Raw genomic sequence first — 72,089 nt, forward strand, 5'->3', positions numbered from 1 at the left:
TGGTATCCAATTTAAGTACGGCACGTGGACAAATGTGTGTGTATGTGTGTGTACGTGCGCTGGTAGAGGACGAGGAATGCCCTGTTCGAGTCCAACTGTCTAAACATGTCCCTTTCAGCTGTCTCTCCGCTCCCTTCATGGATAAATAACTTAGCATGAGTTATTTGTTATTTTCACCGCACCCCACACTATCATCTCACGTTGGCCACTGAGGGGTCGTACATGGGAATGTCCCTCCGTGGCCTCTTGCAGACTGGCAAAGTGTCTGTCAAGTGTACGAACAAACTGGAGCGGGAGGCAGACAGGGGGGGATGAGAGGCGGAGAACTGGAGGTAAACACCTCACACTCCTCTTTAATAAGTCTATTTTTTTTCCCGCCCACAGGAAGCCCCTGTAATCCATCTTCTCTTTCTGGGATCAGTGAGGTAACGAGTGGCATAAATGTTTTAGGAAGATTTAATTAATTGATTCAATGAGTGATAATGGCAGGCAGTATTTATCACAGGTGCATTCGCTTTCATGGGTTAGAAGGGCCGGCGGCAAAGTCAGTGTAGTGTGCAACTTTAGTACTCCAAATGCCGTAAACTGTATCGTTATTGACTCGCAAAAAAAAAAAAAAGCAAAATAATGCAATTAGCATTTAAAGTTTTTGAAATGTTTTGCTCCAGTAGAGCCTACAGGGTTAACTCCACCACGTCTACCCATTTTCTCTCTCTCTTTTTAACTACAGTGATGCAGCAGCGTTCTCAGGCTTGTAGGTATGCATCAAGTCAGGCTGAGAGTTATAAGTGCTGTAAGCACACAAGGGATTAACAACTCAAACATTGATCACTGATAAGCTACAAAAAGTGGTCATGCATCTTGTCCCTGTTTCTACAATATTCTTCCTCTCAGCACTCAGCTAAGCCAGACTGTATGTAAAACAATACAAAAGAAAGACACATTGCCTGCCCTGATGAAATCCTTGTTTGACATAGCTACCCAAGATCCCCCTGGACAAAAATAAGCCATTACTATTACTCAAAAGACATCAAAGACATACCCCAGCTGAACACAGTGTTTGGGATTGCAGTATCTGACAGCCATCTGCACTGGTAAGACAAGAACACGCATTAGACATTCGCAGCAAAGGAAAAAAAAAAACAAATAATATTCCGATTGTCAGCTCTGTTAAATTTGTGCAAGCTGGACTTTTCTTGAGGTGTAGAACAACTTTGAGAGTGTAGAAAGGGGGGAAGAAAAAAAAGTGAAGTTTATAAGTAGGTGTGGAAAAAGTAAAAGAGGAAAAGAATATGAGAGCAGTCGAGGATTGGTGAGGGGAAGGGAAAACAGTAAGGCTGCCTGTCCCTCAGTGAGACAAATTGGCAAGGAGTTCACAGTGGGTAAACATCTTCATCTCAAAGCCTGTGGAGCAATTGATGCCCAGGACAAATCAACCCGCCTCACAGTTTGCCTGCATAAAACGCAAATACCATCAGCTTCAAAAAAACTATGATCTTCCCTGGAGCATATGAGCAGGGGTTTGCTCCAGTGGGTTTACTGAATTGGTCTGTGAATCGATCACAAAAAAAACAAAAAAAAAACCCAGTATTTCAAAGGGTTTGAAAAACTATGAGGTCTTTCTCTTTCTCAGACTTTAAAAAAAACAGACTCCAGCATAGACAGCCCTGCAGACACTTGTGGCTGTTGGGTCCCAAAAGGCTTCGAGATGTCTCTAGTCTTTTCACCACCACTCATAAGAACTTGGTGAAAACAGCAGCGCATCAGTCTCGTTCTGTGCACCCAACACAAAGCAGAGTCTGAGGATTTTAGAAGTAAACAGAGGAACAAAACAAAACAAAACAAAACAAAAAAAGGACTTGAGCAAAGGAATGATGAGAGTATAGATACAAAAAAAAAAAAAAGTTTTCTTGGACTCCAGCCCAAAACTGCAGAGTATGGCTCCAGATGATGTGGAGGACAGGTACCATATGTGCGTCGGTCACACTCTCCAAGCTTAAACCTACATACTGCAGCTTAGTTTGGACATGTGTTTTGGCTATCAGAGCCATTAAAATCCCATTACATAGTGCAACAACAGAGATCATAAGTCTTTCTGAGACTTTAACAATCGTTTATCATGTAAATTTACCATGAATGATGCATTTACACGTATATAAAGATGCACATTGTTTGACATTTAATGGATCTGCTACAATTCATCACTTTCGGAATTTGATACATAATTTGTATAACAGGACTTTGAAGATTAATAAGATAGTATTTAACTAGCGGTGAATGAAGCACATGACATTTTCTCAGCCCACTGAAGCTTTGCTAGTTCGAAAAACACAGAAAGAGGTCATTGGTTGCTTGTTTCTCATGAGATTGTTATTGTCAGTTGTTCCGTCATTACAATGTGTATTGCATTCTTTACAGTGAAGGCTAATGGTGTCCTGACCTACAGGGGAGGAATGCCAACTCTCGCCACAGCTGCACACTGAGGCCAAGAGCTAGAGATGACTCTGGGATCAAAGGTCACCCATGATGTGACTTGATCCTACACAATCACTGGACACCGGGTCCTGGCCTTTGGCAAGCACGCTCTTAATGGGGTGTAGCAACTGGAAAAAATGGTAAAGAGAAAAGATCAGAACACTAAACAACATAAGAACGGCAAACTTTCTTTCAAAGAAAGTAATGAAAGATCAAGACAAGATCCAAATGAGAGAATCCAAAACGACAACAAAAAAACTGTCCATTTAAAATACTGTATGTACAGGTTTTGTGTGCACATACATGATGACGGTTTAGGTGCAAAATCACACACTAACAAACACACTCATAATCACACTGAAAGGGTATTTGACACAATTTTATGACGTTTCTCATTCAGGAAACAACAGCGCTCATTAACTATAAAATGGAAAATGTTCTGCTTCTCATTAATTAGTATTTACTGTACTCTTCCGCAGGAGGCATTACTCAGAGCAAGTCACTCTACTGATGACAAACACAGGCAGGCATCTAAACAGATAATGAGACATTTTTGGTAAGAGTCTGGGATTGTTAGGTCATTAGGATTGTGGGTTGTATGTGCAAACCACTTTAATTGCAACCCCTGGACGCAGACAGAAGCTCTGTAAATAACTCAGCCACTTCATTAATGTGCTCATCATTATCCCATTCCATCATCTAAATGGAAATCGCATTTTGGTTTTGCTTTAACCCCGAGGAGGAAGCTAAATTATTGGAATGAACCAACTACTGAAATCTTTTTTACAAGTAAAAATTTAAGTGCCAGTGGACCCATAAATTTGGCCTTCCAAACTGTCGAGATTCGGGGGTGTAAATGCCCATAAATGTGGAGTCACCTCCACAATGAGCAACAGACATGGGGAGAGCCTTTGCATTGGTCCATTTCACACTTCATAAAGCAGCGACATATTTATTCCATGCATTCATACTCTTATGTCCCCTCAACCAGGTAACGGCTGCACAACTTGAAATGATTCATTTGCTCAGTCATTTTTCCCCACTTAGTTCTGGGTTTTAAGTGCAAGTTTTAGAATGCTGCATTGTGCAGCAATGTTTTTACCTGGTGTTATTATCTCACGGCAGGGAATGGGCAGGGAATTACCTCTTGCCTATAACTACATTCTTTAAAAAAAAACACACACAAAAAACAAAAAGAAAACAAATGCTTAAGAGGCTGTAAAAATGTCCGGTGAAACGGCATGATAAATATCTCACCTTTGCTGGGGCAATTTACTAAACCTTGTAATTCACTTAAAAAGGGAGCTTATAAACAATTTTTTTTTTTTTTTTCCAAATTAGTCAACGTTTTATGAAAAAGACATTCAAACTTAATCAGGAATATAATTTGTTCCTTTGAGAGACATGCAGAGTTGAGGTCAAAAGGGTAAGCCTCAGGTAAATGCGAGACGGTGGGGGAACACAGTTCTCCCTCTTATTCCTGTCTGATTTAATAGAATCCATAGGGGGCTGTGGTAAACACAGCAGGGATGTGAACCTTCAGGAGTGGGAGAATGAGGGGCTGGTGTTCTACTTAGGCTTCATATAATGATCAACAAGTCCCCCTCACCCCTCCTTCTTCTTCAATCCCCACGTACCACCTCCCACTCCACCATTCCTGCCTCAATTCTATAGGTTTGACCATAAGACCCTCATTCAACCCGTGTATACGAGAAACCTTTCTTTTCCCTCCACTCTTTCCCTTCTCCAGTTCAGTACTCCCTCACTCCAGCGAGAGGCAGGTCCTTTTCAGACGGCTGGCCGAGCTCCCGCTGTTTTATGGGAAGTATTGTGATCCCACAAGCTCTCTCAGGGGGGATCAGCACTTACGAGGGCCGATAGAGCTTGCTGATTTGATCTTCTCTTCTTTCACAGCCTTTCTCGAGTTTTCATCAAAACTTCTTGGCCCGATCGCCATGGGAGGCCTCGGTACAAATGTGATTCTCTGTGTCCATGAAACAGACATTATCTATGACAGTGGAGGCACTGATGAGGACAGGGATACTGGAGAGAACAGGGGCTGAACTTCACATCAACCCAACTACATGAAAGCGGTGGAACTCTAAATATTCATCAATCCCTCCATCAAACAGTTCCTCCAATATTTAAAAGCCATTTCTTCCTAACAGCCATCCTGAGTTTAGTGAGTGGCATGAATCATGAGTGTGCCCTTGCAAGAGTTCAGTCATTTTAAGGGGAATTAAATAATCTATGACTTTAATTGATCTCTTTTACCGCCCATAAAATCACTGATCTCTGGCAGAGTTTACAGCGGCTTTTTAGAGAAGAAGAAAAATCACCATTTTATCTGCCAATGTGTTACGTACACACATGTTTTTACACAAAGGCACACACACAAATCTGACCTCTGCATTTAACCAATACACACACACACACACACACACACACACACACACACACACACACACACAATCACACACCCAGGCTGGTGGGGAGCAGTAGTGCAAAGGGAGCAGTTGGAGTTTAGGTGGTTTGCTCAAGGCCGCTGCTGGCCACAGCTGCCTCGACATCCCTACTTTACTATCACAAATAATCAGTGTTGGAGAGGAGTAAAGTTAGAGCCAATCCTTCTTGTAACTATTTTACTTTTATTCTAAAAACTTTCACTTTCAAGGAGTTTTTCCACTACGTTTTGATCAGTCTAGATTTACATCAAATATTATGTGGCATGTCAAGCACTGCTTGTCGTGTATATTCTTTATTGCTGTTAACTACTTTTCAGTTTTACACTGTGATTTCTTGAGGGCAGCCGGAGCTGCTTGACTGACTGTAAGTAAACCTTCTATAATCCATCTTTTTATTGGGATATTTTTCAAAATAATATGTGTGCTTCAACATAAACACATTTTAGAGCAACAATCCTTCAATGATGGGGTCCAATAAGCCAAAATATTTCCGTCATTGAACAAGTTAATATATGATGTTGAATTTTTGACATTGTCGCATTACTGTTGACCGTTTAAATAAAATTATGCCATGCTATGTTTTACTGGTGACCACTTATGTGATAACAATCCCCTTCTGCAGTGCAGGATGCCTAATTGGATAGCTGATTCACTACCACGTGCGTGTGAGTGGCCTAAGGGAGTATCTGAGCACCAATTATTACTAACTAGATGTTACTTGTGTCGTAGAAACCTGAGTCACTGTGGATACAGTTCTCACAACTCTGCAGTCAGTGGAGCCGCTCTGCAGGTATCCAAACTTAACCCAGTATCACTGCAAAGCGTGTAATAAACCCGTCAATCCATTAGACGATAACGTGTCAGTGTCCCGTTTGGCCTCGACTCGCCAGTTCGGTTTGGGAAAAGTTTATTGTTTGGGTTAAGTGTGACATGTTCCCCATTTGGTTCGGGTTAGGCACCAAAAGTAGTTGGTTAAGAGTTAGGAAAAGTTCAGGCTTTCAGGTAAAATAAGTAATTGTACATAAGTAGCATACCCACGTTAAGTATGTGGTGTTAGTTCCATCTAATCAAACCGACCTCCTCCCACACTCCCCTCCTATTTTGTCACATGACCGCCTGGTCATACTTGCATGTACTTTTCACACATACAGGGTGTGGCAAAACCAGACAAGGCATCCTCTCGTGGACCGCTGGGTGTATTACACACTTTAGCATGATACCGTGCTGTCCGACTAAAGCGGCAACCAACAGTGACTTCACCCGTTGGTTTGTGAACTGCTGCCGTGAAGCTTTGAGTTTGACATTTTGGCCGTTGTCAGCCAGAAGTGACAATATTTGGAGCAGCGGGGGGAGAGCGACGGGAGAATCTGACTTGATCTGATTGGGAACACGAGGACACTACGCTCCGCCCACCGATGGCGGAAACCTAACTGCACCACATGCATTTCAATCTAACTGTAACGCCCCAAATATAAAAAAAAATGTTGACGCCTAATAATTAATGAATTAAGTAATTCACGTCGGGATTATTTTCAGATGTACCGCCAGAAAATAATTAAAAGGAGTGACGTTCGGGAATAAGACCACCATGGCTCATGGAAAATAAATGGATTGAAAATGTATTTCCTGGTGGAAAACCCAGGTAAGTCTGCTCATTCTCCTCATCATGCAAGAAAGAGATTTGAAAAAGTTCAAAAATTGACATTTTCACTGGTCAAAACATTAAATCAGAGACTAAGTAACAACCGTAAAACAATAACTCAGTGACTCAGGTTATTGAAACCGTTTTAAATTTAACACAACATATATGAAACGCAATAAATGCTATATCACTTTTAATTATAGTAGCACTAGGTGGCCTCTTCAGTGAATGTGCCAGCCTTGGCAACCTTTGGGAAATGGCGGCTGTTGCACTTTTAAAGAAGCTGTAACCTGCTCGCAGTACAGACATCGCCAGTGTGGAAGGGGTTCATGTCTACCACAGCTCACGTTAGTTAACTAACACACAGTTTCAAACTGTTACCTTGGAAGTTTTTCTTCAGTCATTGAGTGTTTTATTTTTTGTGAAATGCATTTTATAAGTAGACAAATAAAAAGAAAGATAACTTGATTTCGATGTATCTGCAATTCCTCCACTGGAAGGATTTGCCAATGTTAACAATGTTGCTATCAACCCGTCTGCTTGTAGCACTCTTGAAAATATCTGGTATGGTGGCGATGTAGAAAAAGTTTTACAAGTAGAAAGTAATTGTTAAGTCATTAGTCAATGATGAACAAAACAAAACGTTTCCACATTGTCCTGGGGCAGGAACGGGACAAATGCTCAACGATGTCACTGAGTGAAGCCCCACAGACTTGTTGCATTGTGTTTTGATATCCTTGTGGATAACAGCAGAATGCAGAAGTTATTGTAAACTGATAGTGAAGGATTATGCGGGGAAATCCCATTGGCACAGCCAGCATTTACTGGTATACCAAAACACAAAGCCAATAATCTCTATGTCATTAAGAGTGATTTTCCTCCACTCAACCTGACGTGATGACAGAGATAAAACCATGTTGGTCTAACTGTACATGGGAATGTGAGAGGGGCTATTAGGCAGACAGACGACGACAACATGAACTGACTTAAAATAGTATTTTCTGACAGCAACACTGATAGAAATGTGATGTTTTAATGGAGAGAATATGGTTTAAAAATTCCACCATCAAATGTTTAACTGAGAATTTGTAATGCTTTTAAAAAGTTGAATTTTAAACAGTTAACTACAAAGCCAAACATGAAGAACACTTGACAACACAAAGGTTTTGCCCTTGCTATATTTTCTTTTTAGGGAAATTTTACGAGGTCATTTAAATCATCATGCAAGTCCATAACGACGCGTTCCAAAGCGCCTACAACCAGAGCAAAAAAGAGCTCTTCGACAGCACTTTTCACAAAGATAGCTTTTAACACAGCAATCAGTGGTTTGCTACACGGAGGAGTGCCGTGCAGGTCATGCATTCATTTTAGAAACAAGCGTAAAGTTGTCACACTTACCAGAGAGAGAAGCCGTATAGCGTAATTACCACACTGGCAGATAACCCCTGCAATCTGCGCAGATACTGAGACTTCCGCTGCACCTCACACAGGCTCGCACAATTGTCTCCGGGCCTTTGAGGGCCTTGTTAAACATGTTTGTTTTGGTTTTGACAGCTTTCTGTCAAAAGCAGACAGACACACGGTACTCCAAAGGCCACCTATCTTCCCAGTTGTTCTGTGCTTTGTTTGGTTAGTCACTGTTTCTAAATAGCTCCCTCTACTTTTACCAAAATTTGAAGCTCAGAGCCAACGTGTCTGTACAAACATGCTTCCGAGGATATAACACATCTGCGTTTAAGAAAAACGAGATCTTTTTTTCGTCTCTCTCTGCACGTCTTTTTTCTACTGTTAAAGTGCATCTTCGTCATGCTGGAATGAGCCGCAGCTACCCCACAGTGCAACAGTAGCTTAAGGTTTCATAAACGTCATTTGGAAGTAATTCAGTAAGCACCCTCATGAAAAAGAGATGAAATACAGATTGCCATGGGTTATACTAACACCTGCCACATCAGACCAATATCATATTGCATTGTTGTCGTTGCGCGGCTTTCTATTATTTTCTCGACTCCCAAAACATCACCTTGCCCCCTCAATCTACCAATGTAATTACCCCATCAAATAAAGTATCAACAAAGCCTCTAAAATAGGCTTTGTGGAAGTGGGGGAAGCAAAGCAAAATAAATAAAAAATAAAAAAGAGAAACATATCCTCACACTCAACATATGTGAGATGTGTGACGCTTAGAAGTCAGGGGAGCAAAGCCTTGAGGGCATACAATCAATATTACATTTTCCATTGCCACCTTCATAGCTATTGTAAATGGCTTGTGTCAAAAATAATAACAGGTTGTATCAGGAACCTTGGGTTTGCAATTTCGCTCCCAGTGCTTGGAGGCCCTGTCTGCTCTCCCTCCCTCACTCCAGCACCACTGGGTGTTAATGACGCCGTGGTGGCAGACACTTCTCACACCACGACTGACTTATATTTTCTTTTCCTCTCGCTCTGCCCATTGTTTATCTCTTTACTCCTGACAGTCACGAGAACTGGAGGGAAAACGTGTATGTGTAAGAAAACATTTACCACTAAAGATGATTAGCCCTTTGTGCATGTTTCGGCACGCAGCCAGTAGCATAGTATTATTAGCAGGGCTGGAGAGATTAAATCTATTCTCACTTCTGTTGTCATAGCACTCTAGGCAGCAATAAGCAAGATGAGATGCAGTAATATGCGCACGAGAGGGACGGACTCCTCTTCACTGGAATCAGAGCTACTTTAAGTTCTTTTCAGAGAGGGGTACTTAACCAAATTCTTTTTTTTTGTTGTTTTAAGAGTAGTTGATTGCTTTATATCTCATCCAGCCATTATCTCATGTGTGGTCCTCTATTCGCATGGACACACACACAACATTACTAAAATTGTAACCCTCATTTAGAAACTGTCATTCTTTTAGATGTATAATTTTTAGTTCAGCTGCAACTACATCTCTACAGACACTGCCATCATAACGCAGTCCCGGACTGATCATTGTCTCCAAAATATGCACGACTAAAGTGAGATGAAACTTTTTAGATGGGGCAAACAGCGTAAAGACATTTTGTGAAGAGATTTTTGAGGATTCAATGTATGCGAAACCCTGCAATAGGCCTCTTAATTCTCTGGTGATCATTTCTATTGCAGAGACTCAAATAAGCACTGCCTGCTGCTTTCCATAACGGTGGGTTGTCACACTTTGAGAAACGTCCCCTGTGATATGATGGTGTCCACCCCCTACTATGTGATAAATGAGTTTTAGTAAAGAGTGCGATTACGGTGTGCGAAAACCAAAAGTAATATTGCATGACAGGATGAAACTGTCACCAATCATCATGTCGACCGACAAGAGCCTGGTGGCTTTGACTTTTCTGTGTCGTTTTTTTTTTTTTTTTTTTTTCCTTAGCCTTCCAGAGAGACTCTTTTATACTCATGTATCTGTCTGTGCAGGGCTTTTAAATTGTCCTCCCTTATCTGAAGAGGAATCTGCAGGAAGTCACAGAATCCCAGCTTATCTCAGCTAATTGTGGATGTGCTTATGTATATGTGTGTGTGTGTGTGTGTGTGTGTGTGTGTGTGTGTGTGTGTGTGTGTGTGTGTGTGTGTGTGTGTGTGTGTGTGTGTGTGTGTGTGTAGCAAAGGAAGAGGCGACTTGAGAGGGTGCCAAATGCCGCAGGATGCAGCAGAGCGCGTCAGGGCACGAGAGGCCGAGACACCGGCAAGACTGACAGACACAACACTAACATCTCATGGACACTAACAAAGCAAGCGATAAAACAAAAATGTCCACGCATAAACGGACTGAAACACCCGGGGCATAGGTGACATTAATCTTTCCAACATATTGAAACCAAAAGGCAGATGTCAAGATGTCAGGACGTTGTGTGTACACTGCCTGGAAGGTAAATGCAAACAATGAGTCGATTAGTGACATGGAAGAATGTTCGTATAGGTACAGGACACTTCTTAATGGAACATTCTGCATGCATGTGTTTTGCCAACAAACCATAAGACACGCACTGAAAGTATGTGCAACATCCAGATGCGCAATATGAGCGACGTCTCCAAAGGGTGTTTTAAGGAGGTGATAAAAAGGTCTGCGACCTCCCTCAAATGAAAGCCGCGCCCCCCAACCTGATTTGCTGAGCCACAGCCATGGAGAGTGTTGTTTGAGGAAGAGAGAGTGGGTGGTCTGTCACTGGGTTCATACACCTCTCTCTCTGCAAACAGCCTAAATTTACATCTTTTTAATAGCTGCTCTGTCCACTGGCTGTTGTAAATCAACAGAGGAGTTTTAACCTCTAGGAGCCAGAAACGGCTACTGCTGCTTTGGCCCAGGAACAAGCAAATGGTCATCCTTGTTAGAGGGCATGAAGAGCTGTTGAGTTATTTCTGGCTTACAGGAGTTGGTCTATATACAGTATATCAATGAAAAAATATAGACACACTATGGACAGATAGGATACTAGCCGCGATTTGTGGAGTAAAGAATATTGGTGTCAATTGATGATGAAAGTCATGAATAAAATCCAGGAACCGAATGCATTTGTTTCACCCTCTCTGCTCCATATTTACGCTCTGTACTTTTACCCACTGGCATTTTCCTCTGCCGCCATAAAGGGCATCCAAACATAGTGAGATCTCCCGGGCACAAATGAGCAATCAGTGTAAGAGCGAAACACCTGGTAAGACGGCGAAAGGCTACCGGCGCATCGGGAGAATTGGCTTCTTCTAATTGAGATCCAGGCAGATTATTCTCATTTGATTCTCTAATGACCATCTGAATGATATCCCTACCATAATACGAATCCTATTTGACCAGGCACTGCAGGTGTACAAGTGTCAGTCAGATGTATTGTCTTTCCATCATTAGAATTTTAAATACGGTATTAATTCAGGAGACACTGGATTTGTACCCCCATAAACACATGTCGAATAACCTATATCTTTTTTAAACTGGAGCACTGGAGTGTAATCAGATTAAAAATTAATACATTAAATGAAAAATTAGAGTTGACTTTACACTGTAAAATGAGGGGAAGTGTGATTGATTAGAATTTTCCAAGTGGCAATTTTTGACCTGTCAAATCATAAGTCCCATTCGTCATTGCTTCATCAATGTTGATGGGGCTATTTCCGAACCAATTCACCGAGAGGGGGAAACACGGGCTTGACCTTATGCAACAATATAAAACATTGCTCGCTCTACAAGTAGTGGAGCTCAGATGAAGTTATTGATTATGCTCTTGCAAATATGGCGAGGTAAGGGAATGACACTCCACTTAGAAACCATCGCACAAATGTACCCTAAATCAGAAAAATGGAGGAGGGGCTGTTACTGGCATGGACGTCGGCCTTGGCGAGGGCAAGTACTCGTGCATTCGCTCAGTGTTTAATCAATGGATAAAACTGTCTATCCATTCCAGTATTGATGTTTCCTATGACAACTGCTTATCCACGTAGAGCAGGGAGACACCGGAGGCCCTTCAATCATCTGCCAGCTGAAGGGAGCACAGAGTGGAAGAGGTGGGGTGAGACACATGAATCTCTAATACTGCATTCATGCTGCATGCTCAATTATTCCACCGCCACAATGCAAGTTAAAGCAGAAGAGGAGTCAATCACTGTACACAGAGCACAGGTTCTGCCACTGTGGGAGAGCGCGGCTCGGTCATTCCCTCACAATGGCAGTTAATCAATATGGATCCACTCCTTTTGATCTGCTGCCTCTGACCAACAACAATCACTAACAACAGTATAATTGCAATGACCATAATGGCGCCCATTCTTATCATCTCGCGCCAGGTAAGGAGGAGGACGAAGGATGAGAGATAGCTGCAGACTATGTCTGTCACTCTCTTGCAAACGGACCCATGCACTACAGTTTACACACACTTCTGCATCATCATGCTCTGCGGTATTGCGGTATGGACAGTCCGTCAGTCGCCTTATTAATGTAATGTTTAGACACATATCGATCAGACTGCAGCGCTGATCAATCTGTGGTAAGGAAAGACAATAATGCCGAGTTCATCTCCACATTGTCCAATGTCTCTAAGGCACACAACGTGTCCTATACTCGTAGGAAACAATAATCATTACCCACTGTTGTGTCTGGAAACACGAAATGATTGAATTAATATCAATGAATTGTTCTTGTTATTGACTATTAATTAACTATTTTGGAATTCGTGTCCAGGCTCGTACATCACAAGCACAATATGAATGCGGGCGTAGATTTATTGAGTGCTAAAAGGAGCCTTATACAATGATGACAGCCTGCACCCATTCTAATAGGACCTGGATCACTTAACGTTTGATGACTAATATGGCTTCTTAATCTCTTTGACGCTGTGAACCTATGACAGATCTATGAGATGATAGAACAGACTGGTAACATAATAAAGGCGCCCTTCTTCTCACTCAGCATCTCTCATATTAATATTTTCATCCTGTAATAACTAAAAGCCATTTCATTACTCATTAATCAGTATCTGAAGCCGCCGCTTTCCAGTACACATAGAAATATGATCCTATGATTTTCACAGGAAGAGCGATGTATAATGACCCTGCAGCTGGCAGGGTAATAAAACACAGTATGCATGTTGTCTGTCAAGAGACCCCTACCTAGGCATGCCAAAACAACAGACAGGCCAAAGTGATGTACTAGACTAATTCCGAACAGTAAGATACAGACATTGCATCGTCAGTGCGTTTCTTCCAGGCCTATGTGACAATCAATACTTAAAACAACGGCGAGAAAAAATATGTGGAATCAGCATCTATGAAGTAAAAGAGCGACAAAATTGATTTGCAGAAGGTTCGTTCAAGCATTCAAGGGGATTTAAACAGTGCACAATGTTGCCAGTCAGATCACTCATCAAATCCATATCAACCTGTGGGCTTATGAGTTTGGGTGTTTATTAAAGTGAATGATGGGTAAATAAGATAGGTCAGCACAAAACAGCACATCCTGAAAATGTGGAGACATTGAGTCTGATTTATGCGTATGGTCATCTGTGTCAGAAGTTGTGTGTGTGTGTGTGTGTGTGTGTGTGTGTGTGTGTGTGTGTGTGTGTGTGTGTGTGTGTGTGTGTGTGTGCGTGTGTGTGCGTGTGTGTGTGTGTCTTGTTTGTGTGTTTAAATCAATGGTCATCCCCTGATACAAGATGGCCTCATAAATCACTGTTTGTTGATCACTTGTCAGGAGGCAGGGGCCTTATGGCGTTCTCCTAATTATTCCAGCTCACAGCCCCACTGGATGAATAAGGACAGGAATGCCAAAGCAAATCAAGGCCTTTCCAGAAATATGACCATAAAGGTGGTTTAGCTTGGATGGATGCGTGTGTGCGTGTGTGGGTGGGTGGTGGGTTTAGGCAGGTTGGATTCTAGGGTGCACTGAAGTGAGAAATCTAGTGTATGAGATATCAGTCACGCAATTCCAGTGTGCTGGAGGACTCTGTCATGACAGGAACAAGCCGGCTGCCTGATTGAAATTGGACAAATACACCTGAATCTGTTATTGTGACCATTCGATCACTTTGATGCCTTGTATCTCTCTTAAAAGACAATTTGACCACATCTTTGTTGCCAGTCATTGTCAACTCCTGAGTGGTATTGCCTTCGTGGACAATGACTCTCTTGAATACACGTTTGGGTGTTGCAGGCACGTAATTTTAGACCTCACATCAATGGCTGAATTATTATTTTTTTTTGTTTGTCTTTGTGCGTTTTTGTGCGAGCAGACTTAAGAGCCAACATGGGAAATGTAAAATCCCTCCGTTTCTGAGTAAAGAACTGTGTAATGACAAACTCTGTCAAACGGTAGGGCTAAGTGGTCAGGGTATAGTATTGCCTTTCAGTGTCATTAACTTTTCAGCAGTAAGCATGTTCCTGTTGCAACTGACCAAATTGCTTTAAATGCACAGCAATTACACGGTTGAAGCCGGCGCTTAAAAGATGAGTAGAGTATTTCTATAGTAAGGCCTAATGGGATTATTAGTGAGTTTTTATATGAAGGGAACTCGCAGCTCAAAGTAATACTGGAAGTGGGATTATACAGTATGTTTCAGTGATACACTGTAGCAGGCAGCTGGTCCTCGGGTTAATTACTGGATTACCCTTTTCTAATTAACAAATCTGTAAAGGGGAGTTTAATAATTCATCAAGTAACAGTATCGCATATTTTGTATTACTCCCTATTTTCCCTCTATACCAGTTTTGATGTTCCTTTCCTTTTTTTTTTTTTTTTTTTTTCACCTCAGTGACTAGTATGTGCGAGCATGCCGGCGGTAACACCTCGTTATTCAGAGGTAAAATGTGTTAGCTTGAGGCTTAAACATGGTCTTAGCATGTTTAAATCATGCTGCGCACATCACAGAGGCCATGCAGGCTGCAGCCTTTGATATATATTTGCAGCCTAATGTGTGGTTTTGAAAATCAATGAGCAGTCCTCTTTTGATCACAGTTGTGTCCCTCATCTTACCACTCCGTGGAAATAGTGCATGACTGTCCTGCCGCAGAGGTGAGTGAACATACAGAGAAAACGTGCAGGAGTTGACTTGACTAGCAAAAACACAATATTTATAAAAAAGAGTCTGAAGTGAATTACTGAATGCGGACTGACACTGTATTCAAAATATGTCAGGCAAGAATTGCGTTATGTTAAATGGACTTGGCTACAGTACAGTGTGCCTGTGTGTCTAATGCGCGACACAAAGTAACTGTTCTGTAGTGTCATGATTTCACAAGATACAATATGAAATGTCTGAAAGAGGGAAATGTAGGTCATTGAGAGCACCATCAAACAGCAGCGCTCAGGCAGCGGTATGCAGGCCCGCGTCTGTCTCCTGTATCCGTGAGGACATTCTCAACCGCTTGTGGGTATTTATAATGACCCAGTGACAGCATCCTTCTGCTGGCGGCTGAGGTGCTCAACAAAATGAATGACTCGGACCCGAAACAGAAGCGGTGGGTGTGTGTGTGGGTGTGTGTGTGTGTGTGTGTGTGCGTGCGTGCGTGCGTGCGTGTGTGCGTGTGTGTTTGTGTGTATCAGTGGAGAAGAGTGGGGCTACATGTCACATCTCTCCAGACACCATAGCTCGAGTCCCCACCGGGCGCAGCCACAATCTCAAACCATGCAGAACCGCCCATACAGGCTGCGTGCGCTGCATCTGTGCCAGTAACGCAGAAAAAATGTGCCTCTGCACTGTCTTGCTTGTCGTCCTGACCAGGCCACATGCACCACCGGCCTAAACCTCAAAGTCTGTGTCACGATGGGGACGCTGCAGAGCCAATAAAATCAACTGCTGAATCCTTAAGGAGGAGATGGGAGCTGCCGACTGTGTGCTCAACTCCCAGAGATACACATTTACTGGCATGTTCCCTGGCAATTTTCAAGCTGTAGGTTTTGGTGTGCTGGATATAGATTCAGCACGATGCAAATGAATTGATAATATGCATACATATGAATTATTCAAAAATGTGATTCATTTTGACCTTTTGGGGGGTTTAACATGCGCTGCAGGGCATAAGGGGGAGGGAAGGTTTTTTTTTTTGACGTCCCACTCAGGTTCTGGCATATTGTCATTTTTAGTCTCTCCATCTCTTACAGCAACATCTGAAGTTGTCTGTGCAGCTACAGTTGGACAGACCCATTAAAAACTACATGCAGTTAATGGACTTTTTGGCAGGAGTTGTCATTTTATAGAGGCGATCCTGAGAGGGCATTACTTTGTCTGAGTGTCTCCTTAATCACTGAGGTCAAGCATCCATCTGGCAATTGTTTGATTTTTCTCATTTGGTAAAACATGCATTGCTTTACCATAAATTCAAGATTAGTCAGAAGAGGGGAGCTGAAAGTGCTGCTGCGATTTGATAAATGTGTGCTGAAACTACTGAACGCACAATACATGAGAAAAATGTTGGTTTAATTTGTTGCAACATGTTTCATTGTCTCAATGAAGAGAAATGTGCATCGACATATCGATTTGACTGACTGGAGAACATAATTGCAATTCATTCTACAAAACACCTGGAAACGTGTGTTGGAGACTATTCCTCTCATCTGCTTTCTCATTGTGAAGTAACGCAGAACATTTTCTAACAGACATAAAAAAAAAATACTATATCAGAAAAATCCAGTCTTTTGAGCTCCATCCACGTTCATGTTCAAAATTAATTTGAGAAGAGTATGCATTTTTCTTCCCACATCGGCTGTATTAAGAAGGAAGCAGGGTGCCTGCCATCAAAAACCTTTCAGGATAGCAATCATTAAAACCTTAGCCCCCCTGGTAAGCAAGCCGTGCTTCCTGTATAGGGCCCCAGAGGATTCAGTGTGCTAATTATTTACTGAAGCAGCAAAGACTATCAAATGAGACCCAGTGTTGAGTCTGACTGTGAGGGGGTACCCTGACAGTGTAACCTGGGTAACATGCAAATAGGTGGAAAGGAGGTGTGTGTGTGTGTGTGTGTGGGGGGGGGGGGGGGGGGGGGGTACGAAAGAAAGAGAGGGAGGAAGCGTGGGGTGTATAATGGTCAGAGTAGTGCTCGGAGGAGTCGAGGTTCACTGGTGATTCAGGAAAGGTGGGGCTGCCAAGTGTTAGATTTCAGATGCATATGAATGACCAACTGCTGGCTCTGCTCTAGCTTTAGGCGGACGTTGCAAGGGCTGCCTTTGAGCTGCAGTTTCAAATGTAGATTACTGCCTGACTTAATCCTGCGGTGTGGAGGTTGGGGGTCATTAATGTCTGTTGTTGGTGTCATTAAAGTGAAGAGATCCAGAAGAGTTGGGGACCTTTCCTTAACTGACTTTTATTACAGCTACAGTAACTCGGGCCATGATTAGAAACAGAAAAACCCATTCAGATTCCTTAACGTTTCTCAGTGGTTATTATGCCCAGTGCTAGCAAAGTTTCTTTCAAGTTTATGTGTATAGCTAGACCAACAACAACTGATCAATTTGCATTCTGTAGGCTCACACCATAACAGCCGACACAATCGCACACAATCCCCGACTCCAAAAACAATGCTACAGTCTTCAATTCCTATATTTAGGAAGAAAGCCAAGCAGATTTAGAGAAGGAACTGAGCTCCAATAACACACCAATATCCACTTGATTTGGTTAAAGGGTAACAACATTATCTGGTGAAAAATAACTTCACAAACGCATACAGTGTAGACTACTGAATGATCCAAAGAAATGAAAACTACACCAAATGCATACGTAAACACACAAATGCGCCGCAATCTGGATTAAAAGATGATTCCATTTCTCACTAAAAAGCTAAAACATTATGACTGTTGGACTAATATAGTGGGCTATGACCTTTTGTCTTATTGGAAAGTGCAATGGGCTCCTGCAGCTGCTGTGAAACTCTAAGATAAATATCTAGCACAGAGTCACAATAAATTCCAAACAAGGTCGAGTAAATCCTAAACTGACCGCAATCAGGCCAGCCAAGTTGTGTGATTGCACTCTAAACAGAGCTAGATGTCATCACGACTTGGTCGTAATTGAAGCGAGTATTTTTTGACATGGAAAAGGCTCCATTTATTTTCTCTCACACTGGTGCAAACAAATTGTTGGACCAAAATCTGCAAAATGTCACCCAGAAAACTCTATTTACTGAATACTCAAGAGTCGGCTGTGAAAGGAGAAGCAGGTGTGCAACCGAGTTCCTGTCCTCTCGCCAGATAATTCACATGAGTGATGTGCGACCTCCAGCAGCTCCCCACAAAAAAAGAGTGACCCTCTCCCAATGAGATCTTACCACGTGTCAGGACAGATTCTGGGAGGAGTGACTGAACTGTTTGTTTTTGTGTCACCGAGACAATAGCACTGCCAGCTTAAACTGCTCACGACAACCTGCTGGGTCTGTTCTCGGTGCGGCGGCTCCCCCCAAACTCCTTTTCAATGTCTCATTGCCTTTGCTAAATAATAAAACTGCAGTGAAGTCGTGAATGGAAAATTAGGCAGCAGCGGACCATTGCAGGTTACTTGTTTCCACTTATTATCCATCACATTGCCTATTTTGTTTCCAAGCTGCATCAGTTTAAATCGGAGTTTAACTCTGTTTTACTTGAACAGCACTTCCCCCCCCCCCCTTTCTCTCCATTTCCCTCTTATCTCTCTCTTCCTCATGCACTCCCATCCAGTATGTGTGTGCACATGTGTGTGTGAGCCAGAGTGCTGAAACACCATGAGGGAATTGGGTCTCTGCCACCCCCACTTCTCACAAATGTGAAGGGATAGTAAATATCAGTGCAGCAGATGGGGCCGATGCTCCCTCTCTGCCTCCCTCCCATACACAGAGGGGGCACGGCAAATGGATAGCCATCAACAGCAGCAGGAGTCGCCCCAGGCCAAGACTGGAGCAGAGGACACGGGGACTGGACTGTTGCTCAGGCAGGCAATTTTACAGACAAATTCTCCGACTATCAGCAAGGGAACTGCAAACATTAGGAATGAGTGCTCATAAGGTCATTGTATCGAAGGTTTTATGGTATGCAAGCACACCAGGTAATAGACATGTTTGGGTTTTTTCATCTCGATCCAAAAGATAATAAATTGCATTCATGGTCCAAACAGCATTTTCTTTTTTTCTTTTTTTTTTTACCTGTTTGGATCATATTGCAAGACTGCGTTACACTCGGGACCAACTGCTGGTGTGTCATTTCAATAATCTGTCACACACCTTTCAGGATGTGTAGAGCACTGGCAGTGTGTAACAGCATGACACGCCTGTGTAGCAGAGCAGCAGAGGGGCTCTCTCGGCCAGAGCTGGTGTCAACACCACGAACAGATCACGAAGCAGAAAAATCTGGAGCTGATCGCACAAATCGTGTCCAGTCGTCAATTAACAGACAGTAAACAGGTTTAAATTTAGGCAGGCGGCGTTGTCATGAAACCTCCAGCATTGAGAGTATACATCAGTATTCCCACAGCAATACCAGACAGCCTCCCGCCGGGAGAAGAGGAGCACATGTGGCTCAACGATGACACAACATGGAATCTTACTGCGCAGCGGCATAAGCTAAGCAGTGATGTAATGCATCTGAGCTCACTGGGTGAGAGTCAGCAAGGAGGAGGGGGGAAAAAGAAAAAAAAGAAAAAGAAAAGATGTGAAGAAATCATATAACGGGCCTTATTATTACTGGATTTAACATCAGTAGGCTGAGACAGAGAGCGGTCACAGAGGAGGTTCAACTTTGGCACTGAGGCGGTATCGACACGCTTCAGATGTCCACTTGCAAACTGGGAGATCAACCTCCTTTGTATAGGTGTCACGTACAGCATTTGACTGTGACACCCTCGGTTATATGAATGATTTAAATGCTCAAGGGATTGGAAATTACTTTTTGTCGCCACAATAGCCCCCATCTGGAGGTGGGGTAAAGCTGGATTCCTTGGCAGACAGCATCTCACTCAGTGTCTTCTGAGTATTCTAGATTTCCATTTATTTATTTAAGGAGGAAATAGAGGGAAATTTCAACGGGTCACTAATTTCATTTCAGCGTGTACCACTGGCATTAGCCCCGAGCAGATATTTCAGAGGAACACAAAATCAATGTTGAGATTCTATTGGGAATAGCCCTGGAACCCATTAGCAACTTTGACCAATAGGTCAGGTAAAGTAATAGCCAGATAAATGTTTTATTACAGATTTGCAAACTGACTTAATGGGGAGGGCTAGAACCTGGGCAGCCATGCATGGCAAATATTCATCATTAGATTCTATTGCTGTAATGAACACAAATATCTCTGTGGCCGAGGCCTTTGGTTCTTTATATCTAATGTGTTAAAGGTGGGTCTCTTTAACCAGACCTCAGAGGGAACAAAAGGGCTGCATCTGTTGTCCTCCAGAGGCGCGCAGGCACACAACACTGCGAGGTTGTAAATTATTGTGATACTAATTGCATTTTATGTGACATCATATGCCTGAGATGTGTTACGCTATCGTTATCTGTCATTTTTAACAAACTGCTGCTGTACCAGGGACCACTAAAAACCCTGGGATCACATCCCTGCATCTCATTCTGAGCTATAAAATAATCAGCTCTGGTGATACACAATCATGTAATGTTACTGCATGCTGCACCACACGTCTGTGTCTATTTTCAAGAGCTAATTTCATTCTTATTTCCACAGTTTAACTGCTTTTATTTATGTTTTTGTTTATTGTCCTAACAGCTATTTTCTTTTAAATAACCTTAAATCCAAGGTGGAAATTAAGTTATAACTGGAGATAAATAAGAGCTATGCTACTCAAGGACTAACTGGGAACCACTGTTTATTTTGAGCCATCTTCACTATTCACACTGACCTAGTACCCGCTTGCCCCATATGCACATTGACCTAGTGATGAAATGAAGAATTAGGGGACTTTAGTGCTCCTTTCAGTTTACTTTTACATAATGAATTATATTTGTGGAAAACAGCCTCCATACTTTCGAGTATTTAAACACCGTCTGCCTGGAGTAAGTGCCATTAAGTGCCGTTGTTTATCCCTGGGTTGTGTATGTCACATTTAGACGTGGTTTTTTTTCAGCCCCCTGTTCAAGCTGTTCTGTGCTGGGCAGAGTGCTCGTTTTCTGAATGAAAACCAGACAGACTGAGAGCTCCCACACGCTGAGAGGAGCGGCTCCTGTTTCCAGCTCTGTTTCCAAGGGGACCACAAAGCCCACCAATCACATCGCTCAGCGCAGGCAGGCGGGCAATTCAATTTGTTAAAGCCGCAGTGTCCATTTTTTTTTTTCCAGGGAGGCGTTATGGAAGGAAAGTTAAACAAAAACAGCACATTTGTAAAGCAGGAACAGTAAAGCACCTCAACACTGCAGTTTAAAAGGTTTTCCTTTTTTTTTTTCCTTTTTATTAAATGCGAATTCACATGGTAATTTGAGCCCATCCAGTTAAGAGTATCCGCCTACATACAAAATAGGCATCATTCTGTCATCACATCCTTTTCAAACGCAACAAATAACACATTTGTGTACATATATTCACAAACTGAAAGGACAGTCGATGGTGGTAGGTACTTATTTATTAAAAGATGAGTCAAAGACAGATTCACACTTGGAATGTGAAGTAACTACTGCCTAGAACTTCCAACAAAATGTCTTGGCATATAATTAGGTCATATTCCAAAACCTTTTATCAAACAGACTTCATATGCAAGACCCACATAAAAATAAACAATATCTGCTTTTTTTAAGTGCAAGAAATAAAAAATACAGGTTTGTGGTTAATGTTTTTAAAAAAAGAAGGCAGTCTTCAGTTTCAAAATAAAGTTTCATTTCATGAAACAGGACTATGGAATGTTCTTTTTTGCTTGCTTGTTAAAACTAATGCCAGACCACCACTGTATCAGACTATGCCCTTTTGCGGAACTCTTTTTTGTCCTATTTTTCCCTAATTTGCAGTCAGGTTTGAGATGTTTGGTGTTAAGATATGCCCATCATCCAATCTTATCTGTCAACGAACATTCAAATTGTGATATCAATCGGTTTGAATAGTATGCATCACACCATGAGGCCATATTAAATCGTTTTGTATCAGTTCCAGCTGATTTGTTTATTTTCCTGCCTGGACAGGCTTCAGCATCATAACATGAAATGATGTTGACAGTGCACGAGTCTGTTTTTCCATCACTTGCTACAATTGTTGATGGTCTGTATCTTAAGAGTATATATTGCACAAAAAAATGAGAAGGGGGAAAAACAGTATGTGCCATAAAAAATACCAAAATCCAGTTTCACACCTGCGATTGGGACCCATCCACATATCACGAGTATGATATACATAAACTCCTAACTTTACTATATTACAGTACATATACAATCTTGAAACTAGTTCCAGCTCTGAGGTATGTGTTCCCCATGATGCCATTGTATCGTCTACAAATACTCAACAAATCTGCTCTACAACTGTACAAAACCTAGTTTAAAATCACAAGGCATTTTTGATGCAAGTTTTAATTTAACTTAATCCTTAAAACCAGGACTCCCTTGCATGCTAAAAACAAATGATAAAGGGAAGAAGTGCCTGAAACTCACTGAAAGCACAGTAAGAACATTCCCTTTTAACTGTACAAAAATATGCCTGAAAATATCTTACTTTTCTTTTAAAAAGATGAGGTCTGTTATGTATCAAAATGTTTCCTCCACACCTGTATTCTGCAGAGGTTTAGGCTGCTTAATTTTCCAAACCAGGAGGTAAACGGAATCAGTTACAAAAAAACAAACAAACATTTGCGGCATTTAGAAATTACATAAACCGTTGTAAAGTAACATCCTGAACAATTGTCAGTTCACAGATTTGCTTTGAGACAGTCCACAGTTCGTGTTCAGCTCCCTGCAGTTTTTTTGTTTGTTTTTAAGAGGATAAGATGCATAGAAGTTCACGTATTTTTCCCTTTGTGGTCCGTTTAAGCTGAACAGTAAATGCAGACCTACGAGGGAAAAAATCCATAAAACCCTGTCATGCTGCCAGATAGAAAAAAAAGTCTGCAGACTTTGCTTTTTTTTTTTTCTTTTTCTTTTTTTCTTTTTTTTTGCTACCAGCTTCATAAGCATCTCTTTCCTCAAACCTCACCTCGCCTCCTCTTCCTCCAGGACCCTTCAGGAAAACCCACAGGAGGCAGGGCTAGGGACAATTTGACCAGGACACATATAATATCATATCTCCCTTCTCTGTTATTACTAGAGGAACTGTTCAGTATGTGAAGACCAGGTCGGAAAAGTTCGCCTCCAGCCAGTCCCCGGCAATCATCTCACTGAGTTCAGGCGTGCAGTAGTCTGGGAATTCAAAGTGAGAGCCCAGGCTGCCCTCACTGAACGAGTCCAGGTCCTTATCCACAAGAGACAGGGAGAGGTTTCCTGAATTGGGGTTGCCCAGCTCCGAGCCTGGGGCGCTGGGAGCGAAATTTAAACTAAAGTCAAACAGCAAATCGTCCGCGTCCTCGCCAGAAGAGGAGCTGCTGCTGGACGAGGAGGAGGAGGATGTGGAGACCGACCTGGAGGATGCTGGTGAGACGGAAGCAGCGTGCAATGTGCTCTGCTTGGAAATGTTTTTGATATTGTAAAAGAGTCTGTTGTGGTTCCGCACTTCTTCGTACATGCTGGTCCCCTCGGACTCGGCCGAGGAGCTCAAAGTTGGGCTCGCGGGAACTTTGGCTACATTGTACGGCCTCAGGCGCTCCTTCTCCCCCGGCTTAATCCCCATCCGGTAGTCCTCTTCGTACTCGTCGTCGTCGTCCTCATCGGTGAGCTCACTTTTCACAGTCTTTGTAACTTTTAAACTGGGAAACACACAGTCCTCTCCGTAGCCGTGAGAGGACTTGGAGCCGCTCTTAGTCTTTATCTTTGAACACTTCTTGCTGGGAGTCTTTGTAATTTTACCGCACTTCTCCGGAGACGGTGCTGATGATTTAGAACTGTCGAGCTTTGGTTTTTTCTTCGGTCTGTACTTGTAGTCGGGGTAGTCAGCCATGTGTTTTAGCCGCAGCCTCTCGGCTTCTCTGATAAACGGGATCTTTTCGCTGTCCTTGAGCATCTTCCACCTCTTCCCCAGGCGCTTGGAAATCTCTGCATTGTGCATGTCCGGTGACTGCTCCATAATCTTTCTCCTCTCGATTTTGGACCAGACCATAAATGCATTCATGGGTCTCTTGATGTGACCGGTGGCCGTCTTGCACCAGTCCGGGTTTATCGCTACGGGGCTGCATGCCATAAATTCACTCTCCTCCGAGTCCGTAGCCTCCCTGGACATGCTCCCATCCGTCTCGCTGTTGTCCGTGTGCTGCACCATTGTCCCTCTGTTTCAAGTCACTTTGTCTCCGGACGCTGCAGTGTCTAACAGCCCCACACGGCCAAGACGGCTCAGCTCTCTTGTGTTTGCGCCGGTTCGTCCACGTCCTCTGCGTAATGTGTCTCAAGCTCTGCACTCTTTTTCCAGAGTTACAAACTGCCTTCTTAACTAGTTATCAGCTTTTTCATGTCCCCTGCGTCACAGACAGTCATCCAATCACGTCCCTTCCACTCCGCCCAGCAGACTCCATCCAAGACTCCCCTTAACCCTTTTATTCCTCCCTCCCGAGCTCTCATTGGAGTGGAGGTGGGGATTTGTGGTACACAGTGTCTGGGGCAACACGCCAGGCGAGACAGGCATATTAAACACACAGTTAGCACTATGCGCTCCTGAGATGAACATCGCGCACCAAAGCGCGCATAAGACTAAAGTCTTATTTCCTTCGAAAACATGTGAAGTTACTCCTCAGACAGGCAATTTTACAGATGTATCCGGGGGAAGAGATGTAGCTGTGTGATTGTTTGCTTTTCTTTTTTCTTTTTTTTTTTTCTCCCTCCCTTAGGTTGAATACTGAAGGTGGCGCTTGGACACTGTTGCAGGCGCCTGGATGTGTCGGTGCGTCTGCTTGTCTGCTGTAAATGGATACATTTTAGCAGCTGGTAATGGCTTCATACAAGACTTATGTTATCATTAACTTTGGTATAACCTCGTGCATTTCCCACTTATCTCTGAGTGGCCGAGTGTTATCACATTTTTATTTTTATTTTTTTTTTTTGGGGGGGGGGCTTGCTTTCTTTCCTGTTTGTTTCCATGCCTGAATTTGAATGAAGGAAATAGGTCAGTAGTACATTCTGCTTTATGGATCTTGTTTACAGTGAGTGCGAGCTCCCAAAACACCTGCAGCATCTCACAGGCTCATACTAATAAAACAAAACAAAAAAAGCCATCTCTAAGGAAATATGCAGACAAATATATTATTTATGTTTTGTGATGACATAAATCCCTGTATCATAAGATAAGTACAAAGACATGCTGTAGTTTTATTTAAACATATATTGCCAACATATATGATGCAATTAAAGCCAGACCACTCATTCAGTGGTAACATTGGGTGGGCAGCCCTGAGTTGAGCCCATACAGCCAGGGATAGATGGAAGGCGCCCTGCTGAGTTTGCTGTGTCAAGAGGCAGTGTAGCATCGAGCTATAGCGTCTCCTGCACCTCCCCTCCCTCCACTTTTCTTCCCCCGGTCCTGGGTGGTAGCCAGCAGTGCTATTGGAGGCTGGGGCGATAAGGCGTCCTGCTTCTTTTTTTTTTTTTTCCTCTCTCTCTCTCTCTCTCTCTCTCTCTCTGCTTCGTCCCCTAGAGGGCAATCACTTACCCTTTTGAAACCCTCCCCCTACCCAGCCACCGTATTTTCCCCAGCTGGGGCTTAAGAAGTGTCTGCACTGATACAGAGAGAGGCAGCTAGAAAGGCAGGGAAGAGGAGTGGAGAGCGGGCAGAAAGAAAGAGAAAAAAGAGGCACACAGGGGGAGAAGAGACGAGGCTAAGGGGAGCGAGGCAGTCTGACGGAGAGAAACGCAGAGATAGAGGGGTTCTAGCCTTTTCCATCCTTGGAACGGAGAGGCAACCCCGTCTCTGGGTCTCTCTCCCAGACAGAGATAGGACTGAAATGCTTTATCATGACCACCCTGTGCTGATTAAGCCTTATCAGATATACGTGTCAGAGCCGAGTCTCAGGAGGTTGGCGCAGGCACATGCATGTATTACTGTCTGTGTTTTTGTTCTTCTTTTTTTTTCTGATGGATTCATTTGAGTTCTATTTTATCTTCTGATAAGTTCAGATGTGGGTAAAAGAGGTAATTTCAAATTAACTGATAGCATGGTATCATATATATATGTATAATTTGTTTTCACATATTGGCTGCATATCTTGTAGGAAATTGTCCTACAGTTTCACCACATCGATGTCTGATACTCCGCTTGTGTATAAAAGAGCACAATTTATTCCTTTCTGCTTGGCAAAAGCTACTTTATAACACACAAAAAAACATCATGCAAAATAATAGTTTTACCTGCAGTATAGTACTTGGAATGGTTTTTGCAATTTATCTGATATCCCACCCATAGCCCGCTCCAGCCAGCCTTATCTCTTTATGCGCTGGTTTCATGCTGGACATGAATCACAGGACTGCTTAATGATGAGCACGCAGGTTGGCTGTCCTGCTCATTAGCATGGCTCATTATTGGCTGTGAATGAGGTGTTGGTGTCAGCCCATACAGCCCATGACTCATCTTAGGGAGGGTCTCATCGCCCATGCCTGCCTCACACAGATGCACCAATGCTACACACCCCCCCCCCCCCCCCCCCCCGACACCCACTCCCACCCACACCTCCTCCCATCCCACTCCAACTGCCTCCATTCAGTGACTGGGAGAGAGTGAAAGAGAGAGACTTGTGATATACTGAAACATGTAGCGTTTTCATTTAATTTTCACTCACTAGAGATTACATATGATTAAACAGTGAAAATCCAGAGAGCCGCATTATCACTGTGTGATTTCCAATACACTTTCCAATACCCCAAAGGCAGATGTTTTAATGCTTATTTGCTGCTTTTTGTGTCAAGGGAGAGGACATTTTATTCCAGAGCAATGGAGTGTTGAATTAAGTGATGGTTTTCATGTACGAACACTGAAAGAGGGTTTCAGGAGAAACAATTCCCTTTTGCATTGCTTATCTAAAAGCCCCCCAAAGCAGCTGCTGCTCTCACAAAGGGCCAGTGAAGCGTTAGATCAATACTAACCTTTGCTAGAGGCTATCTGATGCTCAAAATGCATGGATCCATCTCCTCTGCATAGCCCCGAGACAGGTGTGGACTTCTGGAAGCCCCTATCTGATGGCTTCACAATGGGTGAAGAAGAGGGGGGGAGGGGGCTAAAAGCGGGTGTTGAGGAAACGGGGGTTGTTTTGGTCGCACATGAAAATGCAAATTAACGTTTCACTTGACAGACACATTCCGTGAGTATCCTGTGTGCTCAGGTTTCAGTGTCTATTGCCATGCAGTGAACTGATATTTTCTAGCCCATTTAGTGGAGTCTCTTAATGGTAATCTGGTGCTATGCGTAGAATTTATGTAACAAGTTCCAGCAGTTTGCAAGTAGTTTCAGCCAAATCCACTCATGTCTCTTGAAGTCTAAATGGTAAGTCCTCTCTATCCAGCAGGCTCTTCAGGGCTGGCGGTGAAACCTAATATCAGCTTATGAATCTGAAGATTTATAGTTTGTACATTTATGCCGGTTACCGCAACCCGTTTTGTTATCTTTAACTTGCGAAATGATACTAAAACGAGCTATATCAACCGGCACCGCATTCGTTTCGCTGGCCGCCTGTTGCTATACAGTCTCATTCCTCAAACATCACGCCGTCTTCCCCCCTCTTTCTCCAGATAAGAAAGGCTTTGACAATGAGGAGGATCTCGCAGCAGTTTGGAGGTTGTTGTTTTACCACTTAAGTGTTTGGTGCCTCCAAGACCATTTTATGCCGCGTTGTTGCTTTACATTCTCGACTCAATGCAAATGTATCTCCAGGGTGTCAGGTTCTTTGTTGACCCCCTTGATGTGGCCTCTGTCTCTCAAGGTCCGATGCTTGGTGGATACTTGAGATTGGAGTATCTTGTCGTGAATGTAAACAGCTGACGTTTGAGTACCGTGCTGGAAATGTTTGTCACGGAGATACTCAAATACAATCAGAGGCCAAAGCGGCTAGTTCCCCGTGTGCACTCGAATTGCAACAATCCTCAACTCATTTAAAAGTGAGGAAATAGTATTTTGAATTCAGTGTATGTGGCACACTGAATTTTCTAGCAAATAAAAAAAATTGCAAAGAAGTTTTATCATTTTGCAAAAAAAAAGAGACACGATAAGGACTGATTTCAAAATAAGTAACATCGCCCTTTTGCTTATAAATGCACAGTGGTGAAACCTATCTAAGGAGTAAGCTTACTCAAGTCCTGTACTGTAGGTGCATTAGGGACTTATTAACTTATGCTACATCACACTTCTCCACGTTTCAATAAGGCTCCAATTGTGCTGATATTACTGCTGTTTCTCAAGGAAAGGATCTGCACACTACATCCACAACTGATGATATAACCAAATTCAACAAGCTCACCATTAACAACTCGACCACTCCAGCCTGCATTAAACCCAGAGGGAGACTATAAACTTCCAGTCTAGCCAGTGAGAGACATGAGGACCAGTGTGGGTGTAGGACACAAGTAAATTTGTAACTGAGTACTATATGACTAAGGCAATTATTGTGCTCAGGAATGTGGGATATGTGATGTAGACGTTTAGTAGCTGTCTACTAAGAAACAGCCTTTATACAGGTGACAACTGTTTGAATTCTATAAGGAAGCATGAAAAGCCCTCCTGTCTCAATTCCTGTCTTTTCCCCTCTCTCTCTCTCTCTCTCTCTCTACAGTACTGACATGTCCAACAAAGCAACAGGAATCCACAATGGCCTGAAGGAGATGACATCATCCCGGAGCAACTCTGCCTTACACAGTACAGTATGTTCTACGGTAATCATATTGCCATGTCATTCCCCGTAAGCTCCGGCCATTTAAATCCTTTAATTATATACCAGAAGCAGTGAAGTGGTGTTTACTGTAAGAGTCCAGCGTATACCTAGTTTTGTACTGTAGATTGTGTCTTGTGTTAATAAACTTGTGTGGAGGAAGTGCCCTGCGGGCACCCACAGCCACTGTAATGAGAGTGTGTTTAGTCTGGAGACTGTGTAGGACTAATGCTGATGGATTGTGTGGCTTCAGGTCAAGTCTTACTCTCTCACACACTGGTAGGGACTATATAAAAAGCTAGGGAAAGTTTCATTTGTACCACTGTGAAACGTAATGCACGACAATCCAAGATAAAAAGGATTATTACTAGGCTAAAACAAGCTGGAGGAAAACTACATATCAAAATAACAAATGAGGATTTTGTTTACAGTTGCTGGCTGTTTGCTGGTGGAGTGGTAAAATAATTAATCAATACTATTTAGTCACTGCAGTCACACAAGCATCAGCCTGAGAGAAATAGATCTATTGATCATGTTTCACTCAAGCAGTTGATTTCTAAGAAGCAGGGAACTTTTCCCACTGAAGCCATGCGGCTCTGCCTCCCCGCCGACCAGCCCAGACTTGCCCCCTCACGAGATAAGATAGTGTTGACTACAGGCCAGTCTGTGTAGAGACTGTGGGGCCTCCGCCGTGCTTAGTCACCCTCATTCGCATCCTGTACTCTGAAGTTTTACTGGTTTATGATCTTTGCACCGCCAGTCGAATAGTGACAGTTCAAAGCAGCATGACAAATTGAGAATCCATGCCCCGTGGACAAATCTCAGACAGGATTGTGTTAGATCCTTAAGGTTTTCAAATTACTCGGCAGGATAACCCAAACTTCAAGTTAAAGATTGTTTTTTTGTTTTTTTTTAGCTCCCTTACATTTGTTCTTATTGACATTTAAGGTTAATTCATTACCATAAAGAGTAATGCTTATGCGATGACAGCTCTAACTCAAAATCTGGTGAATCTGTCACACATTGTGCTCCGCACGTGATCGCATTTTTTTTTATAGCCCTTAACTGGTATTTTTTTATGTTCCAGACCATAGAGTTTATATTATTACGAACACAAGACTATTTTAGCTTGCTTGTCAATAATGCAATGTCTATTACTTTTTCAACAGATGAATGAAAGTGATTTAGTCACAAGCTCTATAGCACTGCGGGAAATCAGCCACATCAATCAGGCTTTAACCTTGAAAACAAAAACAAGAAGAAATGGACCCACGAAGAGACAAACACCTGAAGCAAATCTGAGCATTCACTCTTGTTTGAACAGTGACCAGATAAGATAGCTCAAAGTTATCGGCACAAGATGAATTCCCAGAGGAAACCCCAGGAGGGGTTTCATCAGTGTAGTCGGAGGGAGAAAATCAATCCTTCAAACCACATCTAGTGACAAATAACCACGTAAAACTGAAGCAAAATTAGTTGGACCTTCAACAGCATTAATCGGCCACAAACCAGGAAGTCGAAGGAGATAAAGATGTAAAGAAATCCTGCGTGACAATAAAACAGCCCAAGGTAAACACTGTGCAAATTTGTAAACATAATCATAATCATGTGGACCAGAATGAAAACATATTTTTTTCCCCAGTCATAAGGCCAACTCCGATCTGACATACAATTCTGAAATCAGACGGACTCCTCTTTGGCCTCTTTTCCATAATCATTCAACACATTCACTCATTCATTTTGACATAAAAATGAGAACTGCCAAGTATTAGAAAATGTATCATCTCATAACTGGACTTGAACTTCTTTAAAAACCAACGGCATTCTATACAGAAGGTCAGCTCAATATCAACTTTTATATGCTGGCTGAATCACAAATAAAGTTTTCCTCAAATATATTTATGCTCTATAAGTGTATGTCTGGAGAGACCAATAGCGCCACAGAAAGGGGAGGAAACTTCAATAGAGTCCTGTGACTTCCTTTTTACTTTGCATTACGTATGCACATATAGACTGGTATTTTCCTGAGCTTTCCATCCATATCAGAGTCTCAGTATGTCCTCTCCATATACTGACTCACTGCCCTTTCCTTCATGTCTCTTAAGGATTTCTAAGACGGGCTTCAAGAAAGATTTTCATAAATGTCCTCTTTTGCAAATCCTCCACATCCCTCCGAATACGCCAAGAACCATCTTTATCTTAACAGTAAAGGTCACTGGAGGAGACTTAGGGATATGGAAAGGCTAAGCTGTGTGCATGGGAGACACTCTCCCAGAAGTCTATCTATCTATTTATCTATCTATCTATCTGGAAATCAATAATAGAAGGTTTGGTAATGAGTGTGTCAAATCACAGTCGCAGACCTTCTCAGGTGTGGCAAAGCTCGGTACCTTCATCACACTTTGGTCTCATGGTGTCCTCATGGCATGAACAAGTTCAGGATCTGGCTTTTGGAAGTTCCAGACAATAATATTCTCACTTGAAGTTAAGTGTTACTATAGATATTGTTATACGTGTCAGTAGTCACAACCTCTCACCCTTGATTGCATACGCCGTCGTGATTAGACACTGATTATGTTAATATGTGTATGATATTCTTTACTGATTATGTTAATGTATGGAAGTAATCCACACCTCTTTAATACAAAATGAAGCAGGCTTTATCCCTGCCTTTAGAATATTAATCAAAATCTGATACCATCAACACAAAATCTCCAATTTATTATTGTCGTCTCGTGGGGTCTTTTTTAAACTGAGTTCCAGTGTAAATATAGGAGCTCAGGATTACAAGGCGAGAGCCGTAAGATAATTCCGATAATGAACAGGAAAGCAAAGTTACAAGAAACCGCGCAGAGAACAAATTTAGTCATAAAAGTGTGAGCAGATTAGCGCCTCTCTTATTTCCAACATTTCCTCTTTGATACGTTCCGACGCTGATCTCATTATAGGTGTCTGTCAAGCATACATGACAATTCATTTTAACAAGGTAGAGTTTCCTGCTCCTTTTAAACTCACAGGCTCCTTCACAAATGAAAACACATGAGAGGTTCCTCTGGAACCGGTGCAGGCTAACAAGGAAAAGGGAATAAGGCTCAGCACTTTTGATCATTTCAAACCTCAACTAACAGAAGTACTTTAGATCAGAGTGTGTTTTCATTGGAAATGAGTTAATTGTGACCGTTGCGGTGTTAATAGTACGATGGCCAAAGAGGCTGACAGATTTCCTGGTGAGACGACTTAATAAATATTCAAACTTCCTTTGCATGGTTCACTGTGTGACTCTTCATAGGGAATAAGTGCTGTGAATTCTGGTTGCTGACTTTTAAGGAGGAAATCTTTATTTTTCACTCGAGGAGTTTTTGTTCCCCTTAAGATCAGAATATCTACTGATCGCTTCTATTAAAATCAATGCTTGATATTCTACCAGACGTGCTGCTCGGTGCTCTGCTGCGCTAAAATAGGCGCCAAGTCTATCCAGACATCTGTCTTGCGGAAGCCAGATTGCTTCAATCTGCAGAGTGCACATCAGCCGTTGACTTCCATGGTCTGTCATAGGGCACTGAATCTGTTCTCCTCCAGCTACAAACACTATATGTGAAATAGTCATGAATGCAAATTATTTTTTATTGTATTAACTGAAACACAGGGAACTGAATTAACTGCACTACAGCACAAAGTAGCAAATAACCATAAACACAAGATGGATCAAAACAAAGACCGTTTAACATTTACCCGGGCTATTGCCACACAGATCGTGGAAATTTACCAAATCAAAAATGAGCAGGCAAAACACCTCGCCTTGTGAAAAGCTTCCAAAAAAACATACTTCATGACAATGAAGTATGCAACAAATGAATTGTTGATCAGTGGATGGACCGTCTGGTCGGTGCTCTGCTCTCAAATGACTGTGCGTATGCTACCTTGGCTGAGTTTGCACTGCATTGATTTTCATTTATTTTATATGAAAGAGTTACACACAGAACGGTAGCATCTAATCTCACAGCATCACCCACGTTTTACTGAAGTCTGCAGTAACAAGATCCTTCTCTCCTTCTCTTGTTATTTTACGGCCATTGCTTAACAGCTTTTAGGTGTATTACCGCCACCTTCGGGTGGTAGTGACACATTACAACCAGGCGCTGGTAAAAAAAAAAAAAAAAAAAAAACATTCAAATAGGACAAGAACATAAACCATTTTTGTTTTATTATTATTTGAAAATTATGACCCATCCCTGATCAGCATCAAATTATATTGCAGTCTTACTATTAAATCATTGGAAGAATAAAAAGCAGCTCATAAAACATTGTGTTTTGGATAAACTTGTAGAAGAAGCAACACATAATTAGTGTCTTGTTAATTGGAGAGAACCATTAGAGTGTACTTAATGTGATGCTAAACGAAATTGTTTGCCAATGGAACATAATGATTTTACACTCGGTAATTGTGTTTTGTATAAGAACGGCTTCACAAAAAGAAATGTGCAAAATATCCTCAGGCATTATTTTTGAACTACTTTTATGTAACGAGCTGATAACATAAATATTACATCGGCTCTCTGTCTACAGCATGTACTGCACTATATCACATCACGTCTGGTGATATATGGAACTTTCAAAGCCACACTTGTGAAGGAAGCTATAATAGGCCTCAAACTAACCGTGTAGATATATCCCGACCCCTGCGATCTCTATCTGTCCATCACCGCGGTAATCTGACCATTGCGGATAAATACTGTGAGAGGTCTTCGAGCACTAGGAAGACCAGTACCTTAATCATGGCTAATCCCTGGTAGCTAGACATGTCTTAGGGGGACACAGGACGGACACATCACCCCAATTAGCAGTAGCTATAGCTTTAAAACCCTATCATTAGGAGCCCATAACCTTCCTGTCACTCAACATCGCTGCTGTCTCTACTTAGTGCACTGTTACAATTTGTCACATTCATGCAGAACAGTTATGTGGTTTTGAGTCCATGGTAGCATGCACACATTCATACTCACGCCCGTAGCACAGCCACATACGTGAATATGTGAAAATATACCGCAAACATTTCAAAGTACAGGAAGTCAATGCAAATATACAATTCTCTATGAGGTAAATTGGGCCCACGGCATGTTGCTGGAGGGTATATAAACCTAATAGGCTGATTTGTGTATGACATTCCTCCAAGCATTGATATGAATAGACAGAGTGTTGCCCGAGCCACGGAGTGCTTACAATGTTATGTCATGTTCATTTGAGTTGCGGTTGACGTATTACAATCGTACCTCGGAAGGAAACATGCATTTCAGATACCTCTCCTTTGGTTAATGAATGATAGGGGAACATGCATTTTGAATGTCCATATAAATATCAGCTCAGTATGCAGATAGAGTCCCTGGTGTTTTAGTGTGAGATAGTCTTTGCAGGCCTTTGCTGCTAGACAGTGGAGCATTAACTGTTATCTCGGCAAAAAGCACTACCATTAAGCCTGCAACAATAAGACCAGGGTCAAGGATGAAGTTGAATGACAGCTCAGGATGAATATAATTTCCACGGAAGCGATAAAGAGGGGTCTTGTACTCGCACTAAAAAGCAGAATAATAATTTTCTTCACCAGGCTGTCTGCTCCTACATATTTTCATTCTTTGCTCTATTTTGGAGCAAAGAGGTCAGATATAAAGGGGGACAATGGCCAAGCTCGTGAGATTGATGGTGAGGATGAACAGAACAGGAGAATCTCAACTAAATCAAAGCCATTCATCGTTAATGAAAATAAGAGAGAGACCGCACTGTAAATCATCTTATGGTCTAACGTATTAGTGATAATGAATTCACGCTGCCACGTTTAACCTTAGTTTTGCAATTCATTATATTTGAGATTAACAAGGGAGGGAACTTAAGTGAACTGTCTGCAGGGAATTACAGCTGGGGCCTCATTGTCAATCAAGGATTGTGTTTCGATGTCTTTCATTAGGGTTGGAGGAATTAAATAAGACTTTCTTTTAATGGCGAATGGCTCTCCCATTTAACGCTCCTCTTGCTCTCCCATGATGGTTAACTCTTCATTACCCAAATTAAAGGCATCCATCTCTGTTGGCTGCTGCCACATTGCCATGACCTCTACCTGTCAAAACTTTCATGTAAGCTCTTGAGTGATGGATGATACCGCCAAACCCCATTGTCAAAATTATCCAGCGACTGTCCAACCCTTTCTGAGCCATTCAATCCATCTCCCCAGGCTATGTGCCACCAGCCACGATTTGACAATGAAGCTAAGGTGCTAATTTACTCTCATAGAAATTAGAAACTACCTTTTAATTATATGCCTGGGAGTGTTCTAAGAGTTCACAAGGATCACCCCCAAAAGCTTTTAACTCCACTTTGTGGGGGCTGAACATTTATATTCTTCAAACGTGTTATGTCAGGGGTCGTCCAACATACCTAGGACCAGAGGGAATTTGACAAACCATCAAGAATCGGAAAGAAGGAAAGTGTTGAAATCAATGTTCACATTTGAAGGTCATCGCTGTTGTTAAAGGATGTGATAAGATGGAAAATATACTTTAATGACCCCTTGTAAAAGGAATTTTCTAAAAGTCTGTTTATCACCTCTATAAGAATAAGAAGTCAGGTTTTAGAACATAATCAGTGATTTTGAAAACCTTAACATATGCAGGCTGGGCTCAGATCAATAGATAGAAAAACTGTGGGTGTTACCGGTTCAGCTCTGGAATTGCATCATGCTCAACTGTTTACAGAGAGCCTTTGTTGACAAAGGAAGCAGAGTTCTCTGAACTTCTTCCCTCCTTTTTCCTCTTTATTTGCATCACCTTCAGACACATGTAAATATTCAAACACATGCCACACGTCATACATAAAACATGATATAAGTGGTCCCATTCTTGTCTGACCTCTTGTCCTCCTGCCTCTCTCTCAGACAGATGTAGATAACGCTCCAGACACACCTCACTTCCTGAGAGGAGAGTTATGGCTTCCTGGGAGAGGCACTGCTGTCCCCTAGAGCCCTGAGGAGTTCGACAGCTACCTATGGAGAGGGCACGTCTCTGACTTGTAGACCTGCTCTGAGGCTTCTCCTCTCACTTTGAGGTCCTCCATGTACCTGTCAAAGGGTCAAGAGGGTACGCTCGCTGCAGACAACGGGACTGTGTTTGTGTTTCCGGGATGCGTTTGTGTCTGTTTTGTGCACGTGTGTGTGTGTGTGTGTGTGCGTGTGTGTGTGTGTGTGTGTGTGACCCCCCTCCTGTGACAGATGCCAGGCTGTTTATGTGTGAGGTGTGGGAGTGGTGTGTGGGCAGGTGGGTAGACATGCATGTGTGAAGAGAAGTGTGTGTGTGTGTGTGTGTGTGTGTGTGTGTGTGTGTGTGTGTGTGTGTGTGTGTGTGTTTTGTGGGTGGATTCGAGCAGGAGTATAATGTGAGAAACTGCACTTGTCAGAATGTGCGGACATGCATGTGAATGTATTTGCATACACAGGCATATGTGTGTGTGTGTGTGTGTGTGTGTGTGTGTGTGCACTCTGTCTAAGTGCTCCAGGAGTCAACGGAGAAACCTGTAACCAGGCTCAATAAACACCGAACCCCAAAACTGCTGTCCAAAAAACAGAGCACAACAGATGGGGGGAGGGGGGGGGAGGGGGCCTGCTGCTGCTGCTGCTGCTGCTGCTGCTGCTGCTGCTGCTGCTGCTCTGGCAGCCGAGCAAATGATGAGCTAATCGTAGCGAAGGAGGTGACCATAGTTGGTTACAGCTTATTCAGGATTATGACTCAATCACGGAAGCTTATGGCACTTAGGTAATTATTTAATCAAAGAGTGGACGTGTCAATAGAAGTCGACAAGAGATTAATTATAAGTCAGGGATGGCTTCAACTCATTGTTTTTACTGGTCCACTGTCTCGACAGTGGCAGGAGAGAGCTGATGGGATCATTGGGAGGGTTGAGTGACAGCTCTAGTGAAGCGGGAATAATCACAGCGGTATAGCTAACACTACCCCCCCCCCCCCCTCCAACCCCACAGCACGGACTGAGATCAATAGTGTGCTATCCTTGATTAAAATGTTTAATTAGTTGTATTAAAGGGCGATACGTCGTTAAAGAAAGGAGGGAAAAAAAACACATCCATTCGCCTGTGTGAATGGATCAGCGGGGATCTTTAATATCAGCCGGTTTCATGAGCTAACTGTTGCTCTGCATCTACCACACACCTCTCACTTGGTGGCTCAGGCAGCATACAACGATTCAAAGCCATACAGGCATTTTTGCATGTGGAAAAGCGTGTGTGTGCTAAGCCCTCCATGACAGCTAAAGGAGAAGAAGCAGACCAGGGGAAGGTGTATGAGTCACTCAGCCTATCCTTAGTAACCTGCCATTATTTATAGCAGGCTGTAGGAGGATGAAAGGCACCGGGAGAGTTTTCTCTTTGTTATCTGCCAACAGTTTCCTATTAATAACTGTCAATTCAAAATGTATAGGGGCTTTCATGTTGGAGGGAGTGACCTGACGTGCAGTATCTTCACATCTTACAGACTGCGGTGATGACATACACAAAAGACTGCTCTCAAACAACTGCACAACTTCAGACACATGACCTGAGGAGATGCTACAGATCCAAGAATGTGTTTCTGTTTGATGTTCCTTGTTAATATGTGTATGTTCAAGTAAGTAAATGACTACTAACAAAATAAAGACTCTTTAATCTTTGTCATGTTTCTTATGTAAGTCATCACCACATTTCTGTCCTCTGAGCGGCCTTCGTTCCAAAGAGAATCGAGGCATTGTGCAGCGTCACGTCTGCTGATTTTCTGGGATTCCCCTCCATGAGTTTGATCCAGTCCTTGGTGTTTTATTTGGCTGCTGGGGAACAGGATGTGAGATTTACACCAGCAAAGACGAACGGGAGCAAGTTGAGACACAGAGATGGCCTCGGCGGTTAAGTCCCTGATCGTGTCACCAGAGAAGAGAGATAAATGGTGAAAGGAAAACAAGCAAGGGGAAGCGGACTATTTTTCCAAAAGCCGCCCGGAAGTTTCTAATTATATCCTCTTGGAGGCCTGTAACCTCCACTGAGCCACACACTGACGCACATTCACCAACGTATACGCGCACATATACCTTGCTGCAGGACTTAACCTTTGCGGGCCTTGCGGTCCCCTTCTGAATAAGAACCAAATTAGAGAGAGGAAAATGGTGTCCTCCCTCTTTGCTGGCTGTTAAAGGCCAGTAATCTCTCATTTACACTGACATTCAGACATTCAGGAGAGGCACGCTTTACACTAACATGCTACAAAAAAGAGTGAGAGGAGAGGAGAGGAGAGGAGAGGAGAGAAGAGAAGAGAAGAGAAGAGAAGAGAAGAGAAGAGAAGAGAAGAGAAGAGAAGAGAAGAGAAGAGAAGAGAAGAGAAGAGAAGAGAAGAGGTGTGTGAGAGTGTGTGTGAGAGTGTGTGAGTGTCTATGAGGTTGATTGAGGGCAAGGCTGTCATGCCTGGTAATATGGAAGCTAAGCCACAGAGCCCCCGGCCCCAGGCGGGCAGATGGTAGGGTGGGCAGCGAAGGGCGCAGGGTGCGCAATCTCTAATTCTCAGCTGCACTTGTAAGATATGTGCTATGTATGAAATGTGTTGGCAAAGATCCATGTCCTTCACCTCCCTATGTACCCCTGGCAGCTCCACCCAAGCCAGCTGTGTCTGTGTGAGCTCACTGGGCTCTGACAGCAGGGATCAAAACAACATGTGAACCAGCCGTGACACAGACCACCATCAAAACAGGCGAGCATCTACGACGAGGCTCCCAAAGCTACATCACAAGGGGCGAGGTGTGTTATGAGCGGCGGCGGGAATTCGCTGCGCGTTTGTGTCTCTATCAAACACAACGATGGCTAATGCATTAGTCAGTTACCATGTCACACTGTGATGTTGCTGAGCACAATTAGCTCTTTGAGCTGCAGTGGGAGCCGAACGTGAACCAACATGAACGGTAGAGCTTTGTATTTAGATCAAGGGAGAGCTCAAAGCTCAAACAAACTTTGTAACTTTTTTTTTTGGTGAAAGCGAGCACACACACAGACAGCAGCATACCTCAGACAGCGATAATGGCAGAGATAGAAAAATCGAGTAAGTGGAAGAATGCGAGAAGTTTCAACAGTGTGCATGTACGTTGATGGTTACCTCCAGTGGGCCAAACACAGGAAATATGTGCATTCCTGTTTGATTATATTGGAACAGAAGAAGCTCAAAAATAGACGTGATGGTGGAAGTATCAGACGGGCCTGCTTATTTTAACAACACAGGTGTTCTCAACGCCAACCGTTGAATCATTTAATTCTGTGTGTATGAAAAAAAAAGGAGGGGAGAAAAGTGTAATATGGAAAAAAAAAAAAAGGAATGAGGAAAACATCAAAGCTCCGACAGATGAAGTCTCAATCAATTCATACAGTAAATGCCTCTGGACTCACAATGTTCTCAATTTAAAAAAAAAAAAAAGCTCCATCCTTTGAAATTCTAAATTAGTCCAATGGAAATGTTAAGGGGGGTTAAATTCATACAACCTGTACGATAGGCCTAAATGTATTTACCACATTAAAATCTGTTGTGAACAAAGCTCACTTTGCTTTACTGCAGCGAGAGAGAGTGTGAATCAGACGTACAGCCCCGCAGCCCTCCCCTCATCTCTCATGCAAGCGCACACACGCACACGTTACCTCTGTCACACTTGAACCATTTTACTCTTGGCAGCGAGGTATTGTCTGTAGTATTTGTGGGTGACTGGAACAGATAATCAGTTGTTTAGCTGTCCTCTTCTTCCCACAGGAAAGAGCTGACAGCTTTAGGCCATCACTTAGGTCACGTATTAGAGGCCCAGTGCATTACCTTGGTGCCTTCACACACACACACACACACACACACACACACACACACACACACACACACACACACACACACACACACACACACACACACACACACACACACACACAGTGTTGCTCTGTGTAGCAGTCACAGCAGATGGACTCCTGAGTGACACGTCCTGGCAGAGGAAGGTTACATCATGTAAATAATGTGATACCCAGCCAGACTTTAATGACATCAGATTTTAATTCCACCTCTGTGTTTTATGCCACACACACAAACACACACACAAACACACACACACACACCTCATCAAACTGTTTACTATGCTCGTTTGCATCTGTAAGCCTCAGCTGGCATTAAAATTATATTTATGGTAATTATGAACTTGATAATGACATTTTAACTTAATGTATTCTTAAGTTCCGAATATTTACTTGCTAACTGAGGTCTTTTGGAGGTATTCTCCACTTTACAGCGCAGCCCTGCTAACCATATGCTGTTTAAAACCGATTATTAGATTTGATTAATGTGTATCATGCACAATTACTTGAATATAATTGAACACAGTGGTCTTTTTTTGGCACTGCTCCCTGACAGTGGACATGTGCCGACACGACTAAGGGAGTTAAGAAGGCCAAGCAGCTGCTGGGGCAGACCCGTCTTCTGCTTGAGCCAAAAAAAAAAAAAAAAAAAAAAAAAAGTTCTATACTAAAAGTATATTTCACTGTATTGTTTACTTAGAAGCCCCCAGATGTGGTGAGTATGTGGATGTTTTATATGGTAGTTAACAACAGGTCACGCTTGGCCTGCCACTCCCTCAGAAACAATTAATAAACCATAAACAGTCTAATGTCCTCTCCACTGAGCATTAAGTTCATACAGCTTCCACGCAGAGAAGAAAGGCAGTGAAAATCTGCTTTTGGTTCAGTGGGCGGGGGGGAGGTGGGGAGGGTTCCTTTAACTTTTTTTTTTTTTTTTTTACAACTCCTCTGCTGCAGAGCTGTAGCTGTATAAACAAGGTGGTCGGTTTGACCAGCAATGCAGAGGCAGCGTGGTGTCACTAAACTGATCGCAGCGCTGAACTCCCTGACTCGCTGGCTGTTGTTGTTTGCTGCTGACATCTAATCCAAAAATGTAAGAGTAGTTTGTTTCAAGTGGGGCTTGTTGTGACATGATACAAGTAAATATAGCTGTTGTCTGGTGGCGTCTGATCTGATTAGTGTGCCATGAAAGGCTCCATTGAGCACAGGAATCTGGTTTATGCAACATGTCCAATTATAAATGTATAAATGGATGACTAGATCTGAGCTTTGAAGGCAGATGGAAAATTCATTACACCAAAAAAGCCTAAATGGGCAACGTGGAAAAAGTCGAGCTTCTGTTTATGCTTTTTTGGCTTCAACTGTGCTAACGATTAAATGTATTGAACATGTGATTGATGGTATGAACACAAAGCAAAAACGGGGAAAAAAAAAAAAAAGTTATTTGTATCAGTGCAGTTTCAAAAATGCAAACATAGAGTGCCTCCATGTTAGTCATCACAGCCCGAGGAGCTAGCGTTCTCAGTTTCATCATCACAGATGGCTTATCCTTACCCAGGATCCTCTAGCAGGGGTGAAGGGTCACCCAGCCATCAGAGGAAGCCATCACTGAGTAGCTGACCCCTCTTCTACCCCCCCACCTTTCATCTGTCTCTCTGATTAGTTTGCCCATGTGACAGATAGCAACTTAAAATGAAACGCCCCGTAGACACCCTCCTGGGAGAATCTCTCAAGCAAGCCACATTCTTGCTGCTCTGCTAGTGAGTGCACTTTCAATTACCAGAAGAGAGGTGGGCCTTTAGATGTTCACTCCTCATGGCTCAGAGCTCTGCTAGGTCTGTTAGCTTCGAGGGAGTAAATCCATCCGCAAGCCTTCAGCGGCATATCAGGTGTCCCCCAGCTTGTTTCTCACGTGTGATTGGTGTGTACCTTCCCGGCAGCCACAGATGGGGCTCTGCTTGATGTGGTGGCATCCAATATTCATTCAATCTCGACATTATGTAAGGGACAGCTAACACAGGTTCAACCTAACGCTCACAGCTGTTGTCTTGCAGCCAGCATGTGGTCACTGGGGCTTATCAGAGAAGGAAGTCAACGTATTTCTATTAATCTCCTTTCAGTGTGATTTTCTTATATAGTACAAGTTGTTATGAAAAAAATAAATAAATACATTTAAAAAAAAAAAAAAAGCTGTTCCTGCTGGAGCACAGCACAGTAATGCTCATGGAGCAGGCAGAAGCAATAAACTTCACAAGTAAGTATTGCAAGTTACGGTGCTTGAGCAACATCAGCACCTGTGTTACATGTTTTTTTTTTGTGGCTACTGGTACATGTGCTTTCACAATTTCCTTATGCACGTGGACAGAGAGCGAACATCTAATTTTATATCAAACTTGGGAAATCAGAAATAAAATCTGCAGCAAAAACATTTGCATTTCAAAAGGAGCAGAATGCCGCTGTCAAAGACCAAAGAAGGTACATCAGGTCAGGAGCTAGTGGGTTTTCTTTGACATTCACAGGGTTGTGCGCTGTGAATTCGTCATCCCGCCGAATGCAAACAATGAGGTTTTCTGTGACTTTCTGAGGGTTTTCGAGGGAACACATTCGGCGAAAACAACCTGAACTGTGAAGGCATTTTGGTCCGCCAACGTGAGAACACAGTTGTTGCGCCCATTAATTGCCCGATTTCGCTTCCAGTAACTTCCTTCTGCAAACCAGCAGTCACAAAAACGCATGAAACGCAGATGCTGATGCTGATCAAGTAACATAAGTTGGAATTCTTCCAAAAGTCCCTCTTCATAACACGGTGCTGTGCTCTGTTTGTACACAACAGGAGCAGTCTCTAAACGTTTTGATCGACATGTGCAAACACCCGTTCTTGTTCAGATGAAACGCCGCTATCGCCTCTTCCCCATCCTGCCTGAATTGACCAGTTTGAAGGTGAACATTCTCCTTGACAGATGACACATTGCCAAGTTCATGAGTTTAAGATTATGTCCTTTAGTCTTGACCTATCATGGACAAGTGACAAAAAAAAACAAAAAACAACCTGAAGTGCAGCATGCGTCTAAAGGTGCTCGTTAGACAACAGGTACCATTGTAAGTGCTGATTTCAAGATGTGCCTTCGCCCTCCACTTAGAGAAGTGTAGGCTGCGTGTTGATGCAGTCATCAGGGGGTGATTTGGCTTGATATACGAGGAGACCTATTGCTCATCAGAAAGCTATCCGCCATGCTGATTGAGTCATATGTAGAGCTGCTGGGATAATTTGTCACAGGCCTGCCAGGTCAATGGTCTTTGATTGGAACACGGTATGAACTCAAGGATTTCCACTGAGTTGAGTACTCTCACACCCTCACTCTGTCTCAAGATCTTTCCTCTCGGCCCCGTCACAGTCTGATTCTCTATTCTTTAAGCTTTCGGAGTTACACAGCTGCCTTGTTTCTTCCTTTTACAAACTTTAAAAATCAGAATCTCCCCATCTCCTCTTTGGTGTCTCTGTGTTTTTTTTGTTTTTTTTCTAACCTCTTTTCTCTGTGCCTGTATTTCCCTGGCCTCAGCCCGGGGGCCCGCTCTGCTGGTTGAAAGGTAACAGAATCTTCCGGAATGACCCACTGAAATCGCTGGGTTGATTCACTGATGTTTCTGTCAGGGAGAGGTACAAAGTACAGGACTGTATTTCCCCCGCAAAACTAGAGGTGTCCATTACAGTGAAGATCGGTGTAAAAAGGAAGGAAGGAAAAAAAAAAAAAAAGTAGGACGTGGGGGCCCTGATCTGGACTGACCTGTTTTAATGTGACAGAGAGAAGAGGAGGTCAATGCATATATACAAACATATATTTCCAAGAAAGACAGAAACCCTGTCTGAAACACCTGTTCATTTCGCTGTTAACTTTGAAACGTTGAAACATGTGGCCAGCTGTAACTCTGCCAAATGCGTGAATATACAAGTTCAGCTGTGCACTGTAACTTTTAACACTTCACAGCGAAAATCACAGGCTTGGCCAAAAGCAGAGAAACTCAGTTCCCCTTCATTACCTTCAAGAAAAAAAAAGAAAAAAAAAAGAAGAGGCGAAAAGAGGGAAAGACGGCAAGGTTTGGAGCGAGGGAGAAAAGAAAGGATGTGAACTTGAATAAGTAAAGAAGCATGGCAAAATACCTGCAGTGGCTTTCAAGAACCACGAGGTCTTTCATCTTACTGTTTTGGCATTGCCAGGTGGGATCCTCCGTGCTGACCATAACATAGGTATGCCTAATCCTCTTTCATCTACAATATCACACAAAGAGAGTATCTGTCCGAGTGAAGAGGGAGATTCATGCAGACATAAAAGGCTAACAGGGGAGTGTTGCATGTCTGTACCAACATTGTCCTGGTCCTTATTATTCTTTGCACATAGCTGTAAGTCTAAACAAGAGCCACTTCCTGAGGAGGACTGCTGTGCACTCACTGCACTCACGCTGGCCCTGGCGTTCTTTTGCTCCAGCAGTGTGTGTGTGTGTGTGTGTGTGTGTGTGTGTGTGTGTGTGTGTGTGTGCAAGGCTGCCGCACCGTTGAGATGACCCTGCTTTCTTTCTATAGGGGCTTTCACTCTGCAAGAGCTCAGCCCCTGTAAAGACGGAGCCTGTGCTGGTACCTCTCTTAGCCTCTCTTTCTTGTGCAGACCTCTCTTCTCTTTCATTCTCTCTCTCTCCCTCTCTCTCTCTTCTGCTGCTGCAGCAGCAGCAGCAGCAGCAGCAGCAGCTTGAGTACTTCCAGCTGCTGACATTGAATACCACCTCCCACACACGCACACACTCAAAACTGACATACACACAGGTACAAACCGGTCCAGTATAGAACACGTGTAAAAAGACTGCGCTCAATGTGCGTGCACATATACACACACTTCCCTCGTTTACAGAAAATTCCTGCAGTAGTTTTTTTTTTCTTTTTTCTTTTCTTTCTCATTGCTTCTGTGTTTGTCCTTCTCCCGCCTTTCCCCACGTGTACGCAATGCTTTGGGTCCACGTGTCTTCACCGTCCTTTCACCCTGGTCTACCTTCCACAGACAGGGCTGATGCGCTTGTTGATTTATTGTCCAGATGCATAATAGACCCGGCAGTCTCTTCACAGAGGCTGTGTGACGGGCACTGGCACTATAGTAGTTAAGTGACCAGGAAACACACCTTGCGGTGCGTCCAAATAAGCCCCAAGGAAACACGGAGAAGAAAAACAGGACACAGAATGCAGATTCAAATCACTGTCAAAGAACATGGCTGTGGTACCGCGTGTATGCGGCCTGGTGGAGACTTTAAAACAAACACAGATGTACTGTACGCTCATAAGCACCCGCCCATACAAAAAAAAATAAAAAAAAATCTAGAGTCCCTCAGTAGCAGCAGTATGTCTGTCAGTTCTTTCATCATGTTATGAAATAAGAGGAGCGCACCAGAGGAACCTGTTGCTGGGCTATAAGACCGAAGCAGCCCAGGGAAAAAAATGGTAATGCAAGCGAGAGCGGCGGCAGGGGTCTGCCGGGGTGTAACCATAGCTGCTAAACTTGCATTCAGGCCCTTTCCAGAGCTGGGCTCGGGGTATGCAGACGACCTAGGGGCTTGAGACTTAGGGAGGACTTTAAGCCTCTTTGTCAAGCTCCTCGGAGCTCAGTCGACCGCTGTGAAGAGGCCGAGGCATGCAGCTGTCTAGCAACAAGAAACCCCTCATACCACAGATACTGGCCTGTGGTTAAGGAGTGCGAGTATGAAAGTGTGTGTGGCTCATATTGTGCGCCTGAACATGTGGGTTTGAATTTGTGAAAGTGGGCTGTTGATGAATATCGCACCAGGTGAGACACTAGGTATGTGGAGGATTGAGGAGCTATTTCCTGACTAAAAGAAAGTAAAATAACAAAATCCAACACAGATACACTGTGGAAATATGTGTACTTTAACTGTTAAATTACTAAATGTATATATTCACATCTAAATATAAAGTCTCACCTGCCCATTTCCACAATGTAAGTAATGGGGAACAAAACGTCAAGGTAACTTTACAAGGATTTTTGGGGCTAATAAGACTGTGACTTTGAAAGACACCCACTTAAACTCTGAAACTAGTTACATACCACTTGGGCGCAAATGCCATCAGCCGTTCGGCTCGATTCCCAGCCAGCTGGACCTTTACTGCATGTCATTCCCCTGCTCTCTTTCTCCACATGTCCTGCCTGTCACTGCACTATCTGAAGAGAAGCAAAAAAAATGATAAAAACAAAGTCTCACTCAGACTTCTAAAGCCTCCTATTAGCTTTAGCTGAGTTTAAGGATACACGTTTACACAAAATGAGGACTGTGGATTTTGTCTCCAAAGACTAGGGCTCGGCATTGTTAAAACATATTCAATACCGGCACCTTGACTTTCCTACCAGTTTCTGAACAGTACTTTTTTTTTTCCCATACCGATAATAGAAAAGAAAGTTACATATTGGTGCAAATCATGGGTTTTCATGCAGTTTAGATGGGGAGAGTGTAACCTGGGTGGATTTCTGTTCCTACAACACGTGTCCTCCAAACGCCTCACGCAAGTTATTGTTAGATACTACCAGTCACCGATGTTTCCTCAACACCTCACATCTATGGATACATAGATGTTCGCTAGCTGGATCCACACAGTTCCTGCAGCACATGCAACTCAGACAGATATGCGGCCAAACATTAGTTTGAAAAGAGTGAAATAAGGTCTTTTAATGTAGGATTTACTTACCCAAGTTGAATCCAAGTGGGGTTTTTTTTCCTCGTGGTGTGTGTGTGTGTGTGGGGGGGGTCCAAGTAGAGGCTACGTCTGGTAAATGCTGGGGCTCACGGACGCTGATGAGATTTTCTCCTGTGTAAACAGAAAGAAAGATATCTATTTTAAAATGGAAAATGTGTGGATGTAACCTAGATATTGAATGTTGGTGCCAAATGACAAGACATGTTTTGATAGGACAGAGTATCAAAGCAATTCAGTTGGTGCCATAAAAAAAAAAGTATCAAAGCTCCATACCCAGGCCAAGCCATGAAAATACTGACATCGCTTTAGGGTGGAATCTGATCTGATCTTAAGGACCATTATTGCCGTCCGTGACCTTTTTAGGCATGTGACTGTTACACATTTAGGGACGTGATTATTGTATGTAAATCTAACCTTGAAAAAAATTTTAAACTATCATTTTGCCATTTCGTGTGGCAATCGTAAAATAACATGTATAGCAACAGCATTTATCAGCGTTTCGGACATACAATGATTCCAACACACGTCTCGTACACATGAAGTGCAGTCTTTCCATCAGCAAACGTACCGCAGTCTCATTGTCGAGCCTTTCCGAGACATGCAGGCAGACCCAGAGACATCGGACAACACGGTAAACCTAAGTGCTGTCTTTGCATGAAAGTATTATCAGTGAAACTAACACCTTCTTTGGAATGCCAGAGACCTGCCTGGAGACATGGAGCAGCTAGTTTTATGAAGCCCGTCCCTGCACTGCTCCAAATGAGCCATGGTGAATTCTTCACTGCCAGTCAATCCCTGGGGAGGCAGTCAAGAAAACCCTATTATATTTGGGGGCAGGCACTGCTCAAACTGACAGCAACTGCTGCGACAGCAAAGCTTGCAGAAAGAGAGGAGAGAGAGAGAGAGAGAGAGAGAGAGAGAGAGAGAGAGAGAGAGAGAGAGAGCTTGAGGGAGAGAGAGAGAGAGAGAGAGAGAGAGAGGTATGTTGAACATCTCTATGTGACAACAGAGTAAATTGCACACAAGTTGGTCTCATTTGCTTTGGATGGTGGTGCAGCACAGAGAACAATGCACTTTGCAGTTAAAATTGAACAAACCACCTGAATTATGCTAACGCCTCACATTTTGAATTACTCACTTTCAGTTACCTTGTAAATGCTGCTTTGTCAGTTTCACACAAACCCAAAGTAAACCGCAAACATAAACAGAGCTTTATTCCTAAAAGCGGTTGCTGAATATAATTCGAATTGTATGATTAACTGATCACAATAAGCTTAGTTTATGAAGCTACACTTTCCAGATGTCAAGTCATTTGGCTCCCCATTGCACGGGTCTGCAATTTAAGATCAGTTATTCATTTTATAGTCCACTTAAAGTGGCCACACCTGTAATTATAATCTTCACTTGCTAAAATTGTGCACATGCGCACACACACACAAAACCACAAACCTGCCATGGAATGCTACTTCAGCAGGGCAATTACTTCATGTACAGAAGTCCCTTCTCTGTGAAATATGTATGAAACATTACAGCAAAAAAAAAAAAAAAAAAAGTAACGAACTAGTGGAAAGCATGGGAGTCCATAAGTGTTGGTTTCAATCTGAGGGATAACATGGAAAAGGTCACGTCTGAGTCGGCAGATCACACATAATTACCTCACATACAATGGCTCTGCCCTATTCTCCTGATGAGAAGAGAAGATAGATGGACAGGGAGAGACAGACAAGTAGAAAGCAGTGGAGAGAGAGAAAGAGAGACAGAGAGAGAGAGGTAGAGGGACGGGGAGGGGGAGGGAGAGAGAGAGAGAGAAAAGAAAGACAGATAAGAGGAGAAGGAGGCATTATCATTCCAAGCATCAACCCAGTAGCAGATGGGCTGCTTGTCTTGGGCTGTGAAGGAGTGGCGTGTGACCCTGTTCACCCCGGGCCTAATGAAAGATTGACTGACTGACTCGCCTCACTATGCCAGGGTGTATGTATGCTCGACCAAATATTTTTGGATGCAGAGCCTGGAAATGATCTAGGAGTTTATAGAGGAAAGAGGAAAAAAAAAAAAAAAGTGGACATCGAGGAACATTGTGTGAATGCAGAGCCGTGAAGTGAACTAATCTGAAAGTGAACTGTGGTTGTGTGCTGCTACAGAGCACAGCCAAATGAAATGTCTTTTTTTTTTGCTCATGCCAATCCTTTGACATGGAACTGGACGCAAGGTTTCAGAGGAATCTTGAGGCTTAAATCAGAAAAACGGTGTCACATATACAAGCATACTGTGAATTTCCAAGGGAAATGGCCTCCAAAGGCACCATAATGTTCTCTACCAGGATGATAGGATGAAGAATCAAAACACTTTCTTTCTTTCCTTTTTCAAAAAAAAAAAAATGGAATACATTCTCAGTATTCTCAGTTGATAGCACAGATACCACTCAGCATTCGAAGTTCTAGGTCAGTCATTCTTCCTGTGGCAGCGCAGCATCGCTTCAGCATCTTATATACTAAATCAGCCTTTATCCCTGCGGTTCATTTGTGTACGTACAGCACGAGATTGCAAACAGAACACACACTGAGCAACCTTGGTTTGAGTGTATAAATCATTGTGTACATGCAAAATGTTTTGAAGAGCCCAAACCTGCTTGATACTTCTAGAAGTATCACCCAATTAATGCTGTGCCGGAGGTCAAAGAGCAAGGATAAAGCAACTAATCTTGACTGAACGCAAATAGGCTACATGTATAAGCAGCAAGCTACAGACATTAAAGGAACCATTCAGAGGCTTGTAAAAAGAAAATTATAGGGAGAAAGATACAAAAACATAATTATTAGGTGCAATAATTAGACGTAGCAGTAATCATTTTGTATTATTACACAGCAGTTTAAGCTATAAATCTGCAAAATGTTTTCAGTTCAGCTGCATTTTCACTTCTGTGGCAGAGACTGTAGTTCTATAGCTCTTGTTAGAATAAAAAAAACACACAAAAAAAAAAAACAGTGATGGGGAATGTATTGATGACAATCTTGTATCACACCAATATAAAAGTACCACTGACAGAAGAGAAAGGCACCCTTGGAGGTGTCAGTCAGCAGCATTATTGCAGCAATTCAGGCTTCAAATAATGTTTGCTGAAAGAATTAAGTTCTCCAAATCAGATGTGTGAAACTTAAATCATCTTGTGTCAAATTTAATAATGAAGTTCTGCAGACATCAAGACGGGTGACTCTTTCTGCCACATCCAATTAGTTCCTCAGTGCCGTCTGGGTGCCTTTACAGTGTCAATCAGCAGGCAGTAAACATTGTCTTTCAGCGGCAGTCTACCTCAGGGGGACTGCCTTTAAACAACAAAGTCAGCTCTTTGATACCTCCCCTTCTCACCTTTCAGCGCAGCCATCTCCAGACGTAAAAGCACACCTTCCCGTAAAACATAGCCACAAAACACTAATACACCCTCTTTTTCGAGTTTATGGCTTCTCCTCACACGATTACTCATGATCACACAATCAGCGTTTGATTTTACGGCCTGCAGCCTGAGCCGGGTGTATGTATATGAGCGGGCCCGTGCGTTTGCAGGGGAAAACGGTGGAAAGAGGGGGGGGGGGGTGTCTGAGGCAGGGGGTCGTGCCACAGACATGTGCGAGCAAAAAAAAAAAAAAAAAAAAAAAAAAACCAGCACATTTCATAGACAGACAGACACGTAGACACTACCGTGCGCAGACAGGGAGCTTAGCAGACACATGCACCCAAACACGCAGGCACACAAACAGATCTTCCCCTCCGCCCGCTGTCTCTCTCTGGCCTTTCTCTCCTTGCCCTTAGCTGTTTCCCAGATTCCAGATGACGTCCTGACAGGAGGGCTGAGTGACTGGAGGTGAGGCTGTGTGATGACAGACCAGGGCCTTTATCAGTGACCAGCACACTGCCAGCTTGCTGTTTGAAGATTAACTGGCAGATTGAAACCCAAAACTGCTGCCTCTCCTGCTTGACTCCCTGCCTCTTTACATATTTTTTTTTCTTTTTTTCTTTTTAACCCCTAGCTCGCTGGCTGCAGGAGCTCCCTGTTTTTTTTTTTTTTTTTTTGTGTGTGTGTTTTTTTTTAATGTAATTGGCCTATTTCCTGCATATGAAGTTCCCGGTTTGTTGTAATTGACTAGGTCTTTTATTGGCTGTGAGACAGGTTAAATGGGAACCAAATGGAGAGGCAACACAGGAAGCTTAGACCCAGGCTATCTGATACTCATCAAATCAGCCAACCTGGACACAGAACAGCAAAAGTGCTGAGAATGTGGCTGCAGTGATTAGCAGCTGCATAGGGATTAGTATGTTAGAAATGCTATTGGCATATGTTAGTCAATGTTGGCAGTGAATGATGTTAAGATGTAGTCAGATCCACAATATGGCACTAGTTTAAGCACAGAGGAGGATATTTTAAGCCCATTCACCCATGTGGAGTTTTTTTTTTTATTTTTTTTTTTATTTTTTTTTTTATTTTTTTTTATTCCTTATGGGCAAAACTGAATCTTTATCAGACAGAGGATGTCAAGATCAACTTCCTCTTTATTTATTGAATTGTGTTGTTTCGTAGTTTCAGCCCTTCTGATTTCTCTGCAGTTTCCTCAGTGGAGAAGAGGCATGGGGATAACCTTATTCAGCTTGTTTCATCAAAAAATCTCATGCCACAGTAAATGACATTCAACAAAGCTGATGTTCAGCTCTTTGATGTTTGCCAGAGTAAATGGACTATCAATGCAAAGTATAAACACTCCTCTATGCTAATGTTCCACTGGGGGTCTTTGATGGCATCAGTAGTATCTGTGAAGTATGTTTTGAAAAATTGCATCGCGAAGCCATCCAAACGGCGAGAATTAAAGCCTATTCACTCAATGTGCCTTTTCAGCCGAGGGGATAAAAAAAAAAAAAAAAAAGAGGAAAAAAAGAATTTGGAAAACAGTAGTCTGTAGTGGAGGAAAATTGAAGTATAAACAAGGTACAGAGTAGGTGACTTGTAAAAGACAGAAAGCATGGGCCAACCAAACCAACACTGGCAGGGGTCCAGTTGACTGCCAGGTGACATCATTTGGCATTGTTTCACCACTCCATTTATTTTATTGTGCTTATTGTCCTCCCACATTCACTCAATCAAGTGGGCCTTTTTGTGCTGGTTGTTTAGGTAGTCCAGGTGCACCATGCTAGTGGAGGCTTCCTGTCTCCCCAGAAGTCTTTTCAATGCCTCTCCTGCCGCGGGTATTGTCATACCCCGCAGTGCATCTGAAAAGAAGCAGCAGCCCTGCATAAATGTCAGAGAGGTGACTTGTTTTTAACTCTTCGCAGGCACCGAATGCCCTGTGTCTGTGTGTGTCTGTGTGTGTGTGTCTGTGTGTGTGTCTGTGTGTGTCTGTGTGTGTGTGTGTGTGTGCGCGTGCGTGTGTGTGTGTGTGTGTGTGTGTGTGTGTGTGTGTGTGTGTGTGTGTGTGTGTGTGCGTGTGTGCATGTGTGCGCGCATGAATAAACACACAGCTACCTCCGGTGAGCATCTCCTCACTTCTCTGTGCAGTACAATATTTTAAATTGGGATTTACAGTGTGGCGCCCCCTGTTGATGTGCCGTTTCCTTTCTAACATACTGGTGACATTGTGATTTATTTGAAGGTATCTTTTCTTTGTGGCAGTTACATTTTGTTCAGTGTCCTGTAAAACAGTTTGCTTTTTGTACACGCCAGACAGAGAACAAGTCTGGGAAGTTTGGATTTCTGACTGGCAAGGAAAGTTGCAAAAAGATTTCCTGCTATGGGAACATAGTGTAAAAAGACTCAAAACATTATGACAGCCAAAACAAAACAAAACAAAAAAATCTTCATTATGGCATTAAACTGGCTCAGCTCATTCCACCAGTATATGTGGAGATTTCACACTTTCCAGCAGAGCTTTACACTTTCCAGTAAAAAAGACGAATTATTTTCGATCATAGAGGTGCTACTGTATCTCACTCACAATGAAAGCTTTATTAAGAGGATGCGTGTTTTAGCAGCACAGCAGGACAATGAGACGAACATGGCTAACGACTATAACATGAGTGAGAAGACAAATAGAGGCCGAGCCAGAGAGGAAGCCACAGAAGTAAAGCCGTGTCAAGTTCAATTAGACCATCTGAAGAGTTTAGCAGGCAGAGCTGACGAAGTGTAATTTGTCCAACATATTTCAGCCCACCTTTCCCCACATGTGCTCGCTGCTTTCAGCGCCACGTTTGGACAAATATTCACACTTTCCCACGTAAACCTCGGAGGGAAAGATGTCCTGGACTTTCACTTGGGGGTTCAGTTTATCTACCAAAGCCATCAGCCAAGTTTCCTCCGCACGTAAGTTAATTCCCCCTCTTTCCCCCCACGCACCAATCGACAAGGTATTAGTCTAAGGGGAAAAAAGAAAAAAAAAAAGGCACTTTCTCATGTCTTTCTTTTTTATTCACCCACAGTCTGTCTTTCTGTTGTACACACACAGAAACACACGGAGCTGTACCCCTGTGGTGAATGTCTCACATATGCCATCCAGTTAGCGGGGTATTTTTGTCTGTGTGAGTGGGCAGCGGTGTCACTCAGTAAGCTTTGAGCTCAGCGGAGGGAGAGCTGTGAAAGCCAGTCACTAACAAGCAGAGAGATTCCCTCCCTGCATCCCACAGCCAGATGGCTAATCTCAGCAGAATAAAAAAAAAAAAAAAAAACTACTTTATAATCAGATTTAGAGATGGAAGAAAAAAACAAAACAAAACAAAAAAACACACCAACTCCATAACAATTCAAATGCCTTGTGGTCTCAAGTTGTCTGGCATGAGGTGACAACAACATAAAACAAAGTGTCTTGTCAAAATGGATTCAATAATTAGACACACTGGAATGGCCTCGGTTAGCTTGCAAAACAGACACCAGTGCTCGAGGCTGGCCCTGCAAATTGGAATCATTTGTGTTAGCGGGGATGGTGTCGGGTCAGCCTGAAGTGGATGACGGCCGGAAAATAAAGAAATATATATATATATCTATATGTGTATTATTTGTCTACTTTAGGAATGGGGCAGCATCCTTGCTTCCTCCCACCCTCTATAATAATACTAAAACACTAAAATAAATACAACAGAAAAAAAAACAACTAAACTCTCTCCTTATGCCTGCCTCTGCCTGTGGCCTGAATGATGACAGGCTTGATTCCTGCTGGTGCCTTGCTCGTGCAACGCCCGAGGATGCCCGCGGGTGTCTGAGGCAGCGTATCCATTAGCTACCTGTGTAGACTGCTCCTCTGAGATGCACGGAGACTGATGTCTGCTTCCCTTCCTTTGCTGGGATTCCTGAGCACCCCCGCCGCTCCCCCCCTCACCACCATCAACACACACACCTGAAGCCTACCATCTGGCCGAGACTTAAGGATTGTGCTGCTGCGGCCTCCGATGGCCTGACCACTTAGCCATCTTCCTGTCACTCAGCTTCATCAGCCGTCAGCACAGGTGGCATTCCCTTATTCCTTCTCCGTTGGGGGGGGGGGGGAACAACCTGACGGATGTGATTGTGCTTTAGGCTGTAAGTACACACAGTGCCCCAGAAAATATAACACCCCCCTCCCCCCCCTCGCCTACACTGTAATGCAATGCAAGACATTACAACAATCCCTGGGAAAAAAAAAAAGAAGAAGAAAAAAAGTCCAGCTGAGACTGTTAACTGAACACGGCGGTAATTTATGAGGTTGTAGTTTGTGACGTTATTGTGTAGGAATAAATAATAAATTACTTAAGTGGAAAACAGACAGGCTCACTCAGCCCACTTATGGAATTGATGTTAAATATGTTTGTTAAATATATACAAATATCACCTAATGCACTTTTATTTATGGTTAGGATTTTCGAAGCGATGGTTTGGTGCAGTTTTTAGCAGTATGATATGAAAACAAACTTGTTGGTTACTTCATCCTTATAATTAAAAAACATAATTTTAACTGAATGAGGTTATGTATAAAAAGTAAAGCCTTGGGTGTAGGAGCAATGTTTTTAATCATATTAAAGTAGTGTTAGCACTGCAGCCTGTGAGTTAGTGAGGCGTCTGGTGAGGGAAGACTGGTAGTAAAATTTTGTCAGTCGACCCTTGCGGTGTTATTTCGCAATAATATGGCACCTGACTTTAAAATTTGATTTACCACTTCAACAAAAATGCAACACCGTCAGCCTGTTTTGATTTGCGCAGAGCATGCGAAGCCTAATTAAAACTATTTACACTTAGTGCAGAATCAGAGGGCTGATTTTATGAACACCAGGAATGAGGAACAGCTGTTTGATAGAGAGAAACTAATGATGTCATGCCCAGAATCACCGGCGGGGAGCTCGACACCGTGGGGGCTGTCACTCAACAAACAGAATGTGAGCGGCGGCGAGGCCTCTGTTTGGGGAAGGCACTTGTCAATCATCTCCCAGGCAGCGGGGAAGCAGGTGGGCTAGCCAATCAGAGCCGGTCCCAGCACAGCAGGCCCGGGACCAGGAAGTGAAGCGCCATCTGGAGTGAGGATGAGCTGTGAGTGGGCAACTGAAACAAAGTGATGACATGCTGGAAGAAAGCTGGTGGACTGTGTGCTGCTGGATATAACAAGGGCATTTGGATTCATGCTGCCTATCACACCAACTCTGTTGTTGATTCTAGTAGTCAGATGGTGCTTATTAAAGATGTGCACCGGCAGCCATTCCTCTCATATGGGGTAGAAGACCAGTGTGTGATAGCCAACTAGTATGATGGGTAGAATACTGTTACCGACATTAACAGGGTGCACAAGACATGGAATCCAACTACTCACACTGATTAGTGCAACAGCCCTTCCATCACACACGCACAGCATATTTATCAGTCGGATATTATTCTTACCCCAGAATCAGTCTATTCCCAGCTGCAGGGTGTCACTTTAACTTTGACAGTTAACAATTTGCCAGCTCATAACATTAAAAATAAGGGAAAAAATAGCGGCAGTGAAAACTGGCAAATTGAAAATTATGACGCGAGTTTGATTTTGGGGGGGGGGGGGGGGGGGGGGGGGGGGAGGATGAAAAAAAAAATCCATTAAAACAAGTTCTGCATGGTAAGAGCTTTCTTTCCTCTTTTATGTAACAATGATCTTTAATTCCTTTGTTAAGAGACAGATATGCTGAGAGATATGTCAGAGGAAATGGAACTGAATGGAAATCTTTGCGCTACATTTACTGAATCATCAATGTGATTAATAGCAGTTAACACCTCGTAAAAATAGAGCCGCAATTACAGCGGAAAATTAGGGGCCAGCATTACCATCATGCTAATAAGTACTGACTATAATTACATTTATCGCAGTATTGTCACAGAGATTGATAAATTCATGCTCAATCTCGTTAATCTCTCAATAACATCCAGCACCGAATTTAACAATTATCTTTTTCGTCATCCTGAATGAGAAAAGGAGGTGAAAGAGAGAGAGAGAGAGCAGGAGAAAGAGGTGAGAGATTACGAGAGCAGACAGATGTAAGGGAAGATGGAGAGAGGCAGTGTGTGAGAGAAAGAACAAGGAGGAGATATGCTCCTGTCCATCTCGAGTATTTTTTCCTCCTATTCCCAGCAGAGGGGATATAACAGATAATTACCAACTCTAAAAACTGTGTCTTTGTGTGCTGCTCTGAAAGGAGAAACTCTCCAGCACAGAAGCGATAAAGCTCAAAACAAAAGCAGCCTGAATTGGACCAGGATTAGCTTTAATGGTGGTAATTACCAGAGAGGATAAGAGCTCAGTCCTCTCTGCCCATCACTGAGGCCCAGAGCAGAGGACAGCGGGAGGGGGAGAGAAAGACCTGAATCGGGGCCCATCCTTGGCTGCCTGTGTGGCTGCATGGTGGCAGTGGTTTAGCACATTCAATTGTAAAACACTTGGACGACCCATCTATGTCTGGCATCTCCTGTGCTAAAAGCCACTACTGCATCTCACCGCCCCCAATAATGGCTGTGCATAAAAAAGGACCAGGCCCTCCACACTGTTGCTTCTTGAATTACAATCTGAGCTGATGGCTTGGATAAGAGTGCCCTAAATTACAGCAGCGGGGGCACTGAGGCCTCTCTCTTTTCTCTTTCTCTGTCTCTACCTCATCTTTACTGCCGAGCAGCATCAGCAAGCCGCGCCGTGTGTGCGTCGATAAAACATTATTATTTGGGCTATTGACAGTGATGGAGTCTGCTGCCTGAAAACAAGAGAAATTAAAATGCAACACGGTGCCACCTTGCACTCGCTGGGGAAGATGGGCCCCCAGACATGAGTGCGAACAAAAAGAGGGGGGAAGCGAGACGAGCCGTGTGCGGGATATTCAGCTGCTCAGAGGGGCTGTAATTTATCTCGTTTTAAATCTCTGCCTCCAAACCCTAATTTGAATGTCGTCAGCCCTCTGTAGCCCCAACAGCATCACAGAGTGAATCTAAATCAAACACACTGCCTCAATATGCGGCCGATCCACCCCCCCACCCCTCTCTCACTCCTACAACCTGCGTACAACATCTCCATTGTTCATATTCCCGAGTTGTGCCTGGACGTCTGACCTGTGCTGTGTTTGTTTCCTAAAACTCTGATCAATAAAGAACAACCCAGCAGACGATCAATCCACAGAGAAACTGGATCTATAAATATCTCATATGTCCAGCTGAGCCAGACTGCCCGTACCGTGCACTGCATCATCTGATCTCGCCGATTCAGGTTGCGTCGGATAAAATGCTCTCCCCATGTTAGTCATCCTCCCATTGATCATCGCAAATGTGTGAATTGTTTCTACATCTGTATCGAATGGGCGTGTTTATTGTTTCTTTATCAGTGTCAAACAAATGAGGAAGTTCCCTGAGCCTCCAAAGGTTGTCGAAGTGATCTGTTACCTCTGCACGTTTAACTGGGAGGAAATCAGCTCTTTACTGTGGCATGCGACTGTAATGAGAAACACTCTGCCGTCTGGCACCGAGTCTCATTTTAATTAGCTCTTTTGAGCTTTAACAAAAAAAATAAAAGTCTTCACATGAAAGAATAGACCTGCCATTCAAAACTCCACCTGTGACAACCAAGCTTCATTGGAGGCATGTCTGTCGGTTCCACAGCTCTTATCTAGGGGATGAATCAAGAGGCATCATCACATTTCTTGGTCTCCTAAAGCTCCTGGTTGACCTCCTCTGTCTGCTCTCGGTAGGATTTATCTTTTTAATCATTCCACAATAAGCCAAGAAGAGTGTCTTCGTGTTCACTTCAAATGTAATGCGGATTATTTGCAGGCACAGCTCTGGATGGTAACGCAAATGCAAATGGGTATGGAATACTTGATCATAACCAGATTTGGTACCTGACTTTTACTGAATTCTGACAATGATGTCTGGGACTAGATTAAACCAAGAAGGTGATGCAAGAGAGCTCAGCATGGCTGAGTTACATGAGTAGAGTCAGCATATGAGCCATTTGTGCAAACAAATTCCTTGAGGCTGACATCAAACGTCCAACCACATGTCTGCCTGCCCTTGTGAGGAAGTCAGAATGGAAATCCCCCTCCTCCCTCCATCCCTCCTAAATACGTTTGTGGTTAGCATCTTTTTTTTTTTTTTCTCCTCCCCTCTCATTTTAATCCAAGAGAAACTCTGCAGATGAAAGCAGAGTAATGTTGCTAATGTGTGCGATAGTCACAGCCACATAAACCCACCACAATAAATTAAAGACCACAGGCGTTCATCTTGGCCTCATGTGACCAAACCCCCCAGATACAAACAGACAAACAGTCACACAGTCACACATTGTCCTCCAACGCCCTCCAAACCAGAGGCAGCCAGCAGGCAGGCGCCCACATTTCCCACTCCAGACCTATCTGGCTGTGGAGATAAAAAAAACCATATTGTAAACACCAACAACATTTGACTTATCTCAGTGACATGACTGGGAAGCTAAATGATGAGAGAAACCTAATAGCTCTGTAGCACAGGAGAAAAATCCAGGAGTGACCTGTAGCTTATGCAACAAACACTAAATTACTTTCATTTTTTGAATGCTTTAGTCCTCAAGTCTTACAACACAACATCATGCACATCTACAATATGTACGTAGATGTAAGTTAAACACATGATTTTCCTGCGCACACACACATACACTGACAGACAATTTATGTGCACTCTCTCTATCTCTCTCTGTCACTCTGACCCCCCCCCACCACGCACGCACACACACACACACACACACACACACACACACACACACACACACACACACACACACACACACAGCACCCATAAAATTCAGATGTCTCCACACTCCATCCTTTGTGAGACCTTATTGTCCTGGTTATTACCCTGGGTATTGTTACAGAGAATTGGTATGCTTATCAAGGCCTGTAGTCTAAAGTTGATACGACACTGGCCTGGCAGCTTCATTAAGATTGATATCCTGCCGCAGCACACCCAGATGAGCTGATCTAGGACATGCGAGGGAGCAGCCTAGCAGAGTTAGATAGAGGAGCACCAAAAGAGTGAGAGAGTGGGAAAGAGAAAGAGACTGCAGGTCCACCTCCCAAGTAGCTCAATTGCCATCTACCGAGCCACTTGAGCTCAGGAGAAGGGGCCAGGCATGCATACCTCTCTTTTAAGGGGACGTTCCCCCCTGTAACCTCAACCTGCCACTCATAAATTACCTTCCTTTCATTGTGGATGCACAGAAGGCCCCTATAGCCTCTATATGAGCAATTAAGGCCTGAATAGGATGGTATCAAACCACCCTGACCCCATCCAACCTCTCCTGTCACGGCCACCTCCTAAAAGGTCCTCTCCACTTTGTCCCCAGAGTGCCACTGCTCTCTGCATGCACGGTGCAGGCGGAGTACATTTCACCAGCCTCTGGCCATGGTTGTTTCAGAGTTTTATCCTGAACAATATCAACAAGGTCAGAGGTCAACTGGACTGGAAGTTTTTCTTGTGTATGGTTTTGAGCAATGTTCACAGCTGGTTAAACACAGGCTAAATGTGCTGAACTCTAACTTTGTCATTTCATTAGCTGTATGACAACAGCGCTGTCTCATTTAACAGATTATTTTCGTTCCAGCTGACGGCCGTTCGAGCGATCCCATCATCTGGGCCACATTCACTTTGTGCAGCCGCCCGGAATGAAACTTCTGCTTTATGAGAAATCCCAAGTGCTAAATTCAGCCTGTGTAGGTCAGGGGAGATTTCAGTGTGTACATTAACCCAGCACACTGGCGTGTCTAATTTGCTGCAGTGGACAAAACAAAGGCTTTCATTGATATCTCCATATCGAGTCAGCCCCGGATTCAATGGATAGCCCTGGTTTCCACTGGCCAGACCTAATGATTTATTGCATCACTGACTAGCCTGCACACTATCTGATTGGCAAGGCTGGGGCCCATTAAAAGGCATATATTTTTAATCACTGTTTACCATGTCAATAGCAATGCTAATCACTTCGGAAGTGTGTTAATATTCCTGTGCTGCGTGAGGAGACCTGATAAACAAGTCCTTGTAGTGCATTTGTTTTTAAAAAATAAAATCATAGCAAAAAATGACATTGAGTCTTCTAAAGCTTTCCTTTCACCTCGAAAGACCTTCATTAAAGACAGGAGCCCCAAATGTGAACCACTGAGTAAACATCTGTTATTGAAAGGCATAACATTAAGCCAAATGTGCGCCATTCTCCTTGTCATGACTCCATATGTCAGGTTTAAATAGGTGAAGCGCCTTTCAGGAAATGATAAAACCAACATAGAGGGTCGAAATTAAATTCTTTTCTTTAAGACTGCGGGCACTCCTTTATTACCAGAAATGAGATTGTAATGGCACCATCCTTTATTCTCAGCCGTATCAATGCAGCATGCAACCAAAACAGTAATTTGATGATTTTTGGCCAGTGACCACCACTATGTACTGAAGATGCTTGGCTTTTCGTTCTATATTTATTTTTATATTTCTGCGTGTATCTGGAGGAGAATGGGATGACGTGACAGCAAGTTTCATGTGCGTGTGGTGAAATGTCAAGTCCTGTCAAGCCCACTGCCCGGCGCAGTGCACACAGGCTAGTATTATGGAAGCGGGGCAGTTGCGGCAGGCCCCTCTGATGGCCTATAGAGTGCTCCCTATATGCACACAGAGTCATTGGGCAGATGTGACCTCGCCAGCACACAGAGGCTCTTTGTGTCCGAGGGATTTAGAGTCCCCTGGGCCTCCTGACTCTAAACATTAACAGACCCACTGCAGAAGGAGAGAGAGAGAGAGAGCGAGCGAGAGAGAGAGACCCTTACTCTGCTGACATGCAACATTAACCGGGGCCAACTCTCCTCTCCGTATACTTAAAATATCAGGAACGGCCCCGTATGTATGAATGCGTGCGGAGAGGCATGTGGTGGCCTGATGAAGGCGACAACGCCACAGCTCAGGCAGACACTAATGAGGTACAGCCGTTAGTGGAAATATATCAGTTATTTGACCGGGAATATGTATTTATTTGGCTCTTCACACTTGTTTACATGCAATAAAGGCAAGGTCTCAAAGCACTCCACTTAGAGAAGTCGTGTAGCGTGCTGCAATATGAGCAGAGGTCATCTGCCTCAACACAATCCAACTCATCTTCCGGGATGTTACGGGAATGTGTTTGGAAGACGTGTCCCTCGCCATGCTGTAAAGATTTTAAATAAAGGACCTAATTATCTGTCAAGGATTGATGTTATGAGCCTGACGTACATGAACTTATCTGGATTCTTGGTGCATTCTTTCTTCTCTGTAATAGTGTGATTATTCACCACTGTAGTTAAAGCCGCCTTGTGATTCACTGATATTCTCATCATTTTTGCTAATAATAATGATACACCATTTGCATAAAGGAAATGAAACAGGTTACATTTGCATATATTAAACATTTATATGTATGCATATAATATGTTTGCTCATTTCAGGAAACTAGGCAAGATAATAGTAAGACTAAGACAGGAAATAGAAGGAGCACAAATTCACAGTAAATATTGGCCTTCTTTATCTGCCATCCCCTCAGACAGGAGGCTGTATCATTTTTCAGCAAAGAGCCCCCTGTTCTTGAGGACTAGGCCAGGCCTTGCTTTATTAAATTATCTCCCTTGCTTCGCAAATACAATTTCCTGCATAAATCACTCAAATGATCCTTCAGACTGTCAGGTCCAAGAGAGTGTTTTTCTATCCTATCTGCCTCCGACCAGGTTATGCAAATCCCCCACCACCGTGTGTTCGATATCTATTGAGATGCTTCAATTGTCTGCATTTGGCCCTAAATCCTTAGCTTGTCCCCATATTATTCTCCTGCCCTTGATAAAAGTGACACTAAACATCAAGCCATCACCAAGTCGGTAATCCATTGCCCAAAAAAAAAGAGCATGCCAATTTAACTAAGCCAGAAACACTGACCCTGCAACCTTGACCTTGTAAACATTACAATGGGGGGAGGCCACAGTTTGCGCATTGGAGATCTACTCAGTGGAGCACTGGGAAGGGCTTATTATGGCCCCTAAGCTGGGGCTGAATTCAATCACATTGGAAACGGGCAGAACAGAGAAATCTTTACTGGGGGTCAGCCTGATGTAAGACCCCAATACAGAAATACATAACTGCACCAAGTCAGCCAGATAGAAGTCTGTATTATCATTCTCCCTACAGCCACCTAGCAGGCAGTCTAATTCTGAAGGATAAACATCTGTAATGCATTGGCTCAAATGGGAGCCGGCTTAAGGGTGACTTCGGCTTGATCCCGGACAGCTGTTCGGGAGAACAGCGACAGCCCTGACTGCACTGGGGGTCTCGGTGGATGTCCTGAAAAGGGACCTCCAAAAAAAAAAAATCTAAAAGGGGACAAAGGGACCTCCTGAACAATGTTCTCGCAGATACAATGGTGGTGCACAGGGAGGAAGGGGGCAAAGGAGCACTGCCTATTCTGGGGGCATGAATGACCAGCACATTCCTGTCCAGTCGCCGAGCAGTGAGCGCAGTGACCAAGAGTGACAAGTCTTTACACTGCTTTGTTGACACTCTGTGTGCTTGACCAATACATTCCTTCTGCTCTCGCCATCACTTCTCTCCCCTTTCTCTCTCTGCTTCCTTCCCCCCTTCTTGCTTCTAATTCTGCAACTGCACCTCTATAGGTTTATTTCGTTTCTGCGTGGGTAGCTTTGAGCCCGCTAAGCAGCGTCAGTCTCGCCACTTATTGCTTATATTCTAAATAAAACATCAAATGGCGTGGTATGGTGCAGGCAACATAAATACACGTCGGGGTCAGGTCACCGCGTAGCATTACTGACACACATTTGGAACACATGTTTGTTCTTCATACAAGCCACACATCAGCCATTTGACAAGTGAAATGGGTGAATATAACATATGGGACAGTATCAAGGGTTCATGTGGAGGACAGGGAGTTGCAGGCTTCCTCTCTCTCTCACACACACACACACACACACACACACACACACACACACACACACACACACACACACACACACACACACACACACACACACACACAAATTTCAAAGACTAACAAGCTGAGGTAAAAACCCTGATTAAACTGAAAGTTATGATGACGTTAGACAGTCGCACTGCATAAGGGATTGATTCCGGGTTCAATGTGGAGATGTTTAGCAAGGGCCACAGAACAGCTGGAAATCAAGTGAATGGCATCTTTGAGTTCATGGCGCTGCCTAGTAAAGAAGTGGAAGTTATATCTGTTTGATTAAAGCTTGAGAGCACCACCTTGGGCGAGAGGCCTCGTTGTTGTCATCTCCAAGCCACTGATGAACAGAGTGACGGGGGAGAAATCAAAGCTCGATGGTGAAACAGTTCGGGAGCGCGTTGGGTGCGAGCGGCTTATACTCCTTAATTGACTGGGTAAGGCCCGTGTTAAACCCCGCCGAGCTTCGGCATCGGCAGATCCACACCTGTGACAGCAGTGCAGGAGTGACGGGGCTCGTTAAAAACTTGATTCAGATCTTCGGCAGGCACCCTGTTGAGTCGCTTTAAAGCAACGCGCTCATTGGAATGATAGGTGGCAAATACAGTAGCGGGGGAAAATTGGACTTGAAAAGGAATGTCTGTCTCTTCATTTTTTTTTAAAGCCTTCCTCTTAATAACCTGCTTTTCCTTTGTACTCTCAAACAAAATGGCTTCTATAGTTGAACACGGGGTCTTTGAAGGTGAGCCGTGACTGGCATACACAGATGTCTTCTTGTAGGGCCATAATTTGGCACTTGAGCACTGCTGACACTCCCCTATGTGTTTGTTGCCTGCTTTTAAAAAGAGTAGACTTTTATTTGAGCTAAAGTAAACTGCATCCCTTCTTCATGTACTTCTGTAAGATAGGCACTGTACTCAGACGCGGCAAAAGGATGATTTTCACTGTATTCTGTGAACTGCATTCTACAGCTGATATCTAACACTGGAACTCCTGAATATCAGTGATGGACGTACTTCTGGGAAAACAGGGCCGAGGTAGTGCATGGTGGTATGGTGTACAAGCAGTGGGAATGAATTCAGTACAGCGTCTGACTCAAGTGATGAGAAATGTTCTGGTAAATTATGACACAAAGCATAATTCATGTGATAAAAAGAGGGAAATATTGCATAGATGGAGCAGATTATTGGTGTGAAGGCACGTACCTCCAGGCCATGAATATCTGAACTACCTAGTATAAGAGATAATAAGCACCATCTTAATGGTTTATGAATCTCATTTGATTTATGGTTATTAACCATAGGAGAATTATAGTGGCACTGCATTGATGGACGGGGGGTATTTCAGGATAGAGCTCATATGATTGAAAAGGTAGAACCTGCCAGCTTACCAGACAGACATGATAAGAAATCAAATTCTACACACCAAATTCTACAATAACTTGACCTACAAAATCTCAGGCTTTTAGTTCTATTCTTTCACTGGTTTAAAAAAAAATAAAACTTTCCAACTTGCAAGTAGCTTCAAGCCAATCATCAGTCTTTAGATATTTTTTTGTTTTGTTTTTTTTGTTCGTGATGCCAGAAGTGGAAGTGAAAGGGGAGGGGGAGAGGGGAGAATGGGAGAAGGTTTTATCCAGGGGGCCGACACCGTGCCCGCACACGCCTCCGAGCGAGCACATCCCCTAGTCGACCACCCCTCCCACCCCATCCCTCCCCAAAAAAGGAGCATCAATAAAAGAACCGTGGTGCAGATTGGAGAAGGCATGAGCAGATTTTCAATGGGATTTCAGGAGTAGGCACAAGGGGCAGAAATCTTTTGCTTTTGTCTGCCGTTCAAATGGGTCTGATGAGCCTCGAGCTGGAGGCTCTGCTTGTCACAGAGGTCCTGATCTCTTGTGAGAATTGATTTCCATCATTTGGGGGGAGCTGTGCAGACTCGGGGTATATTGCTGCCTGGGAAAGCAAGATAAGGGCCAAATGAACTGAGACCAACTTACTGTACAAAAAAAAAAAAAAAATGCCTAAAAGGAGGCACTTAGTAGTAAGGAAAAGAAAGATGGACAGAAAACAATAAAAAAAAAATATGTTAAGTTGTGTCACAGTCCAACCTAAGATGTTAGATTAGTTTTCAAAGAGTAGGAAGCCCTGTCCTGTTGTGACGTTTTCTCTCTGCCAAGCATTTCATCTGATTATGAGTACTTTGCAATCTGCGACAGCATGATTGATGCTCCACTTTCATGAGGGGAATTTTAACAGCACCTCTTCAGCGCTCAATGCGCACCCAATTATGCGTCTGAGCTGGTAACCTTGAATTTATGTCACCATGGCAACAAAACCCCCGGTCATGCATTATGGATTATCATTGAAATTCTACACCCCTACCTAACATAATGAGAGCCCAGGACTTAATCAAATCAGCCCATTCTGTGTGACACAAAGTGAAGAAGGAGCTCTCATTGTATTGGGGTTGAGGCTGGGAGAAGCCAGGCAGCCAGGCAGCCAGGCAGGCAAGGAGGCAGGCAGGCGGGCGGGCGGGTGGCAGACTGGGCTGTGACGGCCCCAGCAGCTGCAGGGCTAGCAGCCTGATAGATGGCTCCCATATACATCAGTGAACATATAGACAGATGGCCCTCAATGCCTGGAATTTCCAACCCAGGAAGCAGCTGTTCAACCTAACCTCTGCTGTCCGTCTCACCTTGTTGTCATGGAACATTGAGCAGAGAAGGAGAATGTGGATGGTGACATGGTGCGGAGTGTGGTGGAGCACGGTGGCGCTTCAGGGTTGGGACAGGGGAAGGGGTTCGAGTCGAGGCTGAGGCAGGGCTCGCTGAATTTATATTAGGTGGCACTTTCTCATGGTGTCTCTCCTCCCTCCTAATTGTTTTTCTGCATTTTTTTTTTTTTTTTCCCCCCCGAGGTAGCCTGAGGACCTGGATAGCACTTGGTTTCATACTCGTGACCAAATGTAAAGAGGTGGAAGCCCAGCATTATCTAGCACGCCTGCCTTCTCGCCCTCTGTCTATCAGATGCATGACATAATTGCTGTAAATCACTGCACAGGAATAATGAATCTATTTTTCATCTCCTCCCTGGTCCCCCCCCCCCACCCCCTTCATACTGCAGGCCCACCCTGAGCTGTTGCATAAAATATTGATTGCTCTTGTGTGCTTCCCTCAATGTACATGTATGTAAGCATTTTTATTAGCTAACAGGCAAGCAGAGGAAAGCAGCAAGAGAGAAGACGGGAGCACGTCTTCTCTCTTGAACATTTAATAGCTCAGCAGATTTTCGTCCCCCCTTCTTCTGTTTCCCTGCATCATCCCTGCAGACTATTGGGACGCCCTGAAGATTTCAGCAAGGGAATACCAAAGCTGGAGTACGGGAAATACTAAAATAGGCTCATCTAAAGCAATAATTGAAAATGAACAGATGCATTGGTCTTTATGATTTTTTTTAAATGGTAACTTCTCTTGTGGAAAGTGTGGTTTTACTAAAGTAGTCCTCTGTGTAACAAACAATCAAATCGTAGACATTCAGTTGGGAAAACATAAACAAGTCCAACACTAAGCATTTCAAGGCATCTAAAAGGACAAATATATATTGTGACCCAGATTCACTGGTATGTTTCAAATGTAGTTGCTGAACTAAGCAAATTGTGTCCACTCTTCATCCAGTCCTTTTAAATGGTATTGTAACTAATCATCAGCACAGTTTTTTTTTTTCATTTTTATTCCTATTTCTTTCCTGGAAATGCCCAGAAAAAAAAGGGAAACTCTGCAGTCTGAAAATTGCAAACACATGATTCATATTGACTTCAAAAGCAGTTCATGTTTTGGCCACAGCCTGATGTCACTGGGAGGAGCATCCTACTAAATGGTTCATTTGCATAACTTTTCATAGACTCATTTCCAAAGCAATCAGAGCAGTGATAGTTTTGGAGATGCTCTCTCACTTGAAAAAAAAAAAAGAAAAAAAAAAAGGGGGGGAGTGTGAAGTTTGGATGTTTATTCAGTCTATAACAACCGCTTTTTGGAAGCAAAACAAAGTCTACTGAAAGCACTCAGGCATGTCAAATTTATTCTGAGCACAGCAGTGAAAAGGGACAGTCTATCAGCAGCAGAATACTAATATCCAATATTCTGGGGAGAAATGAAACAAAGGGAAAGTATTTTAAAGTAATCAAAAAAGTTGATGTAAAACAAATGGGAATTCAGTAATTCATCTACACCCTGGGTCCACTACAGCAAACTAATATATCTGCAAATTTTCTATAAATGTAACGGGGTAATAAACGTTATTTTCTCTGATGTAAGTGCATCACGAGTAGAGGTGTCATCCAAAATGTATTTGTGATGTGCTTGATGAAGCCTGCTCATCCCTCTGTAATGACACCCCAGCCTCTCTCATGTGTTATGCATCACATCTTGTTACCATCTTTTTCTGAGCATGGCTGTCATCATGTGTCTTCTTAGGCCCCTCCGGAAGCATCACATCAGCAAAGGCGCACATGGCGAGGGGAGGGGGTGGGTGAGTGTGTGGGGGGGAGGGGAGGGGAAGGGGAAGGGGAAGGGCGTTATTAGAAGCCTCTTCAACTCCTCAAACTCCAGAAGGTGTCATTCTCATCTATATTTGCTGAGGCCACCTTTTCCAACCCCGCCAGACTAACTTATTACAAAGCAGGAAATAGACAGTGAAGTAAGTGTGAGAGCGGTTTGCGCGAGTCCTTTCTTACGATATATTATTGATGCTGTATTTTTGTTATTAGAACATCTCTGCTGCATTATGCATATCAAGTTCATGGAGAGTATCATCGTTCAATCTTTCACCGATCCCAGTAAGTCGGAAAAAGATTTCGGTCTCCACTTGAACCTGGCGCACGTGGAAACATACAGGAGGTACTTTGACTTTTTAGTTCTGAGAAAACACAGATTTCTTACTGGAAGTATTTTAGTGTCTAAGTAGCTTTCCAGCCCACTGTAAAGGCACTGTGAAGGCTTTTCTGATTGTGTCTACAAATTCGACAGAATATGTTGCAAGACACAATTAATAATCACGTAGAAATGTGCTTCTTAAGCAGTGCATGCATAAATGAAAAAAAATAAACGTTACCAATAACTAAGGTTTTAGCTAAGCCCTTCCACAACAGGAGGTTGTGCTCTTGTTTTCTCCACAGTCTCCTTGTTGTGTGTATCAATGCATGTGCACATAGAAAAGCACACAACAGATTACACGTCACCGGAAAGTTACTTTTGTGCAACTTCTTCATTAATCATCCCGACTGAATCTATATGGAAGGACTGTTACAAACTAATGACTTTGCCTCTCTCTGTAACCTTCCTCTGACAGCTATACTATTGGGTTACATGGAAAGTCACACAAGTGCAGTCCCCACTGTCTCATTTGCATAGAATTAATGATGCATGCATATGCAAATGAGCATTTTAAACAATGTTGATTACTGCCTATGTATTCATAGGCCAACAGTCACACATGTCTGACATGCCATTTCTGCATGTAATTTGCACCACAGTAAAGGGCAACTGGTACCGTCTCTCACGTAGACTCATCATGGCTGCAGGCAGCGGTGATAAGTGCTTCCTCTGACCAATACATGAACACCAGTGGAGACACAGAGTCCCTCTGCTGAGATGTGACCACATCACGGATGATGTCGACAGCAGAATTAGCTGTGTCGCACAACAAGATGTGGTATTTGTATTTACTTCCGAGGCTAAGTGAAGCTCGGCAATATATCTGACAGGATCCACATGCCCACTACATGTGTCCTCCAACTCGAATGTTAATCCTTTACCAGGGTCCACTGTGTATAGTCCACTACAGAGACTCAGCAGAATTGGTCTGACACACACGCACACACACACATGCGCACTTTTCTCCTTTAAGACGAGATGAATCAGGCTGGGATCTTGTTCGAGACCCCAGATGTTTTCGACCCTCTGAGCCTGTGGATACATCACAGCCTGCTTTCATCCTGCTTCTGGCCTGCTGGGGCCCACAGAAGCTCGTGGAAGCCATTCAGACCAGCCCTCTCATTTGGTTAAGGGCTCTTCACTTCCAGGCCGACGGCACTGAGAGCCTCTGCATGTCAATCCCTCCCTCTTGTCTTCCTTCTTCCCCCATCGGATGAGCCCTCGTGCTTAGATTATTGCATTTCTAATATCTGTATGTCGTGCGAGGATTTACCACTGCCCTACAGCAACGGTGAAGATCAGGGAACATCTTTTCTAAGGATGGAGGAAACTGCTTCGTTATTAATATCGACTAAACAATGAGAAAGTGGACAATTATGACACCAATTTTTCTATATTTTGAAATCCAAAACAAAATAGTAAGGTCTGGAAATTGGTGTTTTATTTAGAATGTGTGGGGGATATGCCATAAGGTTTGTTATGGGAAGGAATTTGCACCTTTCTAGTCTTCTTTTCACTTTACAATCAGGGTCACAATCCCTGCTTTTACGAGCTTCCATTTCAACATGTCTTACATCTTACTGTGTCAATATTTACAATCTGGTTATAACCCACGTGCACATTATATCGGTGCTTTGTTCCAATATGCATTTATGGACTTAAACTAAATGGCCTATATTGCTTCGAAATGTTCTTGTAAGGGTAACCCTCAAGTCATAAGTATCTTTTATTATGCGTGGAATCACTAGGGTTTGTTTGTGACCCATTTCTTGCATAAGGTGCCACCTATAAAAAACAGTATTACAATCAATATACTAATGTATTTATTTTTCTATTTTTTTTATTTCATTTTTGCAGCCTGACACAAAATGGTAATGAATGCTCAGGGGATGTTTACCCCATTTAGATTTCATAGAACTTGGTGTCTGCATTGATTAATGTGCACCTAACCTATGTTTTTATTATGAGAGCGGAAAGTGGTGTGTGCGTGCCTGTGTTTGTGTGTGTTTGAGTCTGTTTAGAGGCTGGTTGGGGGTTATATTTTTGGGTGGTATGATTGAAACCCCCCATGCCTCCATGTGGAGGTAATGAACCTGAAGACAAGCAGCGGCTAGCCTGAAATTTCATGCATTGAGAGAGCGCCAGGGCATACACAAGGCCGGCTTGGTCATTTGTTATCGTTAATCTTTACATTTATGGCTGCAAATATGTTATTAGGAGGCGTGTCCTTAGTATTTCACTTTGATTGGGCTGTGCTCTATGACATATTGATCAGCTGAGTTGGAGAAGGGACATCAAGGAGGAGGCCAAAGTGACCGAGACCTTGACTTTGGACATCTCCAAAGGCATGAGCATAAATGCCTGGCTCATTTTCAGTATCCCTGGTAATTTCCCTTTGTAGGGGAATCAAGGGCACGTAAAGCCCATCACATTTAGACCCACCACTGGCTGGCTGGGTGAGAAAGTGACAGCCTACACGGAAAACCAAGATGGGGTCCGGCAATGACCGGCAGTCTCCTCCGGATTACATTACAGGAAATCCTATCCATCTTCATTCAAGCATTTCAGTGCTCAGTGAAATGGTATGGTGGGGTGGACCAAACTCAGATTGGTTCTACGTGTTTGTGTGTCGGTGTGTGTGCGCGCATAAGTCATATCCAAGATCCCCACTACCCCAGATTTCACTAGTTATTCCAGGCCGTCCGGTTTGGGAGAGCTCTTAACATGCATGCTCACACCCCTCCACTGGCTGCTGAATTGAGCCCTAATAAGATGACATGAATTCTATATTAATCATCCATGGAAATTTTTATTGCTGACTTGCGAGGGGCCCGGGTCAAAGCCAGCAGCCCTTACATTATCCAGCATACAGCTGATATCTGCTACCATCCAGGAACGACAAGGCTTGGATCTCAATCAATTTTAAAGCAGCTATTTGCTACTTCAAGCAGCAAATCCCCTCCTAAAACCAACAGCAACCTATCACATGCACAAGAAAAATGCGCGAGTTAGTTTATTAATGTAGCACATCTCGCTCGCCTATTTATGCAGTGGCATCGCTCGCACCATATCCGTCTTTGTAAGTCAGAAAACAATATGCCATTAGTCATACGAATATTCAGGGTTGGAAAATTTCCAATTCATGAAAAAGGTTCCATATATACATGCACTTGTACATTTGGGGGCGATGTTGTGGAACTCACTGATCAGTGTCTGATGAAGGTAACATTTCTCTCTGTCCGCTGTTAGACTAATGTGAACAGGAAAGCCATTTGGCACACTGCACCGCGCGACATTTGCGAAGATTTGGTGATTTGTGGAGGAAGACAATTGCAATAAAATGTGTGTGAATCGACATTACTCTACATGCTGATGTCATCCTTGTAAGCTGCTTCTGGGCTGCATGCAGAATGTGCTTGGTAATAGCGGAAAGTGTAAATGCTTTATGACGTGGATACGTAACTGGGACTGTTTTTTTTTTTTTTCCTTGTACAAGACGGGGCCGGTCACTGCATTTTAGGATTGTATCCCTGCGGTAATCTTAATGATTCACGGAAGATATTTATAACCAATTTCATGGATTAGGATGCTGAGATCAAAGTAAAACATGTAGAAAAGACAGGCTTTGTGGTGATGATGTGGCGAGCAAAGTGCTTTCCCAGCATTGTTTGGAAGTTGACAGCACACTTAAGCGATTTAAAATGAGGATTAAGGTAGGTGTTGACCCAGCTAATCCCAGGCACCACTACAAGCCATATTTTATGCTAACAACAGTTCATTTCATTAATTCGCTATTAAAAGTGGTGATTTGTATACATATATATAAATAAATTATCATGTTAAAATGTCATCAAGATTAATGAAAAGACCAACAGACATTGCATTTATGGAAATTACAGTAATACTCTTTGTAAACCGTGGTCCCTGCTAATGGATTTTATGCACCTTTATGGCAGACAGCCATGGCACCCAGGGAGTAGAGATCAGGTGAAAATGCGTAGGTCATTATGCATCTGGACTCCCAACCTTCGTCTCTCCTTAGCCCAGTGCCCAGCTCCTGGTAGTAAATTAGAAGGACAAGTTGTGTGCGCCGATCGCTGTTTATTGCTCTGTTTA

The 72,089-nt window shown here is 43.2% G+C and overlaps 1 protein-coding gene and 1 long non-coding RNA gene across 2 annotated transcripts; one reads left to right on the top strand and one right to left on the bottom strand.

Annotated features, from left to right (window-relative positions):
- Positions 1 to 21,391: 21,391 nt before the first annotated feature.
- sox11a (SRY-box transcription factor 11a) lies at positions 21,392 to 24,600 on the bottom strand. The gene has a single exon (XM_069152329.1). It carries the CDS (start codon positions 24,357 to 24,359, stop codon positions 23,265 to 23,267), a length of 1,095 nt encoding a protein of 364 aa, XP_069008430.1. The 5' UTR covers positions 24,360 to 24,600; the 3' UTR covers positions 21,392 to 23,264.
- Positions 24,601 to 24,899: 299 nt separating this feature from the next.
- LOC138199985 (uncharacterized) lies at positions 24,900 to 30,500 on the top strand. The gene is made up of 3 exons (XR_011178376.1): positions 24,900 to 25,018; positions 28,846 to 28,933; positions 30,111 to 30,500. It is a non-coding gene; the product is annotated as an uncharacterized lncRNA (long non-coding RNA).
- The last annotated feature ends 41,589 nt before the right edge of the window (positions 30,501 to 72,089 follow it).

The sequence above is a fragment of the Embiotoca jacksoni genome, unplaced genomic scaffold (assembly GCF_022577435.1).
Source record: "Embiotoca jacksoni isolate LCO1_2020_lvr unplaced genomic scaffold, fEmbJac1.0.p SCAF_18, whole genome shotgun sequence".
Taxonomy (NCBI): Eukaryota; Metazoa; Chordata; class Actinopteri; family Embiotocidae; genus Embiotoca; species Embiotoca jacksoni.

Coding starts and splice junctions, on each gene's coding strand:
- sox11a (XM_069152329.1), bottom strand. CDS start 24,359: ATGGTGCAGCACACGGACAACAGCGAGACGGATGGGAGCATGTCCAGG.